This window comes from Cupressus sempervirens, chromosome 3 (assembly GCF_028749045.1).
Source record: "Cupressus sempervirens isolate cs-2001-9-10 chromosome 3, ASM2874904v1, whole genome shotgun sequence".
Taxonomy (NCBI): Eukaryota; Viridiplantae; Streptophyta; class Pinopsida; order Cupressales; family Cupressaceae; genus Cupressus; species Cupressus sempervirens.
The window spans coordinates 331,049,080-331,121,168 of record NC_143120.1 but is presented as its reverse complement, the minus strand read 5'-3'; the positions used below and the strand labels follow the sequence as shown (position 1 = coordinate 331,121,168).

General features: G+C 33.2%; 1 pseudogene; it reads right to left on the bottom strand.

Annotated features, from left to right (window-relative positions):
- Window positions 1-49,336: 49,336 nt before the first annotated feature.
- LOC149566331 (PHD finger protein ALFIN-LIKE 4-like) lies at window positions 49,337-60,212 on the bottom strand (annotated as a pseudogene).
- Window positions 60,213-72,089: the final 11,877 nt, after the last annotated feature.

The following is a 72,089-nucleotide window of genomic DNA, read 5'->3' as shown; positions in this document are numbered from 1 at the left end:
GATAGAAATACTCAAACTTATTCATTCTGATAAGTCAGTCTGAAAGGTAACATGGCTTTATACTTTTACCCTCCGTACATAGGATATGTACCCAATAGCTATCTTGGTCAACTCTATAAAGTTCAATAATCACTTTACCACACATTTCACTCAGTCACTATCTTGACTGGTTTATACTAAATTTTCACTAGTCACTATAATCTATAGTTAGTAATATAGTAGCTTGGTCCATGCTACAACTCTGTCATGTGAAATTTTCAATTTGGTACCACAGTTCATCTCAGCTCAAACATTATGTTATGTCCTTATGCATCTATCATTATGCTTATTTTGACTTATATACATATAATATTAGCAACTAGATTATCCTATAGAAATTTAAAACATCATACCTGTTTGCTCTAGTTTGAGGTGATGGTATTACCTAACCCATTTGATTTGATAATCACAACTTCAAATTAGAACATTTTTTTTCCATTAAGTTTCTTCCTCCATGCTTGATTCATTTCATTCCATACATTTGAAATATTGGATTTTTCTTTTTCATTGTTCATTTCTTCATTAGATGTCAATGCTCGGTTCCTACACTCTCTTCTTAGATGACTGACCTTCTGACAGTGAAATGGGATGGACCAAAAAATTTCTAATTCTTTCCTTTTAAATGTACCTTCACACAATTTGATGCAATATGTCCATACTTTTCACATAACTAATAGATAAGACAAGTTTTGTAATTCCAACTTATTTTATTTCTCTGTCCAAGTAAATTGCCTTGATTCTTGAGCATCCAATTAGCTTTTACATTAGATATGAAATCCTCTTCTTTATGACCATACTTTTGAATTTATATAAATATCCTTCAAATCTAGATCCTTCACTGGCCTTTTATCTACACTCATGTTCTTGGTAACCTTATTTATTGCAATTAAAATGGTTTCTATTGAATTTGGATATGGGGTTTGTCATACCTTTTTTTTCTCCCGCAAACATTTCTTGTATGTATTATTTTCAATAATGATATAGCCAATAGGATTCTCGTTTGTTCATTATCCATTCACATTCCTTTTTTCTCCTTTCTTTGATGATTCTTCGTGCTTGGTACCTAATATGAACTCGACATAACCTAGTCCAAAAGTGTCACATCAATGATGTCTTTTTGGTGCACTCATTTTTTCATCAAGTAATCTAATGGCCTCTTAAAAATTATTCAAACTCTCAAAAAATTATTTTTCAGATTTCAACTCATTCACCAATCTATAATTTTCTATTTTCAGATTTTTAATCTCAAACTCCTTTCTTGCAATCTCGTGATTTATACTTAGTAACTAATTAACCATGTTCAATTGATCATGAGTCAATATATATACTTAATTGATCTTCTCATCAATTCTTATAACCATTTGTCTCTTGTCTTCATTATCCATTTCCTTGTCATATTCAAAAATCTTCTTTTGTTACATGACTTCACATAGCCTTAATGTATGCATCTCATGTTCTCTTTTCAGTGCTCAGTCTTATTCGTTCAAAGTATTACTCCTCTCCAATAGATCTTCTATTGCTATATCAGATTCACTAGAATTTACTTCATCAAATAGTTCTTTAATGATTTTTTATTTGTATTGAGTGTCACCCTATTGAATTTCTATCTCTTTCCTTCTCATCAAGGATTTCTTTAATGTCTCCTTTGTAGTCTTAACTTGTTCAAACACAAGTTGAATATTAGGATTCTTATTCTCAATGATAAATTCTAGTTTATAAAATTATATCTCCAAAATCGTGAATCTCAAGTGGTTAGACTCTTTTTGAGAGAACCAAGGCTCTAATATCAATTAAACATGGGTAAAATAACAAACTTGTGTCACCTTTATAAAGAAAAAGGATATCAAAATGCGACTATTCAATTTTAATGAAAAAAAGGTGGTATTTGTGTTTAGAATTTGAAGATGATGTAAACTGATGAAATGTGTAGAATTTGGTGAATTTGATGCCTGTGAATTTTTTTATATAAGAATTTATTCATTTTAAAAAAATTTGAAGTCCATTTTTTAACTATAAAAAATATAGGTTTCTATTCCCATCAAACAAGTATATGGAAATCATCTCTTTTTTGTTCTAATTTGAAAATATCTTATAGATGACATGTATAGCTAGGGAACCAAAAATAAATAATTATTTTTGGTCTATATTTTCTTTGTTATAAGTACTCAAGGGTGACCTTATCAGAATTCAACTTGTTTCCTCTCGTCAAAACTTCTCTATCAAATCTACACCTTTTTGGATAAAAATTACATATTCATAAACAAGACTCTCTCCTCTAAAGAAAAATATAATTTTATTTTATTTTTTGATCTGATTTGCATTTTTTTTCCTTGTTTCATAGAGCATCTTTTGAAATGTTGAAATATCAACCTATAATATTTTGAAATTATAACATATTATAACTAATAAAAACACTAAAAAATTTATATATATACCTAGTCAGTGGACTTGGAGCATGTTGAGATCTCCTTTGTTAATACTACCCTCTCTCATGAACTTGTGAACACCACATATTCTCTAGCCAATTGTGGCCATGGTGATACTGAACCTAGTACAGAGAATGAGCCAAGGACTAAAACCCAGGACCATAAGGAAAAGCTTCATCAAACTAAGGATTCTGAGGATACCTAGGATTTAAAGGGTGATGATAAAGTTTTGGAATATCTAAACAAAGCTAAAAATAGAGCTAACATTTTAGATGATAAAGTTCTAGATGTACAATAAAATAAAAAATCTCCACTTATTTGTTTCTTCTTTTCAGGAAATGTCTCTTTTTTATAGGTGAAGATGGATGAAGAATGTAAGAAGAGGGGGAATCAGGTTTTGTGGGTGGGAACATCCCAACCAAACTCTAGGAGTATGAAGCTTTCCATAAAAAAATTGATTAAGGATAGTGAGATGGGTATGCAAGATGTTACTTTGTCCATCTTGGTTGTTGCTACTTCCATTGGAAAAGCTTCTCTAGATGAAGCCACTTTGATTGGTCAAACTCTATTGCTAGTTGGTGGTCCAAGAAAAAGAACCGAAAAGAGTACTAAGAAGGCTAACCTCCAAATTCCTATGAAGAATGTTCATGATTCTTGAAGTAAGGTTGTTGTCTTAGGTACCACCATTACTAGTTCTATAAAAGAATTGAACTAAATTTTTTCTAAATTTTTGGTTACTACTATTTTGTTAACTTATGTTGGTTGTTGGTCCTTGTAAAATGAGCTATTCTTGGATGTTGGTCCTTGTAAAAAAAGCCTTTGAATTCATCTTTGACTTTCTGAGTTGTTGTTCCCTATAAAACTACCTCCTTACTTTGGTTCCTTTTTCTTTTTGAGGTTTTTGGTCCCCTTTAAACCTACTTTTACCTAATCAAAATGCTCAAAAATTTATATAATGATGATATTGAGTCTAAGATCTATAAAAGAGCATTTTTAGTTTTTCAAAAAAAAAGAGTTTTGACCAAAATAGGTTCTGGTATCCTAGATGGTCACACATATCTATGCTTTAATTAGAAATATAATATGTAAAGTAAGATACTAAGAGGGGGGTGGGGGCTGATTCAAGATCTATCAAAACATTAACACTTCAATCATGAACCATATTTCATAACCTTCACCACTAACCCTTATCTCAATATTACCATAAATTACATCAATCATTTACTATAATAAATGATCAGATCTAATATCTAATATCAAGAATGACATTAGTGACACATATATAACTCAACATACATGAAATAATGATTTTTTTATGCATAAAACCCCTAAGCTGAAGGTAGAACTATTGTGGGGATGACACTCACAAATTTTCACTTCTCTAGCAATAAAGTTGTGCTTGTTAAGGCCACATTGTTTAATCACCTCTAATGATCTACACTTTTATATGTCTACCTATTAAAGGCTTACATAATTATTAAGTCCTACCTTGATTAAAGAATTTTACATCATAGCTAAGTGACTACTCTATTAGGATATTTATAAAATCCTATCGAACCTACTCTATTAAGAGATTTGAATCTTGAAACATCTATTAGAAAGTTGAGTACCTGATCCTTTGGTATGCATTGTAATGTCGATAATACATCTCCTTTATCCAATTTCTTGATCATTTCTACTAATCTAAAGGATATATTTACTCTGTAATTCACTTATTGGTCACCTCTATCCTTATCCCGTTGATTCAACTTAACTTTTTAGCTTCATACAACTTCTTTAATCTCTCATGATTAAATTAGGGTTTACCCTTCCTTTATAATCATTTGATGGTGTTTCTAGATCTAGATGAATGATTTAGATCTATCCATTTGTACATTTAGTTCTTCAAATTTTCTAATTATTGAATTACCATACATAGAGATTGATGATCCTTTAATCAATACGTAATCAACTCCTTTATGTTGGAAGCATTAATGTTGATGATACTTCTTTGGGGGAGTATTGTAGAACCATGATTAGATCATTATCATGATAATATGTTACATTCATGACAGTGTTTGTCATTGATGTCAACATAGCAGTCTTTTTTTGTATTATCTTATAGAAGAACAATGATAAAGATCAAGTTGGTACAAACATATCCTTGAGAATTTTCACTAAGAGAGGTTAAAGGGAGATACTAATAAGTGTCTAGTATATGCAGATAACCTTGGAAGCATAAGATATAAATTCTAGAAGAAGTTATGCAAGTTTTGGTGAAGACTATTCTAAGATAGAGTTTACAGAAGCATGTTCTAGTAAACTTTTAATATCTCTTAGTAGAGTTTCTATTCTGAGAAGCAAGTTTAAAACTATGTAGAAAACATGTTGTGGATGACATGATTAAGATCAATCATCATAATATTAGATATATGAAAAGTTATTCAAGTTACAAGGCAAAAGGTTAATGTTATCACTAAGTATAATGTGTTCTTAATGAGGTCATATAATAATTAAATGAGAAGGTGTAATAGAAAACATAGGAAAGTGTATTATGGATTTGTTATAAAGGAAAAATATTTTTCTTTGTTATGCATGAATGTACAAATGATTGCAAGAAGCACAAAGAGTGAAACAAAAGGGAAACAACTTGATGTGCAAGGATAAGAAAAGTAGAGTGAAGTTGGAGATAACTTATTGCCAAGGTTATTTTATGAGATCCAAGGTTTTATATTTGGATATGAGGTTTGTGACCTAGACTACAAGGTCTACCAATAATTGGTCCAGTTGACAAGATAGAGGTAAGAAGTTAAAGCACAATACAAACAAGTATTCTACAATGAATAGTTAAGAGATCAATTGGACAATGAAGTTTAGTGGTCTTGCCCCAAAATTTGTTTGGACAGTGGTTCCCTCTGCCTTCTACAAGTCCTAACAGGGTTGGAATCTCCTAACAAGGATTCAAATTCTCCTAACTGGGACTCTTATGTACTAAATGTGTCTATAGACTCCTAATAGGGTCCATCCTCTAACAAGGAATATATATATATAATTGGTATATCTTTGTGGGTATCATTCCCACCAAGATTTTCCCTCTAATCAAGGGTTTCCCTAGTTAAAAAATTTGGTGTAATTGTGTATGTGTATCTTGTTATGGTTATTTTTATTTACTTTGACTAGATGGTTAAGATTAATTAAGGTTTATAAATGTTTAATTCGATAATTGATTCACCCTTGACTATTATTTCTAACAATTAGTATCAGAGCATCAGGTCCTTGAAATTAAAGTTTTATAACTTTGCGAAATCCATGGAAAACATATTCAGAAAAGATAGTCCTAAGTTAGATAGAGGAAATTTTGACACGAAAGTTATCATATTTGTGTAGAGACCAGAGCATTGAGTTTTTAGATCTATAATTCTTTTGTTGCATATAAAAGAATAGAGGCACAAGTATGGAGAGATCTAGATCCATAGAAGACATGGAGATAAAAAAAGTTACTGGTCTACTTATGAAAAGAGAATGAGAAGGTATGGAAGTTTTTTCTTTTTGGACACGTAATGAGTTTGGTCATTTTTCATCTACATACCCTAAGAGAATAAGAAAAAATAGAAAGAGTTCACTTTCTGATGAAGATGAAGAATATAAATTAAGTATGGAAAGATTTTTGAATGATTGTGATGATAAAGATAATGAACATGAATTAGTTAAGAAAGAGGAAGTATTAGAAGAGATAGCTATAGTTGTTAGAATTTCTTTACAATAACTAAGAGGGGGGGGGGGGGTTGTTGGTGAATCAGTTATTCAAAGTCCAAATGTCCTATTCAAACTTTTCTTCAAGTGTAGTGAACCAATTCAATTTAGGCTTCCAAGCTTTAACTTATTTAAATAGCAAGTTATTGTAAATCAACATGTACACATAACACATAAGAAATCAACACATGACATAGTGATTTACGTGGAAACCCAATTTGGAAAAAACCACCAGTAACATGCTACTCAATTCTCACCCTTCTAAAGTGATGCCTTATGAAAGGCCTTCCCTATCAAAGGCTTACAACACACTGTTAAATGTGGCCTTGTTAGAGGATTAAACCACCCTATTAAAAGTGGGCCTAGTTTAAGGACTTTATAACATTCACTTGGAATGCCACCTTGTTAAAGGATTTACAAATGGTTGTTAGGCCAACCTAAGTCCATAGGATTTTTTAGATCTAATACAATTGCTTGAGAGTATTAGAAAATCTTGACCTAATTACAACATACAAATTTATCTTGTAGATCTTAGATCACTTCTTAGCTCATACCCTTGCTTGGCCTTCAATCTTTGCAACTCTTAACAGTTTGGCTCTTCTTTCAAGCTTTGTCTCCTTGAGTCTCCATACTCAATGTACCAGTGCAATCATCTCTTAATGACCACTCATAGAAGCAAAGCCTATGTGCTCTTCCTTTTCCTAGATATCTCTTTCTTGACACCCTTTCAACCAATTCATAGATTTGGCACTTCACCAGCAACAATATTTGCAGCTCTTTGCTTCTTGGTCTATGAATTATTAAATAGAAGTCTTGGAGTTCCTTTTCTCACTTGATTCTTCCATTTTTAAATTTTAATTTGCATGGATTAGGTAGGATACATTGTATCTAGCCCATACTCTATTTCCTCTAGAAACTTCTTAAATAATCCTTTAGAATTTGCTCAAAAATGGTTTGCATAAGATTTTGTGCCAACAACTCATCATCCTTATCTTCCAACTCATTCACAAAATTCAATGTAACCACTAAGTTGGCTTAGATTTGGTGAATCTTCATCATTTGAAATAATGAAGCAGCTCAACTCTATTGAAATATTGGTGCTCGACACATACTGTGTTACTCGGCATCAACTATGTTTTTCCTAATGCTCGACACCTAAAAATCACTCAACACATACTAAAATTTTTTTAATGCTCGACACTTGATCTTTACTCGACACTTGAAGATCACTTGGCACACACTAAAAATTTCTACTACTCAACTTATACTAGGAATTTTCTTAGCTTCATCTAACTTGCTCGGCACCTACTGATGATCTAAGTTAAAGCTTTGCAGTTAACCTTGTTACAACTTGTTTCTCCAATATGTCTATGTGTGGCCAACCTCTATATCTTTAAGTATGTTATCAATACACTACTTAACCATTGTATTAGTTGATCCTTGCACTTTATTACAATATTATAACTCAACCTTTCCCTTAGATGCTCTTATTACATCTTGTTGATCAAATCCTCTTTATCAATCAACTAAGTGATAGTACTTGGATCTTATAAGAATATGTCATTCCTACAAATAGAAAGTTTGACATCAATGGAAGAAAAAAAATGATTGAAAACATTATTTTACAACAATCTCCCTCTTTGATCTTCAACAACAATAAGCTTTTCAATCAAATTTCCAACAATCTCCCTCTTTGGCATTGATGGCAAACCAAGCTGATCAACCATCACATTAAACTATTCAACCACAAACTAACTAGGTTAGAACAGTAAGTCAAATGCCAAAAAATAAATCGTAACTCTTTTAAAACAATCTCCTTCTACTATTCTGATTACTTCATTTCAACTTCTCCCTCTTTACTGTTTTAGCCTTGTTCTTTGTCTTTCTCCCCCTGTATTGTTCATCTTTTACTATTCTGATCAACCTCTTAAATCTCCCTCTACTTCTTTGATCCTTTATCTTTAATAGTTGTTGATAAGTCTATTATAGCCTTTTTCTTTGTCTTTCTCCCTCTATATTGTTCATCTTTTATTATTCTGATGAACCTCTAAAATCACCCTCTACTTCTTTGATCCTTTATCTTTAATAGTTGTTGATCATTTGTGCACTTCTCCCTCTTTGAAAACAATACCAAAGACATATTAACATCTTAATATGTAGATATAGCTCTTACAGGTTCATTTAATGTCTCCCTTTGTCACCTTTGTTGTGACTGATTTGAAGTTTTCAACACTTCTACTACTTTAGGCATGGATCTCGAAGTAAAAATTCTTTGCATCAATGTTTCAAATTTGAGCATTCTACTTATTTGATGCAGGGCATAATTTCTTTTTGGTTCAAGTAGCCTTAGCTAGGGGTATCACCCCTAACTTACCTCTAAGATACTCAAAAGCATCTTTAGATAGTTCTTTTGTGAAGATATCAGCAATCTGTTTCTTTGAGCTAACATATTCCATCTTCACTTGTTTTTCTTCCACCAGTTCTCTTACATAATGATACTTGATTGCAATGTGTTTAGTTTTAACATGCATTACTGGATTCTTTGAAATATTGATGGTGTAGACACCTAAATCTAATTACACCACTTTGGTAATCCTATTTAGCTATCTCTAAGGGCATCATTAATTAAATTCCTATTTAATTAATCCTTTGCCATCCTCTAGTTGATTAAGTTAATTAATCAACTATAGTCCTAATTGATAAATCAAATAACCTATTATTTATCAATTAAATCCTATTCTCCTATCTAATTCCAAATCTTAAATTTATTAAAATCACTTTAATAAATAAAAACCTCAAATCTAATAAACCCCTAACCTATTCCTAAATCCTCCATTTAGCCTAATCCACCCCATCCACCCATACTAACTAAGCTTAGCCACTAACTCACCCACCCTCATGAATGGCATCCACTTGCACATCTCTAACATCCCTAATCTAATCCTAAACCCAAGCCTAATCCCCCCCCCAACCTTGTCACATTCCCTAAGTGAGCTTAAGACTTTCCTAAGCCAAGAAAAGTCAACAATCTCAACTCCCTCCAAAATATCCCAACCACCAAGCCTTCAATGCTCTTACAAACCCAATGAATGCTCTTACAAGCACTTATGAGGGCCATTTAAGGCTTTGAGCCTCCTTTGTTGACTCATGTTTTCCCTTTCCTCCATCCACTCACCCTATGACATGTGTCACTCCCTGATTGGTGCTAAACAAGCACAATACATGTGCTCCCCTTTGAGTGCATCCTAGCCCTCCCTAAGCTTTCATCTCTCCTCGCATCTTAACCCTCCATCCCTCAAGCCCTTGGCCTATAAATTGGATCCCCTCCCAAGCCATTTTAATCACAATCCATCAAGTAAAGTTATAATGCCATTTTGAAGCCAAATCCATACTTTTTCATGTAACCACACCCAAATTTCAACTCCATTTGAAGCCCTCTTTGAAGCATAAGCTTGAGCATACATCCTATCTATTTAGACAAAGCCACTCAACAAGAGAAAAATCTCATTGAGAGAGCCCCTTAATGGCTCATATTCTCATTTGAAAGTTTCTCTTTGTCTATCTTGAGGTTATGTTAATTTAGTTTAATGCTAATGCTTTTATTTCATTAGATTAGTATTTATTTGCATACTAAAGTAGCATATACAGATAGCACTTGTATTATCACAATAAAGTGTCATAGGTTTAATTACCTCTTCCTTCATACCTTGCAGTAAATGTTTGATCCACACAATATTGGTGTACTTTATAGTAGCTTCCACATATTCAGCTTCAATAATAGACTATGAGGCGAAACTTCTCTTTTTACTTGTCCATTTGATTAACCTCTTTCCTAAGAAAAATGCTCCTCCATTGGTGCTTTTTCTATCATCAATGTTACCTCTCCAATCCACATCAGTGTAAGCTTTCAGTTTGACCTTCTCATTCCTCTTTTAGTATAGACCAAAGTCAGCAATTCCTTTCAATTATTCTTTACTGCCATTAAAAGATTTTCTCTTAGATTGGTAGAAAATCTTGCTACTATTCCGACAACTAATGCAATGTCAAGTCTACTGTGTACAACATATTGTAACTTTCCAATCATTCACCTATACAATGTCTAATTTACTTCAGCACATTCATCATATTTTGATAGTTTATGACATGTTTCCATTGGTGTACTAATTAGTTTTGAGTCTTCTAGCCCAAATTTTTTGAGTACTTGCTTGATGTATTTGGATTGGGTCACAAATATGCCATGCTTCAATTGATGTACTTGCAATCCAACAAAGAATATGATTTCTCCAAACATTGACATCTCAAATTCATGCTTCATTTGATCAGCAAAATTTTTGCATGAAACATCTTTTCCTCCAAATATTATGTCATCAACAAAGATTTATGATATCAAAATGTCTTTACCTTCCTCAGCTTTAATGTACAAATTGCTATTATCATATGTTCTTTCAAATCTGATCTTCACAAGATATTTGTGCAACCTTTAATACCATGCTCTAGGTGCTTGCTTCAATCCATATAGTGCTTTATGTAGCTTGCAAACCATGTCCTTGTTCTTTTCATCAACAAATCCCTCTAGTTGTTCTATATAGACTTCCTCTTCCAGTATACCATTCAGAAAAGTTGACTTCACATCTATTTGGTAGACTTTGAAACCTTTATATGCAGCATATGCAAGTAATGTTCTTACTCCTTCCATTCTTGTAACAAGGGCAAATGGCTCTCCATAATCCAATCCTTCTTCTTGTGCATAGCCTTTGCAAACTAATCTGGCTTTATTTCTTGTTATTTGACCATTCTCATCAAGTTTGTTCCTGAACACCCATTTGGTACCAATCACATTCTTATCAGCTGGTCTAGAAACTAGAGACCAAGTTTTGTTCTTCTTAATCTGATCTATCACTTCTTTCATGGCCTTATACCAATCATCATCTTGCAATGCATCTGTGACTATTTTGGGTTCAACTTTTCTTAGTAGACATGATTCATTCCTAAGTCTATTCCTTGCCATTGGTCTAGCATCCTTATCACCAATGATTTGATTTGCAGGATGATGTCTTCTTACATACATGGCTAATCTAGGTTCAATCCTTCTTTTCATATTTGATCCTTCAGCTTCAGAGTCATATCTTTCTTCTACATCTGGTATTTCATCATTTCTTTCTTGCATACTATTTTTAGAATTAGAATGTACATTTTCCACATTCTACATCTCGGCTTTTGAATGCAACTTAGCATTCACTAGTTGAAACTCAGCAGATACTGAAGTCTGTTGCTGATTCCCAACATGATTTGTAGCATTGTCTTCAGATGTCATTCCTTCATAGAAGTATACAAAGGATCTATAATCCTCTACTTGCTTTGACTCATCAACCTGAACTTATGCATGCTCATCAAAATTTACATTTTTACTCTCCACAACTTTGTTAGTATTAGTATTCAAACACTTATATGCCTTGCTTTTAGTGGAGTACCCAAGAAATATTCCTTCATCACTTTTTGCATCAAACTTGCCATTTCTAGTGTCTTTTAGAATATAACATTCACAACCAAACATTTTGAAATGTTTAACATTAGGTGAATGACCATACCACAATTCAAAGGGTGTTGTATTTGTACCTTTCTTGACTTGAACTCTATTCAATGTGTAGACTATAGTACTTAAAACTTCTCTCTAGTATTTTAGTGCAAAATTTTTCTCCATAATCAAGGTTCTAGCATAGTAAATCACTGACCTATTTCTTCTTTTAGTAATACCATTCTATGGTGGAGTTCTTGGTGCTGAAATTTGCCTTTTGATACCTCTATCATTGAAAAATACTTAAAATTATCTTGATGTGAACTCAACTCCTCTGTTTGACCTTGGATATTTCAGGTTCTTTCCTATTTCCTTCTCAACCCTAGCCAAATACCACTTGAACATTTGAAATGCATTAGATTTTTGCTTTAAGAACATAGTAGTCATCATCCTAGAATAATCATCTACAAATAGCATTATATATCTATCTCCTAGGTAGCTTTGCACTTCTATTGTGCCACATAAGTATATATGAACTAACTCTAGTACTTCATTGGAAGTGTATGTTTTTCTTTTGAAACTAGATTTAGTCATCTTCCTTAGTTGACATTGTTTACACATTGTTTTTTCAGGTTTCTTCAACTTGGGAAACCCTCTGAATTTGTTCCTTTTGCTAATGCTAATTAGATTATCAAAGTTAACATGACACAACCTTTTATGCCAGAACCACACATCATCAAGTTTAACAAAAAGACATGTTGCTTCTTCCATATCTAGGTAAAATAGACTACTCCTAGTTTATTCACCTTTTTCTATTAGATTTCCATCCATATCATAGATCTTGGCAGTTTTTTTTCCAAATTCCACTTTGCAACCTACATTGCCTAACTGAGATGCACTCAACAAGATGTAGTTTAATCCTTCAAAATAGTATGCATTATCACATGAAATTTTTTCTATAATTTTGATAAATCCTTTTCCTTTGATTTGACATGGAGCATCATTACCAAATCTAACACTATTTCTATCATATTGAGTAAAGGTAATGAACTTACTTTTATCTCCTATCATGTGATGTGAGCATCCACTATCTATGATCCACTTGTCATTCTTGTTCACATAGGTAACCAATATTGTTGCTTCATCTTCATCTTTGTTTGATTCATCCTTCATGGTTACATATACTACTTCATCATCATTTTTATTAGAGTCTTCTTCAACAATGTAGCATCTCTTGCCTTTCTTCTTGTAATCTTTGCTATCATCTTCTCTTTTGTTCCTGAACTTCTTTCCTTCTTTGAAGTTTTTCTTCTATAGGCATCTTGTAGCTATATGTCCTACTTCATTACAATTGAAACATATGATAGGGAGCTTACCTTTGAATTTTCTTTTTCCTCTATGAAATCTCCTAGCTAGAAGTGCTTCTAATAGTTCCACATCTTCCTCATCTATACTAATATCACTGGATGCAAGTTTTCTTTTTCTTCTCTTTTCTCTTGGTTTGTCCTCCTTAGTATCTTTCATTGTCATCTTGTCTTTGAAATAAAATTCAAGGTTCTCAGGTTTTTAGTTGTCAATTTTTTAGTTGTCAAAATTGGATAGCTCAAATGTAGTGAGTCTTCCAACTGTTCCTTCAAATATTAGTGTGTTCCCTTGTACACATCTTAGCTCTTGGATGGCTAAAACTCTTATAGCATAGATAGGGAGTAGAGTTCTCAAGTATTTATTGATGGATGTTTCTTCTTCTAGTTGTCCACCTAGACTTCTTATTGCACTCACCACTTCTTTTATTCTTGCAGCATACTAAGAACCATTTTCACCTTCCTCCATATTCATGTCATCAACCTTCCCTCTTAGGCTTTCTCTCTTTGCTCTCTAGACATTTTGATCTCCTCCATAGATATCTGATAAGGTTTTTCCACATTTTAAATGCAGTGGTATAGTCTTTGATGTCATCATATTCAGCATAGCTAGGTGCAAATGCAATCTCCAACATTGCTTGGTTATGCTCCTTCTTTTTGTTTAAGTCATCTCTAGTAAGAGGTCCTATTGGAGTTACATGTCTAGTCCCAATTGATGTTTTTGCATAATCACCTATTGATCCAAGGTGCAATTTCATCAAACTCTACTATGTGGCAAAGTTGTCTTTGTTCAACTTGGGAACTTCTCTCTTCGACATCTTGATCTTCTTGCTTCTAGTACTTTGAAACTAAATTAGTAGATGGCTCTGATACCAATTGTTAGAATTGCTTTAGAATAACTAAGGGGGGGGTGTGAATCAATTATTCAAAGTCCAAATGTCCTATTCAAACTTTTATTCAAGTGTAGTGAACCAATTCAATCATTTATTCATCCAAGCTTTAACTTATCTAATTAGAAAGTTATTGTAAATCAACATGTATGCATAACACATAAGAAATCAACACATGACATAGTAATTTATGTGGAAACCCAATTTGGGAAAAACCACCAGTAACATGCTACTCAATTCTCATCCTTCTGAAGTGATGCCCTATGAAAGGCCTACCCTATCAAAGGCTTACAACACACTGTTAAATGTGACATTCTTAGAGGATTTAACCACCCTATTAAAAGTGGGCTTGGTTAGAGGATTTTACAACATTCACTTGGAATTCCACCCCATTAAAGGATTTACAAATGGCTATTAGGCCAACCTAAGTCTATAGGAATTTTTAGATCAAATACAATTGCTAGAGAGTATTAGAAAAGCTTGACCTGATTACAACATACAATTTTATCTTGCAGATCTCAGATCACTTCTCAACTCATACCCTTGCTTGGCCTTCAATCTCTGCAACTCTTAATAGCTTGGCTCTTCTTTCAAGCTTTGTCTCCTTGAGTCTCCATACTCAATGTACTAGTTCAATCATCTCTTAATGAACACTCATAGAAGCAAAGCCTCTGTGCTCTTCCTTTTCCTAGATATCTCCTTCTTGACACCCTTTCAACCACTTTGCAGATTTGGCACTTCAGCATCAACAGTATCAGTAGCTCTTTTCTTCTTGGTCTATGACTTCTTAAATAGAAGTCTTGGATTTTCTTTTCCCACTTAATTCTTCCATTTTTCAATTTCAATTCGCATAGATTAGGTAGGATACATTGTATCTAGCCCATATTCTATTTCTTCTAGAAACTTCCTGAATAATCCTTTAGAATTCACCCAAAAATAGTTTACATAAGATTCTATGCCAACAACCCATCATCCTTATCTTCCAAATTGTTCACAAAATTCAATGTAACTACTAAGTTGGCTTAGATTTGGAAAATCTTCATCATTTGAAAAAATGCAGTAGCTCAGCACTATTGAAATACTGGTGCTCGACACATACTGTGTTATTTGGCATCAACTATGGTTTTCCTGATGCTCAGCACCTAAAGATCACTCAGCACATACTAAAAAATTTATGATGCTCGACACTTGATCTTTACTTGGCACTTGAAGATCACTCGGCACACACTAGAAATGTCTACTACTCAGCTTGTACTAGGAATTTTCTCACCTTCAACTGACTTGCTCGGCACCTATTGATGATCAAAGTTAAAGCTTTGTAGTTAACCTTGTTACAACTTCTTCCTCCAATATATCTATGTATGACCAACCTCTATATCTTTGAGTATGTTATCAATACACTACTTAACCATTATCTTAGCTAATACTTGCACTTCATCACAATATCATAACTCAACCTTTCCCTTAGGTGCTCTTGTTACATCTTGTTGATCAAATCCTCTTTATCAATCAACTAAGTGATAGTACTTGGATCTTATTAGAAAATGTCATTCCTAAAAATAGTAGGTTTGACATCAATGGAAAAAAAATGATTGAAAACATTCTTTTACAACAATCTCCCTCTTTGATCTTCAACAACAATAAGCTTTTCAATCAGATTTCCACCATTAGTAACTATTTTTGATCTAAAGGCTAACCATGAAAATGTGGAGGTTATAATTAAAAATGGTTTGCAGAATGAAGGTGAGCTAAGGCATGAACAAAATTTGGAACCTACAAGAGGGCTAAGAGTTGAGATAATAAATTCACCTATGTTGGGCCATAGTCAAAATTAAAGAAATTTTTTTTTGCAAACTAGAACCTGAAGGCCTTATTTGAAAAATTGGTATGATCATTTGATGTCTTTGAATTTAAATTTTAGATCTCCATATTTTATCATTTGAATCTGTACTTTTTTTTCAGATCTACATTATTTTCCAAGAAATTTTTGGCCATCAAGCTAGTAGGAGAGATTTTTTGTAGGCAAAGATTGAAGCTTGCTGGTGCTAATCAAATATTAGCATCATATTTAGAAGGTCAAAAAACTCCTAAATTAGACATCTAAGGCCAAATCTAGAGCCATTTACTTTTTGGAGGCGCGACAACAGTGATTTAGGAAAAATAATTACAGTAGCAATTTTCAAACAATGTATCTCCCTCATATGGACTCCTTTTTGCAAGCAATTTTTTTTTTTTGGGGTAGAATTTCATGATCTACACATTAGTGCAGGTGGTTTGAGATATCTAATCCTAAATTTTTCTACAACTCAAAAATCTCAATTTTTTCTACTTCAAATGCTTAGTATGGGCTCATCTGGACACATAATTAGGTTCCTTTTTTCGAAAAGTTCATAATTTTTTGTCTACTTTCTAGATCTGTAATCAAATTATAGGCTTCTTTGGATATAAATACTACTTTCAAAAATAGGCCCTAAATTGGCATGTGGCTATTGCACTAAGTGCCAAATCATACATTAGGGGGGATTGATTGAATATTTCTGCATTTTGGGGGTGCCTACATTCATTGATCTCATGAATGAGTTTTGTTTCACATGTCAATTTGGGATTAGATCTCCATTAACAAAAATGAACTATAAAAAATGGAGTGCTTTAGTCATTGATCGTCTAAGAAGTGAGCATAAGGAAGTATTTCCTTATTTATGTTCCAACGAACTGATCTCTAACACTAAAAGACAGCCACCTATTAGTAGACTCGAGGATATTATTATACTAAATATGAGTTATGATACTAAGAATTTCATTAATAAGCTCATTCACCCATATGATATGTGGATCACTCTTTGGAAAAAATATGGAGATCCCACAGTTCCTGCATTTCCAAATGACATTCTATCTTTATTAGCTTTAGTAGTGGTTCCTTCACCTCCAAATGAGATCACACCTCTTGATGCTCCTATTGATACTACTAATCTAGTTCTAGCCATAGATGCTTCTAATTTAATGCAATAGAATATACCATCTCTTCCTACTTCATCTTTAGGGGATGACTTCCTTCTAGACATTGTAGGTCTTTTCATGGAGTCTCACATTAAATATGTGGGAGACATCATTGATACTATTCATCTTCTCTTTGTTGAGGAGACTACTTCATGCATTGTGGAAACTGATCGTAACACCAAAAATAGTGCTTCAACAGATTCAGATATGTGGGGTCCTATTGATAGATATAGGAAGATGTCACAACATCAAAAAATTCCACATGCACATATTGCCACAATGATAGGTCTAGCACAGCAAGGTACACCTTGTCTTCTAGCTCCAACATCAATGAATGACTTATTGATAGATATTTTAGGTTTGTCTATGGAGTCACACATAGTAGATTTTGGAGACATCATTGATGATATACATCTTCTCTTTGATGATGATGATCCTTCTTTAGTTTTCGCAAGGGTTCACTCTAACCCTCATGTCCATTCCCTACATGATCGATCTTTACAGGTTGATATGATTGTGGATCCTTATATAAAACAATTGAAGGAGGTCTCTTTATCATTTGAGGAGATATTTTTTTCTTTGTGACATGTTCTACATCCATCCTTGCTAGATCTACACTCATTCTTTTCTAGAGTGTTGGAAGGTGTGACTATCAACATAGACACAGGGACAGTTGAGTAGGTTTTTGAGACACCATACATCATCAAGATTCTTTCTACACATATGGGAAGCATCTCACCTATACCTCTACCATTGTTTCTCCCAAAGGGGAGGAACATTATTTAGCACTCATAGATCAACTTCTACATTGGAGTAGCTCTCACTGATTGACACACTTCATTTAGGGGGGAATACTACCTACTCTCCTTCTTCTTCTTTTTTATAAGGAGGACTTTTTCCTCTTATGGGGTTTTGTCCTTCTTACATTTTTCTATTGTATATACTTGATGTATGTCATAATGGGGGGGTTTTGATTACTCCATCCACCAATGCATCTTGATTTTTCATCTCTCTTTTTGGAGGAGGGTTTTTCCCATGAGATTTTTCCCCTTTCTTTGCTTTATGAGAGATTGCATTTCATTATGTACATGGGTACCTAACATGACCTAGTAACCAAGACCCATCATGCATTTCATCCTATCTTTTGTAAGCTTAAATGCATTCCCCTAAGTTGCACTTAAGGGGGGGTGTTGGTGTAAATAAGTATTTACTTATTAAACTTTACATAAGTTTACTTAGATTAATGCATTATTTTATTATTTCTTAAGTGAGACACTTAGGAGTTTGCATACTCTTATGAGTTGTCATGTTGACAACACTAGAATAAGTAACTCTAATTCAACACATGGTGTCCACAATGTAATTTTGCGTGCTACACCTTTGTAGGCTTATCCTCTCATCATCACACTTACTCATGTACTTAATGAAGGATAATCAACTTCTAGTGGACATGTGCTTGGTTGTATGACTTATTAGTATGTTGATTTCTAGGCATTCTAGAAGCATTCTAGAGGCATTTATATATAGGAACTCCTAGTGTACTTTCATATCAATTTATATCAATCAATACATATTGAATGAATATCATATCGTCATTCTAATCATACTTTTTTGGTCTACTATTGTGCTTGTGTTTGAGTTCCTAGTTCTTGGGTGAATTCTGACGTAAGGAAAATTCTTACAATAATGTATGTGCATCTTGTTATGGTTGTTGTTTACTTTTATTGGATGGTTAAGATTAATTAAGATTGATAAATGCTTTAATTAGATAACTGATTCACTCCCCCCCCCCCCCCCCCCCAACCACTAAGTTATCTTGGTGGACTATTATTTCTAATACTTGAATCTCTCCTTGATCCTCTAAACATACTTCTGACTTGAGAAAACCAATTTACATACAATTATGTTCCATTACAAGGTGAGCCCACAATAGTGGGTGCAACTTTTGTGGTACAATTGAAATTGGAAATGCTAAAATATTGAATTAAGATTGCTCATGCAAACTCTATATGTTTGCACGAACATATAATTAAAAATGTTCACAACTATATACATAATTATTAAAAACATTTTTGCATTAACATATAATATATGTTCATGTGAACACTATTTTTGTTCAAACATGGTTTAAAGAAAAAAATGTTATTTTTCAAAAAAAAGAAAGAAAAAAAGGCATTTTGACCCTCAAAATTAGGATCAAATGACCTTCTATTGTAAATCTAAAAATGTCAAATTGTGCTACTTAGAGAAAGCTTTCAAGGGATTATAAATTTAATAGGTACTATATTAATTATGACTTTCAAAAATGAGTTTAATTCATTATAGGTTGATTAATTATTGAACATCAACTGACTTTGACACTTCAAGAGAAATTGTAAATTAGGTCAATTTTTTATTTAAAAAATCTCTAGGAAATAGGTTACTAAGTTATCTTTCTATTGAAAATAATAAAAATTGATTTATTATATACTGAGTTCATATTATGCTTGTCAAAATGAATGTATGTCTAAATTACGATTGATGTCACTTCATAAACTATAAAATATTCAATGAAATAGAATCAAACCAAATGGATCTTGTAGATATTGATGTTACAAATCCAAAATCAAAATAATTACCTCATTATCATTTGTTTAAAAAAAAATTATTCTTGTCAAGTGGATTGTCACTCTTTAAAAATATTATTTTATCATATGTACCAGTTTTCAAGGGACAAGAAATTTTTGAGTAAAATAATATTATTTAATTAAAAAAATGGTTAAAATTAAGAACAAAGTACTAGAAGTCACTAGTTTATGTCATCTTCAACGTATTAATTGTTTTAGAGATATAGTCACTCGAATGCAAGGTTTAGTTCAAAAATGTTGATTTTAGTGCCAAAATTGGTCAAAAAGTGGCACCCAGTATTATGGGATCACCCTACAAATAGTTATAAAAACTATCGTACTTGGCTTCCATAGAGTTCTTATGCTTGGCTTTAACTAATTTCATTTTTTTTCCTTATCTCATACTGAGTTGAACCTTTGTTTTATTGCTCGACTTATACTTCTATCTAACTTAGCTTCTTCATTACTTAGCTTGAACTATTTTACTTGTTAGTAATGGCATGTTGTAATGCCCCACCAAGGGATCCAAAAGAACTAACCTAAAGTTTTACTAAGTTTTCCAAAAAAATATTTAAAAAAAAAAAAACATGTGCAATAGTCATAAAGTAGCAGAAGCAATAACATACAAACATAATAGATTACATACCTTAAGGATCCCAAGACATTGAGTCACATTTAATTTTAAATATTAATAAGTTAAATAAATAACACATCCACACGAAAGAATAACTACATGTCCAGTCCATTTAACTAATATACATTTGTTCTGAATGCCACTTGTTAATAAATTTGGAATGCACAATCATCCACTATACATGTCACAGGGTATGAAAGGCTGAAAGAATATACATTTATAAAATAGATTACATCATCTCTTTTAGATCCATGAAACAAAGTACAATACAATAAGTAAAATCATCCATCATATAAATATAACCATCCATCATAATACACAAAGATAGAGTGAAAGGAAATACAAAACAAGTAACTCCAGCCACAACATTCATGGACAGATCTCAATGGTAAAAGTAAAAAGCACTACCACAGGACCTAGTGGTAACCCAAAAAGGTCCACTCCCACCACACTGAGGAGGTAGTCTTAAGTCCTAAAAAAGATATCAATCCCAAAAAATAAAGCAATGCCTAGGTCAAGGAAAACCCTTAAAGTAATCTAACTCAATGGTTCCAAAATAAGTGGACATCTAGACCCAGAGGAAAACAAAGACATATAGGAAATCTATACTACTAGTGGGAAATTGTCATCACACGAATCAACACTAGGGTTACCTGGTTAGTCGTTTAATCCTCTGGCCTCCTAGTGACTCTATGCAGCACTAGTATCCTCTCATGCAGACAAGGCATACTAATGATGCATGGTCACAACCAAGCATTCTCTCTACTCCTATCCTAGTTTGTACTAGCACTAAAGGCATGGGCAATAACATACAAAGAATCTTATTAGGTTCATTTTACTCTCATTTAGTGTAGTATTATCAATTATTAACAACTTATAATGGGTTACCTTGGCAACCACTTTGGGGCCCAACCTTCATTGCAAGCCACTTCCTGACTTAACATACATATTACCTACCCTAGGCTCCTAAAATTATAAATCAAAGAATCACAAATTTCACCTCAATCCTATACAAGTGATTGGAAAGCATCAAAAGATAATCCACAATAACACCTCAATTCTTCACAAGCAAATGGAAAGAATCCCAAAAATAACTGATCAAAAACTCCAAAAGGTTAAATCAAATATGTTATACCATTCACCTCATTTTCACAAAAGAACACTAGAAAGAAATAATGAACAATAAATACAAACTCATTGTAGAGCATACCAAACACATTACCATGGTTGAGTTTAAAAGATCAAGATCAAATCATCATCATGACACCACAAACACATAACTCTTGAGCCTTTGGTAAACATCCTAAAATTGGTCAACACTCTAGTCAACCCAAACCCAAAATACAGACAACATACATGTATCAGTGTAGTTTTATAGTTTGGTTTAATTTTTTAAACACGCAATTGAGTTAATAGTAAGGTCAAGTTTTCATTTTAAGTAAGTTTTGAGTACAAAAGATTTACACATTAACCCTTACTATTTAACCCATTTCTGGTATTTGAACAAAATGCACAATTACTCTTATTTGATTATAAGTTAAATATTCTAAAATAATTTAAAGGAAATAATTTTAAAAAATAATAATTATTGATTTTGAAATAAAACAATTACAATTTTATTAAAATCAATATCATGAATAATAATAATAAAATAAATTTAAAACTTTATTAAGTAATATTCATTATTAATTAAACTAAAATTAATTAAATTAATTAATAATAATATAAAAATAAATATATTAATATTCATTAATCGTTTATTAAATTAATAAATATTAATCAAAATTATTAATAACATTATAATTAAATAAAATTTAAATTAAATAACAATAAAAAATAGTTTTAAAATGAAAACTTAGAACGCATATCAATATTCCATTTAGGGCTCGTTAGCCCAGAAAAGTCATGCAGCCTTAATGGCTACTAGTGGTAGGCCAACTATGGCAACAACAGTAGTACTAAGTACTACTGCTACTACTGCAGTAAGCGTAGCACTAATATGTGTCATCGGGAGAATCAAGGAGGGAGGTGGGATAAAAGCCATCTTTCCTCTATTCTATTTAATTTTTTAATTTTTAATATAATTTTTTCTATAAAAAAAATCATTTTTTTATATAAACAAACCCTTTTCCCATACAAATCCTTATATACATATATACATACATACATAAATATATATATATATATACATATATGTATATATATATATATATATACATATAAGTATATTTATATACATACACACACACACACACACACACACACACACACACACACACATATATATATATATGTATATATTGCAAAAGTTTTATCAAAACTTTGATAGGGAAAATACTATGAGCCTGCCAAATTCATATTTTAAAATTTTTATTTCTTTGAAAACCCTTCCTAGATTAATTTGCAACTTTGAATGTACAGAATGAGGATTTTACTGATCTTTACAATCCTCATGTATACAAAAGAAATTAACATTCATACTAATAATTTCAGAATGAAATATTGAAAGATTTATCACAATGAAATTTGAATAAACAATTCATTATCATGATGAAGACAGGAATATTAAATTACATAATTAATGGGGTGACCAAAACACAAGGATCTACCTAGTTCTGATGCTAATTCACAAGCACCCAAAGATTGTGGGAGAAATCTCTTCTCTCCAAACCTTCTCTCTGAAAATTCCCTTCTCCAAATTCTTGATTCTCAAAATCTTCAAGATTTTGGAAAATGAACTCTCAATTGCTGATAAGGAGTTCTCCCCTTAATTTGGGGCACTAATTGTGCGATCACCCGAGGGAAGTCCTTGATCACAACCCTTTATCTCTTTCTTATATTTTCTTTTATGTTTTCATTCATATTTTTTGCAAAATAAAATATCTTTATTAAATATATTTTCTTTCTCTTTTTAATTAATTTATTGTATTTTAATCTCATGCATAAAATTATGCAATTTAATTAAAATAAACTTTATTAAATAATTGCTTACTCTCTTTTATTAATTTTTGAAATGTTTTTAATATAATATAATTTATTAACTTAAATTATAATACTATTTAGCATTTATTTAAAAATGATCTCCTAAATATATTATTATTAAATTAATTAAATATTACTACGCTCTCAAAATATATTATAATTTTCTCTTTAAGTTTAATTCCTTTATTTAATTAATTTCTTAATTAATTAAATATTTAAATTATCTAAATAATTTTCTATTGAATTAAATCATTTATTAATCTTTTAATTTGGCTTAATTAACAAAAAAATACAAAGGACTTACAAGACAAAATATGAAAACCCATCATAAAATACCACATACAAGATCAAACTCAAGGGTTATAGTCACAAATTTATGTCTTATGAAGAATTCAGAAGGGTAATCCTCTCAGATGTTAGTGTAGTTTTTTATTTTTCCTATTTTGCTAATTTTTTCCTACACTTTTAATAATATCTCTTAGGTTAATAAAGCATGTCTTATTAGGTGAATGGTTGTGAGGTGTCACCTTCCTACATGTGAGCATCCATTAGCTATCTTGGGAAGATACTTTGCTATCTTCAGTCCGATAGATGGTTGCTCCTCATTGGTTGGTGTTGCCACCTCCTCCCTCTTCCTGGCCTATATAAGCATGCTACCTGGCTTGTATTTGCATCTCTTGTTTTTTGCATCCTCTTAATGATATTTTGCTTCTAGCATTTGCATTACTCTCTTGGAGACTAAATCTATGATTCTATTTTAATTTTGTATCATTTGCATTCATAGTTTAGATATTTATTCTTTGCACTACTTTTCTGGGTTATTAATCTTATCAGATTCTAACATGGTATCAAAGCTTTTCTATGTGCAAAAGTAGATTTTAGTTTCCTTATTTGAGAGATTCGGGGGGGGCCTAATAAACTTTATTGTAGTATTTTGAAAAATGAAGTATGCTCTTCTCTTGCATCTTTGGATGATCCTGAGAATCAGAAAAGTTTTGACAAAAATAATTTTTCTCTGGGGTTTCAATCCCAAATCTGACAACCAACTTGCATATTTAGAGTTTTCAATTAGTATTGCAAGTTACAGCATGCCATTAATGGACTTAGGAAGCTGATCCAGCATTTGCATGTCATATTTTGGTTGCTGGGGTCATTTTTTAATTTTTGGAGCCATTTTTTATTGTTAAAGGCATCTAATTTACAATACAATATTATCTTCTGTATATCAACAAGAAAAATGCTTTTTGGGATTTTGTTCGTAGCCCCAAAAAACCATCTGGGTATCTTTTAGTTTTTACATGCAAGCTGTATATTTTGCAAAATCGACCATGCAAAGCTACAGCCATACCCCTCTCCATTGGCAGTCGTAGATTTGAATGTAGTTTTCAAATGTCTCATTCTTTCTCATATGGACTCTGATTTTGATGATTCTTGTTATGAATTTGGCTATTTTTTTTGCTCTATCCACTAGCGGAGTTGTTTTTTGATTTTCATGCATGAATTCTTCAGAAATTGCAGATTCTCAGCCATGACTGTGCACAGTTCTCATTTTGGAAATTTTAGAGGATCATAACTTTCTCATAGGACCTCGTATCGAGGTGATTCTTTTTTTGAAAGTGCATGATTTTTTGAGTAGATCGCATTGGTGCTATTTGTTTCCTTGATTATTGTGCCCAAGTTTCACTTCTAGCATATGCTCTTCATGAGGGTTTGTAATGCATTGAAATCAAGACCACTAAGTATTTATTTCTAGTGGTAGTTGTCAACGCACTAAAATAAAGTGCCAAATCATATTTCTTTAAGGGGGGGTTCTTTGATTGAGTAAAGGGGGGGGGGGGGGGGGGCATTGTCGTGGTTGGTTTCTCTTCTTTTTAACATTTCTTCATCATGGATCAAACAAATATGCCCATCCTAACTCCATAAAATTACTTTGAGTGGAAATCACACATGACAATTCACTTAAAGAAAGCTGGATTAAATAAGATAACTATGAGACTTGAAACTGAACCTGCTAAAGATGAAGATAAGCCTAAGTGGTTTAACAAATGTGATGATGCATATGAAACATTGTGTTTGTCTATTTCTCCTGACTAGCTATTTCACATTGAGTCTTCAGATACACCAAATGAAGTATGGACAAAGCTCGAAACACTGTTTGGCACACAAGATTCAATGAAGGGTCATATGTTGGAAAATGAATTAATTAGTTTGATTCTAAGCAATTTCAACACAATCCAAGATTTCTTCACCACATTGAAATCACTAAGGCTGCAGTTAAAAAAATGTGGAATTGAAAAGAAAGATGAACAACTGATTCTTAGTATTCTCTCTAAGCTAAGTTCAGAATATTCTGTGTTTGTCTCTACCTTCTATGCTACTAAGGATGCACTTGGTACTTAATTCACCATGCCATCTTTAGATAATTTTGCTATCAATCTCACTCAAGAATAGGACAAGCTAATCCAAATGGGCACTCTTAAGTCCTCTAAGTCACATGCCTTGGCTGCCAACCAAGACACAAAAGAACAACAAGGACAAAGTAGTAACAAAAATAGTAAGGACAAGAAACAAAATAATAGCAAGGAGAAGAAGGATCAGATATCAATTTTTTCAAAAGAAACTATTGATACACCATCTTCCAAGGGTGATAAGCCTAAGAAAGAAAAGGTCAAATGTGCCTATTGTGAAAGACCTGGTCATGATGAACATAAATGTTTATAGAAACAACTTGATCACTTGACATACATTCTTGAGAAGAATAGTATCAGTGTTCCTGAGTCTATCAAACAAAGTTCTAATGAAGGGTCTAACAAGGAAAAAGAAAAAAACAAGGGGAAAGGAAAGGGCAAGGCCCTTTTTGCAGGTGCTTCCTCACCGTCCACTTGGGTTCTTGATTTGGCTGCTTCACACCACATGGCTTCATCTAAGGAAGAACTTGCATCCTTGGAGCCGTGTACTATGCCTTCTATTTTGATGGGTGATAACACTCTTGTTGAGGTGAGTGGGAGAGGGTCTGTTGATGTGGGGGATGGCACATTCCATGGTGTTCCTTATGTACTCTCATTGTCAACTAATCTCCTATCGGTACACCAGATCACTCACACAGGTTTAGGAAAGCAGGTTGAGTTCACTCGTGATTTAGTGGAGATACGTGAGTTGCACAATGATTCTATAGTTGCAGTTGGGAGAGCAGATCATGAGTCATGACTCTATATGTTTTCTCACTTTGTTCCGGATCCTCCTTTGACTATTTCACTCACTCATTGTAATGATGCAAGTAGATTATGGCATGATCAGTTTGGCCATCTTAACTTCCACTACTTGCATCAACTTAACCAGTAGAGCATGGTCACAAGGTTGCCTTCTACTTTGACATTGGAGTCACTTGGAATACATGATAGATCTTCTAATGGGCCAGATTCACTTGAGCAGTCTTTTACCTCCACTTCTGATGCAGAGAGTGATTCAGAGGACTCACCTACTTCCTCTCCTAGTCATCATTCATAGGTTGATGATTCTCCTCTAGATTCTCCATCTTCTGGTCCACTTTGGGCTAGACAGACCTTGCAGTTTGTAGGTGATTGGGTTGGGGATCCATCAGACACCAAGAAGACTCGTTCACAATTCTAGGATGCTCTACATATGTTCATTGCTACTGCCTCAAATCCATAGTCCTTTCATGAGGCTTCTAGCATTTCTGAGTGGGATACAACTATGCAGGAAGAGTATAGTTCCTTGATGAGGAACCACACTTGGGATCTTGTCCCTTTTTCTAAGGGAAGAAAAATTGTTTGATGTAAGTGGATCTACCGGACAAAATTTGCAAGCTTTGTTGGGGGTATGGGATGCTTCATCTTTTGGGGGGGTCGCTTTCTCTCACTTGGAGTCCTAATTTTCTTTGGGGAGTCTCTTTTCTCTCTCTTTTGGGGGAATTTTATGTACATGGGTACCTCATCAAGCTTGACTTGCCGGGACCCATTTCTACATCCACCTAAGCTTTGCTTATGGGGGGGTGTTAGTGTAATTTTTTATTTTTCCTATTTTGCTAAGTTTTTCCTACACTTTTAATAATCTCACTTAGGTTAATAAAGCATGTCTTATTGGGTGAATGGTTGTGAGGTGTCACCTTCCTACATGTGAGCATCCATTAGCTATCTTGGGAAGATACTTTGCTATCTTTAGTCCGATAGATGGTTGCTCCTCATTGGTTGGTGTTACCACCTCCTCCCTCTTCCTAGCCTATATAAGCATGCTACCTGGATTGTATTTTCATCTCTTATTTTTTGCATCCTCTTAATGCTATTTTGCTTCCAGCATTTGCATTACTATCTTGGAGACTAACTCTATGATGCTATTTTTATTTTGTATCATTTGCATTCATAGTTTAGATATTTATTCTTTGCACTAGTTTTATGAGTTATTAATCTTATCAGATTCTAACATCAGATACTTGTCCTAGTTATTTCGAGGACAATTAGTTTAAAAGTTAGGATTTGGACTCAAGAATTTATCTCCCCTCTCTTACCATTGAGATATTGTGATAGGGTATGCTCATCTTGGAAATTCAGGAAAGTCAATGCCTAGTACCTGCAATCTACATAAAATTCACACATGTACAAACAAATATATTCTAAACTAAACAAGAAATGACAGGAAGTGATTCATCATGTAGATCCTGACTAGTAGGTGACTATGACTCCCTTCCTTAACCACATTAGAAACATCATACATAAAGATGTAGGGTATAAGTAGGGGGTCTTTTGGAGTCTTCTAGTCATTCATGATGGAGTGATTCATTCATTTAGAGGAGTGAGTGTGGGAGTAGCTAAAGGATGAGTTTTCCTAAGCCTTTGGAAAGAGCACCAAATGTGAGGTAGTTTACATCAGGATTGTGATGAAGTCGTGAGTGTGTAGATAGAGTGCCAAATGTGAGGTAGTTTACACTTGGATCATGGATAAAGTTGGAGCAAAGCTAGGGCTACGATTGGAAAATAAGGAGATTTCTTGGTGGGCTTGCAAGCACAAGTTGAGATTTCCTTGATGGTTTCTTCCAGATTGTTGTTATGTTATAGATTTGTGCAAGTTGGAATAGTGTTTGGATTGGATCTTGAGGGATCTTGTAGAACTATTACTTGCTTTTTATTTGGCTATAACTGGGAAGGCCTTATAGCCTAGCACATTGCATGTAATCAGTTATATCTTTGAATAAATTATTGTGATTTGGTATCAAAACTTGCATTGTTATTCTCATTTGAGGATTCTCCTACCTTGCACTACGTTAGATGGTATTAGATTGAAGGTTGAACTCTTGAGCATGTAGATAGATCAATGAAGTTGTGGTAGTTTTCACCAAGATCTTGGGAGGACACGTAGATAGATCTATGTTTGTGAAGATGGAAGACCAATCTTGTTGAGGGATGATCGTAGAGAATTTTTAGTTTGTATGTCCATGGTCCTAGACTTGTGACATTTTTCCTAATTGTTAATGTGAGGTGGCAAGTTTCTATCTAACTTGCAAACAATTCAAGGTTGTCACAAGGAGCGTGAGAAGGATTTGTTGCAGAGGGTTTACGAAGATCTTGGTAGATGGCTCTAAGAAGATTAGACCCTAAGATGATTGTGAATCTCTATGATGTGGTGGAGAGGAATATTTTAAAGGTGTCTGCTTGGTTTTAAGCTATTTTTGCTAATTGAGCTAAGGAGGGGGTTTCTTAGTTTAAAACTAGTTTGAATGATTGAGCTAAGGATTGGATGAGGAAGGCATTCTATAGATGTTTGTGAAGCTAAAGTCTACTGATATACAAGATAGTTGTTTGGCTGGTTAAGAGACTTGTTTGTGAAAGAAGATGGCATAGCAAGGTTGAGGTGAAAGAGCTTAGTTTTGCTGATTAGTTTGTGGAGTTTGATACAAAATCTACAAAGCAACTAGAGGTTATTGTTGAGGATAGTCCTAACTTTGTTGATGTTGGGATGGACATTGGTTTTCATGACCAATTGGTTGGGTTTGACATGGAAATTGTAGAGCACTTGGTCATGGATGATCGAGTTACCGTTGGTGGTGACTTGTCTATTGTAGAGCATCTTGTTGTGAACAATGAGATTTTTGGTGTTGTGAGTTTGGCATTTGTTAATAGAGATCTAAATATTACTATTGATGAAGAATTTTTTGTCACTAGTGTGGATTCACTAGTTTTTGATGTAGATGAGGGTTTACTAATGAAGTATAGATGGTTGATTTTTAGATTTTTTCTATTGAATTTGATAAAGTGGAAGCCTTTGGTGAAGATTAAGTTGGTTGTAGATATTTCTTTGGGCATCAAAGTATGGGACATACTTTTCTATTTACTTGGGGAGTGTGATGCAAGAGGATTGAGCTTGGATTTTGATAGAAATATGCTTTTCATGGTTAGGTATGTGTTGGAGACACACTGGAAAATCTTTCCTCATGATTTCATAGAGATTATATGGATTGAGTTGAAGTTTGAGTTGTTTTTACCTTGATGCCGATACTATGTTTTCTAGTTTCTAAGTGCTTGTTGCAAGTTGCATGACTAATTTTCCAAAATTATTAAAATGAAGAGAAGTTCAAGGATTGAATACGGCCTATATTACTCTCTCTATTTAAGGTCTCAAGTCCTAATTCATTATAAGTTGGAAGATATGGCAATTCTCCTAGAGTATCAATTTTTGGCAGTTTGTGTGATGGATTTCTGTGTGTGACTTCTAAGATGAATCCAAAGATACCCTTAATGAATCAGCCTTAGTGAGTTTAATGGGTTGTAGAGTACCTAAATTACAACCTTTACTTTGAAGTACAAGTTCTAATTCAATTAGAGCTTAGAGATATCATGGTTTTGAAAGGGTATCAAATTTTCAAGCATATTTAATTGTTGGGAAATCTAGGGCAATTTTGATCCATTTAGTTTTCAAAACTATTGGGAAATCTAGGGCAAGGGATAAGCCCTTGCTCTCTACAATTTTAAATTCCTCCGTCAACTCCCCATTTTCACACAATTTGTCATATGCTTTTCTAATTTCCATGTCTCCAATGCCTCCTACCTTGAAATTATAGCATTTCCTCACATCTTGGACCATCAAAACCTTAGGTGGAATGACAGATAATGTGCCTACTGGGTCATTCTTATCAGAAACTTCTGCTATGGCCTTGAAATCTGGTTGTTTTAACTCATTATTGACTAGTTGAACTTCAAATGGTTACTTCTCCTTTACATTCTTTAAACTTGAGGCCATTATGCAACCTAGGATTTTAACAAATATAAAATTGTGTAGCTTGGTAGGTGAAGAATACCTTTGAAATCAATGAATTGATGCTCAATCTTCACCATCACTAGCTACTCTAAGAATTACCCTTACACAGAAGCTACTATTGACTCAGGTTCAATTGACTTTGGTTGCAAACTCAACACATATCAATACTTTACTTAGCAATTGAAGAGGACTTTTCACACTCGATAGTAATCTGAAAGCGTAAAGATTTGACCTTGGATTTTCCTTATTATCTTGCATCTTTCTTCATGCTAATATATCCTCTTTAGTACTAACTTCTTTTGGAACTACATTTTAAATATCAGTCCCACATACCTCCTTTTTCTTAATTTGACGAGATGTGACCACTTGACCTATCAGGTGAAGTGATTACTTTATTTGATGTGCTGCATCTATCTTTCTTCCTCCATGTTTTGTTCATCTCTCCTTTGATGTGTTGAACATCTACCTTGGCTTTTCCTTTGTTGAACTCTAATTTAGGTGCCTTTGTCATTGTCAGGCAGTGCTTGCTAATATGACCAGTCTTCAAATAGCTAAAGCATGTAGTTTGACTTGACCATGTTGTAGTTACCATTGAAGTGTGTTCTTATGCAATTCTTAGGGATGTGTCCATATTCTTGACAATAATGACAGCTATGTCTTGTATTGTAATGCCAGTTATAGGAGTTTTCAAAGCTTCTTCCCTTTGTTGACTTGTTTGATGACCATGTGAACTTGGATCTGCATTTAAAGGCTCTATATGCACTTGTGACAATGAGTCATGTTCTTAGGCTTAGTATTCTGACTAGTATTCTTACTCCTAAAAATACTAGTTGTATGCCCTTTCTTACCAAAATGATGAAAATTAGGTTTAGAATTCTTACCTTTATTGTTTCTTTCTTCAACAACTTTGGATGATTCTCCTTCTTTAGTGCTTATGCAGCCCAATCTTGATGTGGCTTTACTGGATCTAGAGGATTTCAATAGTTTCTCAAAGTAATTGATGGCTTCATTTGGCTTGTTAAAACTTTCAGCAAATTCATTTTCTCTTTCAAGTCATTATGCAACTTTGGTCATTCTATAACTTCAATGTAGTTATCGCAATGTCCTTAACATTCAACTAATGATGAGCATTCATCATTTGGCTTAGGATGTCCAATTGCATGTTTGAGATCCTAGATATCTCTGCTAATTTTTCTTCCAATTTTTTTGCCAAAATGCTTTTGTCTTCTTCAATTATGACCTTGTCTTCTATATCTTTCTTCTTTTTTTTAGTCACCTTACATAGTGATATGGCTTGTGATTCTTATTCCAACTTGAGATTTCTGATTTCCTTAGCTTGTGCTCTATTATTTTCCATGATATTTGCAATTGCTACATCAAATTTACAAGAGTTTCCATCTTCAAATAACTTTGTGGTATCAATCTCTTTGTATTGTGTGTCATTTTTTTTATAGCAATCTTTTTCCTTCTCTTCAACGAACTTCTCAAAGCATCTCTAGCTTCATTCAGTTGTTGTAGTAAGAGGTGTATCTCGATCTCTTAATTTTCAATGGTCTTTCCTAACTTGTAAACTTCTATTTCAAGATCATTTCTCCAAGTTGGAAGGCTTGTCTTGATGAGAACTCAACTCTGATACCAATTGTTGGAAATACAAATGGGAAATATATATACTTTTGGAGGGGGGGTGGGGGGTGAATCAAAAGTACTAGACTTTAACCAATAAAATATTTTATCTTAAAAACAATGCATGCATTAACATATTTAAATATCATGTAAAGTAAATGCATCCACATAAACTCTTGACACTAGATATGATTACCCAAAAACTCTCCAATGATAAGGTAAAACTAAGGTAGGGATGACACCCATAATTATTGACTATTGAAACAATAAAGTGTCACCTATTAAGGTTACATAGTTTGACCATTTTCATGATCTTCCCTATGAAGGGACTTCCCTATTAAAGGCTTACAAAATATTGTTAGATCCTAACCTATTAAAGGATTTTAACACCCTATTAGATATGTGTCTAGCTTAACGACTTGAAGAAACTCACTTGGAATGTCACCTTATTAAAGGATTTCACAATGGCTGTTAAATCAACCTTAGTCCAAAATATTTCACCCTACTGATATAGTTGTTAGTTCAAGTAATAGTAGAATGTTTGATCTAATAACTTACAATGTTTCCTTTCCAATTTTAGATCATAGTTTTATCGATCTTGATCCTCTTGATCTATTATAACAATGTTGTATAGCTTTATCGTATGTTTTGCAAATTGATTCTACAATTCTTTCACACTTCTAAATCACCTTGAATGATTTCTAATCAATTCACCCCTTTTTCACTTCCTTCACATGTTTTCTCACATCACTTCATCATTCATACTAAATTAAGGGGCTTCATCTCTCTTTAAAAAGACTTTTGGTGGCTTAGGGTTAGGTATGAATCTATGAAAGAGATTCATTCATTTGCCCACTTAATTGATTCCATTTTTTTGATTGGTTGCATGTTGATCACATAGGAAATCCAAATAGATTCGAACTTGTCTTCAAAGCTTTGAGATCTATCCATAAGTTGGCTCAAAAATGGTTTACATAGTTATTTATGCCATCATAAACAACTAAGTCCATTCTATGTTACTCAACACTCAAAAATACTGATGCTCGAGACTTACTATAATTTTGTCTTGCTTGACACTTAAACTTGCTCAACATCAACTGTTCTCTTGGCACTTGAATTGCTCGGCACATGAGTGACTCAACACTCATGGAAACTTGGCACCTATACATATTATACTTATCATGTGTTTCTAGCTCAGCATGAAATTAGTAAATATATTAAGTGTGTTGACACTTAATTGTCAAAACCAATCTGAGATCAACAATCTCCCCCTTTGACATGAGTGTCAAAAATGCTAAATTGTACAAATCTAATTTCCTCAAGTATAATGCATACATTTTTCAACATATATACAAAACTTCAAAATTTTCAAAACTTTGCAATAGACTCATATACCTCAAAATTTTGTATCTCCACCTGAGTTAATGTGCCCATTCTGTGTCCAAATTTCTTCTCTTCTTTGAGTAGATTTGCTTCATGTTGATGCTCATTTTCTTGAAACTTACTCACACTCTATTTCTATCTAATATATTGTTCCTATTTTTTGGTTGGTTGCTCCCCCTTTGCTTGCTCTTCCCCTTTTTTGGATTATCTCCCCCTTTCATATTTGCTCCCCCCTTATTTGTCAATATCTCCCCCTTTTTGACACTAATGTCAAAGGGTCTATACACTGAGTGTGTATTTGTCCAAAAATTTCTTGTGGACTTCCATCATAATCTTCAAAGAAACATCCTAGTTGTCTAATGCAACATCTAAGGACTTTATTTGGATGGCTATCTCTGCTGCAAGATGAACTAGTCTATCCAATGTTGAAAGATTGGGATCTTTCCTTAATACTATTTATGCATATACTAGCTCTTTTTGGAGTATTTTCATATGAGGGGTAAGAGAGGCTTGTATATTAACCAACTTGGCTCTTATGTTAGCCTCTTCTACTATTAAGATAGCTAATTGATTTTGGGTATGAAGCACTGAATTAAAGTGCTTCTCACTTTGAGCTAGATTTTGGGGCAGTTACATACCTGAGATCTTCAAGTTTCTTTCCAAACTCAAAAATCTAAGGCTCATTTCTTGTGTGAAGAGTGTGGGATCACATAATTTTGTGTACAATGAGAATATGTTCTCAATTATTTTCTTCACTTTCATCATTTTGTTAGGCAATTCAACTTGTGATAGTGCCATTCCACAAGATATCTTATCATTGACTTTCCCTTGAACTTTCTTTTTAGACCATTCCATGAGTTTAACATTAGTATCTCGGTCTTCATTTGTCACTTGTTCAAAATTTTTTGATAGTTGTTCTAATATAGGTTTAGATTCATCAAATGTTTGCAAGCTAAAAGTACCTAAAAAGATGTCTTTGATCTTATAAAGTGCTTGGCTCTGTTTGGAATCTTTTCTAAGTAATTCTTCTTTCTTCTTTCTTTCCAATGCTTATTGCATTATATTGATCTACTCTAATGTCATTGTTGCATATTCATATTTTGGTATCACTATGTCTTCATCTAAAAGTGCATCACCATTTTGAAATACTTTAGCAACTCTTGTTGAGCTGGAGCTTGGTGTTGAAATATGTAATGGTATTACATTAGTGCTTAGCTTCTAAAGGACTTTAGTAGGAATTCTAGTGGTTGGTAAGTTTACCAATGTTTGTATGGCTTGTTGCTCCTTCTCCTTGCGTATGTCCTTTTATTCATCATATTTTCCTTGATCAATTACAATCAATTGAGGTGCACGTTGTGTCTGTGCATTAGGTACAAAAACATCTATTTGTCTTGCTTATTCTTTTGTAGGCTCATTTATTTCTACACACTGAACTACATCAACTTTTGTAGTCATGTTAACCTTTATAGATTTATCCTCTAGTTGTATTAATGGTTGAACACTAGTAGCTATAGGGATGGAAAAAGGTGGTTCTTGTGTGTTCACCTTTTCCCTTGTTATGTTAGCTACTACTTTTTAAAGTTCATCCACACTAAACCAATATAGGATTTTCACATAATCTTGCTTGTAATGTTGATTGGTCAAGTATCTTTTTTAAATCCCCTACAGTTAATGGATTAATGTTCTGAGGTGATTTATTAGGAACATCTTTCATTGTTATGGTCTCTATAGGTGTGTTTGTGTCATGTGGAGGGCTCATGGCTGGCAATTGTGAGTCTTCCATACTCTATTTTGCTTGCTACTCCTTAGTTTTTGCCATCTCATCTTTCTTTTGTTGTGTCTCCTCAAAAATAGTGTCTTCTTTTCCTTTTTTTGTTTCTTCCTCCTTGTCCTCACCTTCTTCCTCATTATTTCTTCCCTCAAAGGGATCTGCTTCACCTTCTTTGACAGTTGTCAATCCATTTATTAACCTCCACATTTGTGTGGATTTCTTCACAACATTCTCAATTCTATTCTGTAAAATGTTGAATGCCTTGTACTTTGGTGCAAATTTACTACCATATTTCTTATTAGCCTCAGTTATTTGTCCTTTTGAAAAATCTAGCATTATTTGTGGTAATGTCAATTCTCTTATTTCTTTTTCCATATTTAGGCAATAGTGTCATTTATTCTCAACAATTATATATAATTCTTTAGGCATTATGTAATCAAATTCAAGAGGAGTGTTCTTGAATTTTTCCATCATGGCATATACAAATTCTTCTATCATGTTTTGATCTTCACTATTAAGTTTACCAAATTCAATGTTTTTCAAACCTATAAAATTTGCATTATCTCTAACATTATCACAAATTTTTTCAAGATTAGATTTTGGAGCATGACTTACCATTCTAAATTGGCTTATGTCTCTTTTGCATTATCTCTTTTGCTTTCTCCTTAGCTTTTTGAGTAGTTTCCCTTGTAGTGCCTCTTGTTGTTGAAGCTGTAGCCTTTGTTGCACTAGGTTTTGCAGTCTTCTTTGCCTTTGGTTATGCAACTGGTTGTGTCTTGGCTTTTCTTTTCTTTGGTTGTTTTTTTTTTGGTGCTTCATCGACATATTCTCCCTTGTCACCTTCTTCTTCTTGATCTTCTCCCATGCCTTGGGTCAAAGCAAGAGGTTCTTGACCTTGTACCTCTTCTTCCTCTTCTTCTTCTTCATCGTCTTCTCCATCATTATCTCATGCATCTTCCCCAAACTTTGCTTTTAGTTTCTTCACCATTTAATCCTTCTTCTTCAAAGGTTGAGGTTGTCTTTAATTCCATCTCAACCTTTCACTTTACAACATCATAATTATGAAAAAATTTGCTAGTCTTATCAAATTATTTAGCAAGAAGTGCAGTGATAGTGGTTGAAGCTTCATCAATATTTATTTCATATCCTAGAGGCCTTAACCATCTAACTCTAGGTATAGCAGCTTAGATGAAAGTGTAATCAATATCTACAAGAAAGAAAATATCATTGTAATATTGCTCCCCTAGGGAAATAGGAATTCCCAATCTCTTTCTCATGGACTTCTTGAAGTCTTCAAAAAAGCTAGTCATTACTAACTCAAAATTCTCTCCTGTTTACTCAATATATTCATTGATTTACACAGCAACTAACCTATTGTTCTTCCATCCTACCCTACCAAAAGATGGGAGCTCATTTTGCACATAGGAAAATATACATATTAGTATTGAACATAACCTACATTGAGCACTCTTTGACATCCTTATTGCTCCTAGGTTTTCAATTATCTACTGCAACTAGAGTTCTGCAAGATTATAGGTATGATCTTTCTTGACTATCTTATAGCCTACATCAACTTCTATACAAGGAACACTATTTATTGTACTTGACTAATAAAATTTATGTGAAATGACCCTAACAGCAAAGTCAAGAAGTGGATCTATGATATTGTCAATGGTCATTCCACACTTGTTCTACTTAGCTCTTGTATTTTGCTCAATTACCTCTTTAGAATCCCTTGTCAATGTCTTGGGCCGATCTAGGGTTGGGTATCTAGTAACCTTTTGTATAATCCTCTTTGAAATTTTGATTTTTGCACCTTCTAGCCATAGACCTCCATCATGTCTTCTACTCAATTTTTTTTTGATCCATTTAGTTTTGAAAACTATTGGGAAATCTAAGGCACGGGTTAAGCCCTTCCTCTCTAAAATTTTAAATTCCTCCTTCAGCTCCTTGTTTTCACACAATTTGTCATATTCTTGTCTAATTTCCATGTCTCCAGTGCCTTCTACCTTGCAATCAAAGCATTTCCTCACATCTTGGACCATTACAACCTTAGGCGGAATGACAAATAACATGCTTGCTAGGTCATTCTTATAAAAAACTTCTGGTATGGCCCTAAAATCTGGTTGTCTGACTCCATTTCTGACTAGTTGAACTTTGAGTAGTTCTTTCTCCTTTATGTTCTTTTAACTTAAGGCCATTATGCAAGCTAGGACTTTAACAAATATAAAACTACATAGCTCGATAGGTAAAGAATACATTTGATATTGATGAACTGATGCTCAATCTTCACTATGATCTATGCAAATGCTTTAATCTTTCTTGTAAATCACTTCTTCACTCTACTTGCTCTTTCTCTGTGTTTGCAATGATGAAAAATATGTGAGATCTGATCTTATAACCTTTCAAAATATAGCATTTATTGCATGGTACATGTACAGTTGTAAACTTGGCTTCAATGTAATTTTTGTTTCACTCGACATTCATTGATTTCACCATCACTCAGTAGCTATAAGAATTACTCTTACTTAGTAGCTACTACTAACTTGGCTTCAACTGACTTTGGTTGACAGCTCAGCACATACCAATACTTTACTTAGCAATTGAAGAGGACTTTTCACACTCGACAGTAATATGAAAGCTTAAAGATTTAACCTTGGATTTTCCTTATTATCTTGCATCTTTCTTCATGCTAATATATCTTTTTCAATATTAACTTATTTTGGAACTGATGTATGGGAAAACATTTTAAATATCAGTCCCACATACCTCTTTTTGCTTAATTTGATGGGATGTGACCACTTGAACTATTAGGTCAAGTGATCCCTTCATTTGATGTTTTTCTTTCATCTTTCTTCCTCCATATTTTTTTCATCTCTCCTCTAATGTGTTCAACATCTATCTTTCCTTTTCCTTTGTTATAATCTAAGTTAGGTGCCTTTGTCCTTGTTTGACAGTGCTTGCTAATCTGATTAGTTTTCAAATAGCTAAAGCATGTAGTTTGACTCAACCATCTATTGAAATTACCATTGAAGTGTGTTCTTATGCAATTCTTAGGGATGTGTCCACATTCTTGACAATAATGACAACTATGTCTTCTACTATAATCCCAATTATAGGAGTTTTCATAACTTCTTCCCTTTGTTGACTTGTTTGATGACCATGTGGACTTGGATCTACATTCAAAGGCTCTATGTCCAAACTTCTAACAATTATAGTAGTGTCCTTCAAATTTTGGTGTATGCATGGTTTTGGTTCTATATTCATGTGCCTGATGACCTTGTTTGTTGCACTTGTGATAGTGAGTCATGTTATTAGGCTTAGAATTTTGACTAGTATTCTTGCTCCTACAAACATTAGCTTTATGTCCTTTTGTACCACAATGATGGCAAGTAGGTTTAGAATTCTTACCTATATTCTTTCTTTCCTTAGTAGCTTTGGATGATTCTCCTTCTTCAGTGCTTATGTAGCCCAATCCTGATGTGTCTTTACTAGATCTAGGGGATTTCAATATTTTCCCAAAGTACTTGATGGCTTCATTTGGCTTGTTAAAACTTTTAGAAAACTCCTTTTCTCTTTTCAGGTCATACTATAGTTGTTCATTCTACAACTTCAATGTAGTTATCTCAATGTCCTTAACATTCAACTCATGATGAGCATTCATCATTTGGCTTAGGGTGTCTAATTGCATGTTTGAGATCCTAGATAGCTCTGCTAGATTTTTTCCCAATTTTTATGCCAAAACTCTTTTGTCTTCTTCAATCATGACCTTGTCTTCTATAGCTTTCTTCTTTTGTTCAATCACCTCATATAGCAGTATAGATTGTGATTCTTGTTCCAACTTGAGATTTTTGATTTCCTTAGCTTGTGCTCTATTCTTTTCCATGAGATCTACAATTGTTGCATCGAATTCACAAGAGTTACCATGTGCAAATAACTTTTTGGTGTCAATATCTTTGTATTGTGTGTCATTTTCTACAATAATGATTTCATTCCTTCTCTTCACCGAACTTCTCAAAACATCTCTAGCTTCATTTAGTTGTTATAGTAAGAGATGTATCTCAATCTCCTGATTTTCAATGGTCCTTCCCAACTTGTGAACTTCCATTTCAAGATCTTTTCTCCAAGATGTAAGGCTTCTCTTGATGAGAACTCAGATCTAATACCAATTTTTGAAAATGCAAATGGGTAATATATATACTTTTGAGAGGGGGGTGAATAAAAAGTACTAGACTTTAACCAATGAAACCTTTTATCTTAAAAGAATGCATGCATTAACATATTGAAATAACATGTAAAGTTAATGCATCCACATAAACTCACACTAGATATGATTACCCAAAAACCCTCCAATGAGAAGGTAAGATCGGGGTAGGGATGACACCCATAATTCTTTGCTACTAAAACAATAAAGTGTCACCTATTAAGGTTACATAGTTTGACCATTTTCACGATCTGCCTTGTAAAAAGCCTACCTTGTTAAAGGGTTACAAAGGATTGTTAGATCCTACACTATTAAAGAATTTTAACACCCTATTAGAAGTGTGTGTAGCTAAAGACCTTTAAAACACTCAGTTGGAATGTCACCCTATTAAAGGATTTTACAATGACTGTTAAATCAACCTTAGTCCAAAGGATTTCACCCTGCTGATACAGTTGTTAGAAAGTAATAGTGGAATTTTTGATCTGATAACTTACAACTTTTCCTTGTTAATTTTAGATCATAGTTCTATCCATCTTGATCCTCTTGATCTATTATAACGATGTTGTATAGCTTTCTCCTCTATTCTACAAACTAATTCTACAATTCTTTCACACTTCTAAGTCACCTTGAATTATTTCTAATCAATTTGCCCCTTTTTCATGTCCTTCAACTTTTCACTCGCATGACTTCCTCATTCATAGTAAATTATGGGGCTTCGTCTCTCTTTAAAAAGAATTTTGGTGGCTTAGGGTTAGGTATGAATCTACAATTGAGATTCATTCATTTTTTGACCTAATTGCTTCCATTTTTCTAATTGGTTTCATGTGGATCGCATAGGAAATCCAAATATATTTGATCTTATCTTCAAAGCTTTGAGATCTATCCATAAGTTAGCTTAAAAATGGTTTACATAGTTGTGTGTTGCATCACAAACAACTAGGTCCATTTTGTGTTACTCGACACTTGATAATACTGATGCTTAGCACTTACTATAATTCTATCTTGCTTTACATTTGAACTTGCTTGGCATCAACAATTCTCTCAACACTTGAATTTCTTGGCACATGAGTGACTCGGCACTCATAGCAACTCAACATCTATACATATTATACTTGTCATGTGTTACTAGCTTGGCATGAACATAGTAAATATTTGAAGTGTGTTGACACTCAATTATCAAAACCAATATGAGATCAAAACCTTTTCCAAGATGAATACCTATATATTTACAAGAGAATGATCCTTTCTTGAAACCTATAAGTTGCAATATTCTATCTTGTAAGTTTGGTTGGGTATTTAAGAAAAATATCTCATTTTTTTCTTCATTAACTTTTTGTCCAGATGCTTCAATATCTAAAGTAATATGACTTGTCTAAAGTTGCAAGATTGTTCCTTTGTAAATTCCCCTTGAAGAATGGTATCTTTAGAGAATTGTTGATGGTTAATTGTGGGAATAATATTAAAACCTAGAGCTCGCCTGATGTGTGAACCCTATTTAGCCCTTTATAGGTTTACTAATGACTTCTACCATAAGGATAAATCGGAAAGGAGAGAGACAATCTCCTTGTCTTATCTGTCTTCAAATGTTAAAGTATGCTTCTGGTGTACCATTGATGAGTAATGAGATTTTTGGGTCAATAATAAAATTTAAAATAAGATTTATCCATTAATGCAAAAAACTAAATGCTTTAAGGGTTTTACACATAAATTTTCAATCTGCTTTATTATATGCTTTTTGATATCTAATTTTAAGAGTATGTGCTCTTTTTTGTTTATCTACAAGGTGTGAATTACTTCCTAAATAATAATAATAAAATATAGAATTGATTTATTAAGCACGAATCAAGTTTTCTCTTCATAGATTAATTTGGGTAATATTGTTTTGAGCCTATTTATATGTGATTTAGTTATGATTTAATATATTTTGTTACATAAAGCTATTGTACAATAGTCTACAAGCTATTCATGATTGACTTTTTCAAGAATCAAGGATAAAACTGTGTTTTTTATTTCTACTAACAACAATCCTAAGTTCCTTGTGGCTTCAATTTCTCTCCACAATTTTTTTCCTAAAATTTCCCAACAATTCTAAAAGAAGAATGCTTGAAACCCATCGAAGCCTCGAGACTTGGCTGGATTAACATTAAAAATAATTGTTCTAATTTCTTTTTTTGATAAATCCTTATTTAAGGTTTTTCTTTTATCTTCATTTAATATTAATCTTGGAATTTCATTAATCATTTTATTTCAATCTCTTTAATTTGAGTTCTCATAGATAGTAATAATATTTGTGCAATAATGTACAAGTATTTATGAAACTTGTATTAAATTTTCAATTACATTTCCTTTTCCATCCTTGATTTTGATATTATGTTAATGTTCCTATTATTAATAGTGCTAAAGTAAGAGACTTTTGTAACTTCATCTCCATTTGATGACCATATTTCTCTGGATTTCTTTTTCTAGAAGACTTTTTATTTTTCTACTATGAATTATTATTTAGATAATAACTATTTTTCCTTTATAAAGTTTGTTCTTTCCAAACCTTCTCTTACTATTTTTCCATTGATTTTTTTTAGTTCTTCCTCTGTTTTTAGTTTCTCTTTGAACATATTGTTAAAATAGCTTTTGTTCCAGTTAAAATGCATTTTCAAAGATTTTTAATTTAGAGACAAAATCGAACATCCTTGATCCCTTAATTCCCTACTAGCCACCATTTCTTTATGTGCCCATAAACTTCTCATCTTGGAACCACATCTTTTACATTTGAACATATTTCAATGTGGTTTTGATTGAGTTGATAATTCTAATTTGACTAGATAATATGATGGTCCTAAATTTGGGAGAATTGATGATTGGATAGAGTAATTGAAAACTCTAAGATCCCCTTTGAATATATATATATATATATATATATATATATATATATATATATATATATATATATATTCGCAATTTTACCGAAGTCTTTCATTCAATTATACAAGATATAATAATGTAAAAGAGAAAACAAATACCTAAGAAAAGAAATTTCAGTTACATTCCTCAAGGGTTCTATAATGACAAATCAAATATAAAATTTTCATTAAGTTAAAGTTAATAGTTTAACAATTCCACATTATAGAGATAAACACATGTGCTAAAATAATTAAAAGGATATACAAGTACAAAAGGTGCATAATCATCTACTACACATGTCACAAGGTATGGAATTCTTAAATAATATACACTAAAATAAAATACATCACCTCATAGGATTTGAACAACTGAACTACAAATATCAAAGTATGGATATACTTTAATCACAAATAGGAAGAATAAATCATCTACAATACAAAGTGCATCCAACATCAGTGTCTAGCTTTCACATCTCAATATAAAAGAATCACTATTACCCAACCTCATGGAGCCTATGTGTCCTCACTCCTAATGTGATAGAGAGATAATCCCAAGTCCCAAATTAGATATCTAATAAAAAAGAGTCCATGTCTCAAAATCTTACAAGCATTCTATCTCATAGGTGCTAATTACAAAAGGTAGTCTCTAATCCTAGTGGCAACTAGACACGCTAGGAACCTAATATGTATATGGGTAAGTGTCATCACATGAGTCAACTCCAAGGTTACCCTAGTATTTTGTGAAGACTTCGATCCCCTAGTTACTCTATGCAACATCAATATCCTTTCTTTTATATATATATATATATATATGTTATACTAATAAGGAAAGGTGACACAAAGAATCCTCTCTACTCCCATTGTAGTATGTTGAGCACTCAAGACATGGATGAGGAACACATTGACTCTTACTAATTTATTTTAACCTCATTTAGCAGAATATTATCACTTACTAATACCGCTTAGAATGGGTTACCTAGGAAACTTCTTTAGGGATACGACCCCCATTATAAGCCACTTCCTATCCTACACCTAGATAATCTACCTCAGGCTCAAAAAAAATATATCTTATAAAAAAAATCATCAAAATCACAACAGTTCTCTATGAGTGACTAGAATTACAAATATTTCATAGCTCAAGATCTTCATGAGTTATATCAAGATATCAAAGTACATGAACTTACATAACAAATAGGGTCTTGTCATAGAAGTACACAAAATCAACCTTAATAGAAGACCCGCAACTCCTAACCTTGGTAGCTAGTCCTAGTTTTTCCAACTACAAATTTTATGAACAAACCCATTATTAGGAAGAATGCATGTAGCTAATCAGCTAGGTTATATTGTTAAATAATACCAAAGCTTGATTTGTCAAATAATTGTCCAGGACAACTCTAGGTGATAATTTGTTGCTTTGTGGTGCAAACTATTATAAGGAAGGAACCCATGTGGATTTGCATATTGCACTTCAAAATTTTTAGCTATGCATTTGTGGTGATAATAAGAAGTTGATAATTTTTTCTCAAAAATCACTTCTAGTTCTTTGTTTCTTTTACAACTCTGTGATATTAAGGGGAGCACCCTTTATCAATAACTTGAGTCACTAAAAATGGGCCCTTCAACCCAAAATCCTTCCAGGAGATTAAAACCATTAATGGATCCGCTCTTGTTTCTTCACTAGAAGGGGTTGGGGCTGAATAAACTTCTCATCTTTTTTAGAAATTTTTTTAGCCTAGTGACTTGACTTATTGCATACAAAATAGGAAAAGGGAAGGCTTTCAAAATTAACATCCTATTTCAATAATTTTTTCTTATAATTGTTTGAAATTACACATGATGGATTTTCCAATATACAAATATTGATCGAAATATGAGCAAAGATTAACCTTGATCTAGAGGTCCTACACTGATCAACAACAACCAACTTGCCAAAGCACACATTGATACATTAAAAAGTGACTTCATTCAAAAAAATCCAAAGGCAACCTAGGGAGTCTGACCTCAATAAAAATAGAAGCAATTTCTTTTGTCAAAGTTCCACTTGGGAGCCCATTTATGAAAAGAAAGATCCATTTCACAAATCATACAAGGTCCCGTACAAAGAATTCTATTAAAACCCTCTTTATTTAAGAAGGTAAAGGATAGGAATCTCTTGGGGAGGGGAAAAATCTCACTTTAGCTTTTTTAGTACCATTATTTTTAGCATAGAAATGGAATTTTTTAAAATTAGGGTTGGAAACAAGAATCTTATGAATAAATGTCATCCCCAAAGATGATATTGAGAATCCATGAGGGGGCTAATAGTGAAAATAGAAAAATCCCTATTATAGCATCCCACATTGATAGGTTCCATAGTATTCAAGGTTTTATTTGTCAGGATGGCCTCAGATAACTTACCCCAATCTTTTTTATCTCGTTTGAATTTTTCTTTACATGTACCTTAGACTAAACCTTCCTAGACACCTTTCAACCCCCTTTACTAGATCAAGTGGCATCACTAAATTGAAGTGGAAGTATAACCTCATAGGCTCTAACCAAAATCCCTAAATGTTCATCCTTCAAGATGCTTTAAGATGAACCCTCCATAGATTGAAGGAATAAAATATTGCCACAAATAAAGCCTATAGTAGGGCTATAAGCACTTTTGATTCCCTCCCAACTTTAAACCTCCTACTCAACATCACCATTTTCCTGCTTAGACATTTCAAATTCAAACCTACAAATCCATATTTCTCTTCTATTGACCCCTCCAAGCTTTCCATCAATATCTATTAGTATTTATTTTTATTGATTAAAAGTTCATTGGAATTCTAAATTTGAAAATTCCAAAATATTTTATTATCTAATTTTTTTGTTATATATATTAATACAACCAACCTTAACATGTTACCTCTTCTATATTGACTCATAGTCCCATCTTACCAATCTCTAAGTTAATGAATACATTATGTAATAAGATAAAATAAATTAAATTTTTTAATCCACCTTCAAGTGAAATTGGAAAAAAAATAAAAAATCCTCTTAAATAGCTTTCATCTTTCACTATGGATTTAGTTCTTAATTTGATGTTCCTTAGGTGCAAATCTGTAGTGGAATGAACAACATGACAATATGTAGAAAGATTCCTCAAATCCATTAATGTCTCTCTATATGTAATTTTTTTTTGTTTTAGAATATAACTATTACACTATATTACTATAATAAATCACATAATTTCCAGAGCCTTAAATTGTAGAAAATTTTATTAACTTGTAAGAAGCATGTGTGATAATTAGTTAAGTATTATAATGGTTATATTTTAACATGGTTCCATTTTATTTTTCAACTCTTGTGATCCACCTGTTCAATCCAAAACCTTAAAATGCCACTTTTTGTATATTGGTTCTTCATAATTATTCCCATTATTTGATCAACGATAAATATTTATTAAAATTTGATTGATTATGATAATAGGATTTGAGTATTCAATACTATCTTTAAATAAATTCTAACAAAACGTTCAAAATAGTTAAAAACTATAAAATAGAAAAGAGTGAACTTGGTGCCTTTATTTTGAGTTTCTTAGATTTATTTTCTTTCCTTTTTTTTACATTTGGGATTATCGAAGAATTTACTCATATAATCAAGTCTAATTTTAACAAATATAATCAAACAAGGAAGTTATAATTCTCTTCTTTTATTGCATAGAATAGTTGATTTAGAGATTTCATAATTACTTGTATTCATTTATTCCTTTTATTTGGTGGTACTGAGCTAGATGAGTTAAATAATGTATAGCTCTAAAACCATCATGGGTAGATCTCTAGATTTACTAGTCTTTGACATCATATTTCATGTTTATATAATTATATAAAAAAGTTCTTTAATATCTTAATTTATGGTAGCATTGAAAATTTTACTTATGTAAAGAGATTTTAATTATTATTTATTCTTCCTTCAATGTGTGTGATTTGGTGTTGATAATGTTATCATTTTTTAGAAAGCATTATCTTTCTTCCAAATCATTGATACTCTCCTTCACCCACCGAACTAAGTCTTTGTATTTGACTCTATATAGACTCGTCTCCATAATCTCCTACTATATTTTGTGAGTTTTCCTTCTTTGAGGCCATTGTAAATTCTATTGGCCATTTCTTGAAGGTGGATGCAATTATAAATTTGTTGAGTTTTGTTTGAAATGGATATCCCTACACCAATATTAAGAGATTTAATTCTAATTTTTTAGAATAGGCCTTGCAAAAAATTGTTAGATGGGATTTTCCTTTCATTGACATCGATTCTTCTTTCTAGGACATTTGATTACAAACTATTAACTCTTGGATCATAAAGGTATTGGAACCTAGTGGAAAGATTCAAATCATGATCATTTATCCAGCCAAGATTTTTATTATTTCATTTACTTTACTTATATGGACTCCTTCTAGGGTGAAGATGAGGATGAACAAACAAATAGAAAATTGGGTAATGCTCTTATTGCAATTTTGATTCATGCTAATCCTATATATTTGAGTGATACCTCTAGTGTACACCATGGGCATACCATTTTGATCCTAATAGTTTGACACTCTTTTCACATGCATACCCATTTTTTATTCTTCTTCTACTCTAATCTAGTATTAAATTAACAATGCACAACTTTCTAAGAACTCTTCTAATTGTGTTGATTGAGGTTCCAATAGTACTTCATTAACCACTTTGCATTGTGGTAGGAATCCTTGTGATAATGTCATGCAGAAACAATTTTTTAAGAATTAAAAAAACATGTCTTCAAATTCTCTCACTTCTCTATATCTAGTGAGCTACTAGCATTCCCACTCTTGATCATGACTACTAGCCTTTGTGTCAAATTATTAATTATTTTATTTTTCATGGAACCTACTTTGTCTACATGTTATTGATATATCATTGATGGTTTATAAAGTACAACACCTCTTTTTATTTTTTTATTTTTTTCTCTTTAGTTATTTTATAATATGATTCTAAAAGACAAAATCCCCTTCTTATGTTATTAATTTTAATTAAAAATATCAAACTATATTTAAAATAAAAAATAGAAACATTATTCAAAATAGATCTTCATGGAGTTTCCTTTGATTGTTAAGGATAGGAGCTATCAACCACATATTCCATCTATTCTAAATTAAAAAAAAAATTATCACATGGTCTTAATTATTTGATATACAATAATCTTATAAGTTATATTTTATTTATAAACATTAAGATGAGCCCATTAATTGGTTAGGTTTAAGTTATCTTAGGCTAGACCCCAAATGGACAAATTTTATTAATACAAAACTATGTATGTACGTAGTGAGTTACTAATATTCACACTCTTGATAATGACTATTAGCCTTTGTGTCAAATTATTATTTATTTTATTTTTCATAGAACCTACTTTGTCTATGTGTTATTAATATATCATTAATGGCTTCTAAAATATAACACCTCCTTTTTTATTATTTCATTCTCTCAAGTTGTTTTATAATGTGACTTTAAAAAACTAAAATCTCTCTTTATGTTATCAATTTTAATAAACAACATCACACTCTATTTAAAAATAAAAAAATAAAAACCTTCAGGGGATTTCTTTTGATTGTTAGGGATGTACATATCCCATCTACTCAAAAAAAAAATTTTAAAAATTATCACGTGGTCTTTGATTATTTGATATACAATAGTCTTATAAGATCTATTTTGTTTATAAACAGTAAGATAAGTCCATTAATTTGTTATATTTAAGTCATCCTAGGCTACATCTCAGATGGGCCAATTTTATTAATACAAAAATAAAATAGACAAATATGTAGATTTCTATATGTATTTCCTATAAAACATCACATTGAAAAAACTCATAAATAAAAACTACAACTTTTATCAAATATATGTATGTAACATAAAAAATGAACCATGAAGAAGAAACTTGTAGCATAACTAGTAACCTAGATTAAGGATGGTGGAAAAACACACTTAAATTATCTTAAGGAGAATGATAGACTAAAAATAGATTTCTTCATTGCTTGTGGAGGCTTGCACTACAAGAGTAGAGTAGCATAATCATCTTAATGAGAAAATAGGAACGATGATGTATCTCAATGCTTAAAGGGTAGAATAGATCAATATGAAAAATAGTTAGAAAGAGCGGTCACGTAGTTAGACAGGGGTGGACCAACAAGTGGTGAGTTCATATTCATTAGGTGTAAGAATATCAAATCATCATAATCATTATCGTAATCATTACCATGTGTACTGGAGTTCTAATGAGCATATAAAGAGTATTTAGAAGAAGAATCATAAGTAAAATAATAATCGTTACCATGTGAGGAGTCATCATCAACCTACAAAGTACATTTAGAAGAAAAATCACCAATAACCATGGTTAGAAGGTCATCGTTTCATCATCATGGTTAGTTTAGGCTTTAGTCATAAGTCACAATTTTCCTTCGGCGACTACCAGATTTCAGGTGAATCAATGAAACAAATTAAAAAACAACTAACCGGAGGCTGGAAATTTCGTACAACGGATGTAGAAAACGGTACGAGCAAACAAGTTCTAGTTCAATTATATTCAGAAAATTGTTGATCATGTAAGATCAAGGTTACAATAAAACCTGGTGTCTTAAAGGCGCCTAAACAACTATCAAAACATCAACATATTTAATCCGCATCTTACAATCAAAAGCAAGCAAAAATCGCTCGCTGTGCATATATGTTGTACTAGTTCTCAATTTGCCCTAGAAACTACAATTAGACTGTGTGCTGCCACATTGTAGTGGCTGAAACACCCTTGCAACTGACGCCAAAGTGTTATAAAAGCATCTAAATTCTAAATTCTAGGTTCAGCATATTTAATCCGCATCTTACAATCAAAAGCAAGCAAAAATCGCTCGCTGTGCATATATGTTGTACTAGTTCTCAATTTGCTCTAGAAACTACAATTAGACTGTGTGCTGCCACATTGTAGTGGCTGCAACACCCTTGCAACTGACGGCAAAGTGTTATAAAAGCATCTAAATTCTAAATTCTAGGTCTTTATTAATACAGGATAGACATTTATAGTGCTTAATGTGCTACGCTCTTGCAGGAGTAATCTTTACACATTTTCCATGGAACCAATTCTCGCAGACATCACAGCCAATCCAGAAATCAGAGGATTCTGTTGTATAAACTCTACCGCAGGATCCACAATGGGTCTCTTCATCTTCCTCTTCCTCTTCATCTTCCTTTTCCTCTTCCTCTTCCTCTTCCTCCTCTAATAACTTTGCCATTTTTGAATGACAATGGGATTTTAGCTGAGAAAAAAGAAACACAGAAACAAGGCATGTGAGGATATTATTTCAGGAAGTCATAGAGTCCCTAAATAAGAAGAAAAGCAGCATAGAGATAATCACTCACTAAATTCCCTGCTGACTTGCTTTTTCTACCGCTGTTGTTGATTACTGCAGATCTTTCCTCCACTTGCTTCTTTGAAGTTCCAGTAACAACCTCAAATATTGTTGGAAGTTCGTTCATCAACTTGAATAGCCGCTTTCTGCGAGCACCCCGATTTCACTCATACACTCAAGGCTAAAACACTCTAAAATCTCATTCAAAACGTTTGTCCAGAATAAAATGTTTCCCTTCTGTAAATTTTAAAATTGTCCACTTTTGGTTTCTATTTACATGTATTACCTTCTTTACTAACCTGTCATGTTAACTCATCATTACAGTCTAGAGAAGGACAATGAATTACAAAGATTGGCCAATATGAAGAACGAATTTAATAATTTGATTAGCTAACATGTTTACCAATTGCAATCTAAAGTAATATGATTTGCTAATGATTTGATGACTTATGTTTACGTATTCATTCACTTACAGAAAACAACTTAGCCAATGAGAATGTCTGTTTGTGAGTAGATCATTTATAATAGTAGATAGAAAACCAAAGGTCCAAATCCTTTGAATTATCAAGGAGTAAGGTTGTTGGAATTTAATGTAGTGGTTGTCTTGTTCCTAGAGTCAAACGCAAACCTACCACCCCTGACAGATTGCAGAACAGACAGAAAAATTAATACAAGTAGGTGAGTTCTTTCAAATTCTCAAAAGAAGGGGAAAACATTTTTGACAGAAGACAAAAAAGAATGTTCTGTTCCATTCAACCAAGTAGAAGTAGAAGAAGTTGAAGAGCTCAAAAGTTGCAGAGCAGAGAAAGAAGGAAAGAGTTGATCAGCAGATCAGTCATTGCAGAGATAGAAGGAATCGTTGTCGTGCTTGTAGTTGCACGTGCTTCTTCCTATCATTCTGTAAGTTTGTAGTTTATTGGTTTCAACTTGAGAAGCAGTGATTGCTCCAGGCACCATTGTATGCAGCCATTAGAGCTGCAAGTTTAAATTTTATTGAAGTTTGAAGTTTTACCACTTTAGGGTTAATTTAGGGTTTTCTGGTTGAAGCCGAATGCTATCAAATTTTCTAATAGTTTAAATCTCAATTGAATAAAAAAGCAAGCAGGCATACTTGAATCTATTGTTCTTCCTCTTCTATTCATTGCATTTGAGAAATTGCTTGAAAGGTTAAAGCTTAGCTCTCTGATTTTAATGGTGAAAGCATTCACATTAGAATTTTTCTAAGTTATAAATTTTCTCAGTTGGAGCCAAGCTTACTCAGCATCCATTGTTGCCGAGCATTTTTTCTTTGAGTGTCGAGCTAACTTGGCACCTACTGCATTCTTCTTCAAGTGTCAAGCATCATGTCACTAGCACCCGTTGCCTATCACTTGACACTATCAAGTGCCAACCAATCTATGACTCGACACCTTCAAGTGCTGAGAAAATATGACACTCAACACCTTCATGTGCCGAGTAGATTTTTTAGGTTTAGGGTTGTGAGTTTCAAATTTTAATTTATATTTCTCACATGGTATCAGAGCTTTAAGGCCCCACATCCACAATGAGTTAGGGCAAAGTTTTTTCTAAGATTTTTGACATGGCAAGAGATGTAGGAAAGATATGGCAGCAACCACCACCATTCAATGGACAAAATTATGATACATGGGCAAAGAAGATAAAAATCATAATGGTTGCAAATGATTTGTGGTAGTTTTTAGTTAATGGGTTCAATGATGTGATAGACCCAACTCAATATGCTGCCCTCACAAATGCACAAAAGACTCATTTGAAAAAGTTAAGGAGGAAGGATGCTAAAGCATTAAGTTTGATTGAAGCAGCAATGATAGAGATGGTATTCCCTAAGATTGCAGCAGCAAATTATGCAAAAGAAGCATGGGATATCCTTGAGACAAACTTCAAAGGAACTAATAAAGTCCATACTATAAAGCTACATAATATAAGGAGGGAGTTTGAGAACCTTCAGATGAAGGAAAATGAATCAGTTGCAGACTTCAGTTCAAAATACTCCAATGTGATTAACTAACTAAAGTCAAATGGAGAAGACTATCACGAGTAGAGGATAGTGGAAAAGATATTGAGGAGTTTACCTCATAAATATGACAATTTGGTCATGACCATAAAAGAGGCAAAAGACCTCTTTGTTTTAACAACGGATGAGTTGATGGGTACTCTTCAAACCCATGAGCATAGGATCAATAGATTTTTGTCTTCTTCTTCCCAAGAGCAAGCATTCAAGGCTCAATAGAATTCAAGAGGAAGGGGAAGAGGAAGAAATGGCTCAGGAAAATACTCCAAAAGCAGAGGCTGAGGAAATGGAGGACAAAGAAATGTTGCAGCAGAAACCTCAGGAAGAGCAGATGGAGCAAGTAGCTCACAAAATAATTCAAGAGGACGTAAGAAAAACTATAACTCAAATAAGAGTAATGTACAATGCTACTACTATCATAAATATGGGCATTATGCAAGTGAATGCTGGAAGAAGCAAAATGATCAGTCAGGACGTGCAAATGTGGCTGATGTAAACATGGGAAGTGGAAACAATGCCACTGCCTTCATCATGTGTAATGTTGGTGAAGAAGGAAGCCTTGAGATTTGGTACCTCAACAGTGGATGTAGCAACCACATGAGTGGTAATGAAGCCTTGTTTTCATTCATTGACAAGAGTTTGAAATCTGAGAATAAAATGGGTAACAATGGAACCCTACTAGTTGTGGGCAAAGGATCTATTATGGTCCACACCAAGAAAGGTGAGTAGAAGGATATACAAAATGTGTATTTTTCCCTTGCTATGAAGCACAATTTGATGAGCATTGGTCAGCTAATTCAAAATGGATACACAATGCTGATGGATAATGACATGTGTGTCATTCATGAAAATGATGGGAGGAAGAACTTACTTGCAGTAGTTCGAATGACAAAGAACAGAATATTTCTCTTGAGGATAGAGACATGTTTCTCATCTCAAATTGGTGCTGCACCTCCCACACAATCAGCTCTAAGGAGTGTGATTGAAGACCCCTCATGACTATTGCACCTCAAGTATGGTCATCTAGGCTATGCTGCTTTAAATTTATTGTCAAATAAAAGAATGGTAGATGGTTTGCCATGTATAGGAAATTCATGTGACAAGTGTGAGGCTTGTATTTTGGGTAAGCAACATAGGCTTCCTTTTAATTCTTGAAATTCTAAGAGGGCTAGATATCCATTAGAGTTAGTGCACACTGCCCTAGTCAGTTCTATGCAAGTTACTTCCATTGGGGTGAGTACTTATTTCATGACATTTATTGATGATTTCAGTCATATGACATGGGTGTATTTGTTAAAGAATAAATCTGAAGCATTTGAAAAATTTATAAAATTTAAAGCCTAGGCTGAAAGAGAATGTGGACACTATATCAAAGTCCTAAGATCAGATAGAGGAGGGGAGTATACCTCCAATTCTTTTGTAAATTTTTGTAGGAAGCATCGTATAAAGAAAGAGCTCACAACCAGCTATACACCACAACAGAATGGAGTGGCTAAAAGAAAGAACAGGACCATTGTTGAAATGGCAAGGAGCATGATGAAAGAGAAAGGTCTCCCAACCGAATTTTGGGGAGATGATGTGGCAACAGTAATTTATTTAATTAATAGGTGTCCTACAAAGACAGTCTGTGTTAGAATTCCAATGGAAGCATGGTCATGAGGAAGATAGACAGTTGAACACCTAAGGGTGTTTGGATGTGTTGCATATGCACATGTACCTAAAGAGAAAAGACAAAAATTGGATGACAAAGGTGTGAAGTGCATCTTCACAGGGTACAGCTCAGAATCAAAGACATATAGATTGTATGAACCATTGAACAACAAGATGCCTCTTTCAAGAGATGTAAAATTTCTTGAAAATCAGTCTTGGTATGGACCGATTGATGAGTCACCAAGGACTTCTAGTAAAGTGCCAATTATGAGTGAAGAGGATGTTGATGAACAACAAGAAGGAGCAGATAGAAGAAAAGGCAAGCAACCTCAGTCATTGTCGAGCTCCTCTAGGCATGACCGAGTGTCAGTGTCGAGTAACAGTGAAGACCGAGCTAGTCGGCAAAATAGCAATAGTGAAGATTCTGATCCCACACTCTCCTCCCTATTACCAAGAAAGACCAAGAGTCTTAGGGAGATATACCAAGATGAAAGGTATGAAGATTATGATGAGAGTATTAATTTTGTATTATTTTCTTACAGTGATCCAATATATTTTGAAGAAGCTATTAAGGAGAATAAATAGTGTAAGGCCATGAATAAGGAAATAGATTCTATAGAAAGGAATGAAACATGGGAGCTAACTGGATTGCCTCCAAAGAAGCAAGTCATTGGAGTGAAATGGGTCTATAAGACCAAATGCAATGCTAAAGGCAAGATTGATAGGCATAAGGCAAGGCTGGTAGTCAAGGGCTACAAACAACAGTATGGAAGAGACTATGATGAGACATATGCCCCTATTGCAAGAATGGAAACTGTGCATGCTATCATAGCAATTGCAGCTCAGCACAACTAGAAGGTATTTCAAATAGATGTGAAGTCCACCTTCCTAAATGGTGTATTGAAGAAGTATATGTGAAGCAGCCACCTGGTTGTGAAGTTGCAGGTGAAGAGAAAAAAGTATATAGATTGAAGAGAGCTCTTTATGGGCTCAAGCAAGCTCCAAGGGCATGGTATAGTAGGATTGACTAATATTTAATGACCAATGGCTTTAGCAAAAGCAATGGTGAGCCTACTCTCTACATCAAGGCAACAAATGGAAATGTGTTAATTATTGTCTTGTATGTAGATGATTTGATTTTTACTGGTAATGACAAGGCTCTAATTGGTGAGTTCAAAGAAGTCATGAAAAATGATTTTGAGATGACAGATCTAGGTCTCTTGAAATAATTTTTAGGCATAGAAGTAAAACAAATGAATAATGGCATCTTCATCTCTCAAAAAAAATATGCAGGGCAGATCTTGGAGAGATTTAAAATTTAGAACAGTAAGGTAGCCTCCACACCAATAGCAGTAGGTCTGAAGTTGAGCAAAGAAGACAACAACAAAAGAGTGGATCCAACACTACACAAGAGTATGGTTGGAAGTTTAATGTAATTAACTACAACTCGGCCAGACCTAATGCATGTAGTAAGTCTAATTTCTAGATTTATGGAAACACCAAAGGATTCCCATTGGAAAGCGAGAAAGAGAATCTCAAGGTATGTGAAAGGTACCAATGGATTTGGAATTTTGTATACTACATCAAATGAATTCAAGTTGGTAGGTTATATTGATAGTGATTGGGCTAGAAGTTTAGATGATAGGAAGAGAACTTCTAGATACATGTTTCATATGGGATTACATGCAATTTCATGGGCATCCAAGAAGCAACCTATTGTTGCTCAATCTACAGCAGAGGCTAAATACATAGCAGAAAATGCAGCAGCATGTCAAGCTATTTGGTTAAGAAGGATTTTGAATGATTTAAATGAAAGGCAAGAGGATGAAACCACAATTTATTGTGACAACATCTCATCAATTGCATTGTCCAAGAATTCAATCTTCCATGGGAGAAGCAAGTATATAGAAATTAGATATCACTTCATCAGAGAGTTGGTGGAGAATGGGGATATCAAGATAGAATTTTGTAGGTCTGAGCAGCAGCTAGCAAACATATTTACAAAGCCATTAAGCATTTGAACTTTTGTACACCTAAGAGAGTATCTTGGTGTAATCGATGTGGATCAGTTATGATCCTTGTTTTTGTTTTCCTCGGGACAAAAGGGGAGTGTTGGAATTTAATGCGGTGGTTGTCTTGCCCTTGGAGCCAAATGCCCACCTACCACCCCCAGAACAGACAAAAAAATTAATACGGGTAGGTGAGTTTTTTCAAATTTTGAAAAGAGAGGGAAAAAAATTTTGGTAGAAGACAAAAAGGAATGTTTTGTTCCATTTGACCACATAGAAGTAGAAGAAGTTGAAGAGCTCAAAAGTTGTAGAGTAGAGAAAGAAGGAAAAAGTTGATCAACAAATCAGTCGTTGTAGAAGGAATTGTTGTCGTGCTTGTAGTTGCACTTGCTTCTTCCTTTCATTCTGTAAGTTTGTAGTTTATTGGTTTCAACTGAGAAGCAGTGATTGCTCCAGGCACCATTGTATGCAGCCATTAGAGCTGCAAGTTTAAAGTTTATTGAAGTTTGAAGTTTTACCACTTTAGGGTTAATTTAGGGTTTTCTAGTTGAAGCCAAATGCTATCAAATTTTGTAATAGTTTAAATCTCAATTGAATAAAAAAGCAAGCAGGCATACTTGAATCTATTGTTCTTCCTCTTCTATTCATTACATTTGAGAAATTGCTTAAAAGGTTAAAGCTTAGCTCTCTGATTTTAATGGTGAAAGCATTCACATTAGAATTTTTCTAAGTTATAAATTTTCTCAATTGGAGTCGAGCTTACTCAGCATGCATTGTTGCTAAGCATTTTTTCTTTGAGTGCCAAGCTAACTTGGCACCTACTACATTTTTCTTCAAGTGCCAAGCATCCTGTCACTCGGCACCTGTTGCCTATCACTCAGCACCATCAAGTGCCAAGCAATCTGTGACTTGGCACCTTCAAGTGCCGAGAAAAAATGGCACTCAACACCTTCATGTGCCAAGTAGATTTTTTAGATTTAGGATTGTAAGTTTTAAATTTTAATTTGTATTTCTCAAAAAGGTTGTAATTGGAATCCAGAAGGATAATAATGATGATTGGCAGTATTTTCTACTATAGATAAATTCAATAGTTGATACTTGCCTAATACAATCCATACAAATGCTAATCGAGAATGATGGATCATGATGCAGCCAAAAGTACCAAGCCAGAAAAATTAGAACAAAGAAAAACTAGAAACTTAAGAAAAATGATTAGGGTAAAAGCTAACAAAATTTTTATTCCAGCCTTAGCATCAATCAATTTTATTTTATTTTTTCAAATAGAATCTATTCAATCTGGTCGGTCTACATGTTGGCACTTTTTTTTACAAATGACAAGGATTTAATAATAATATCTCAAACTGGCAATTCTTATGTAATACCTTTTGTTTCCGGATAATCTCATATAAAGATATTGTCATAAATGTACGACACCAATTATTTTTCCTTGGCATCACCTTAGTTTCTACTCTACAGTGTACAAAATATTTACACTTGACCATCAAGTGGCACTTAACTTTCCCAAATCACTTTTTTTCAAGTCCCTTTACCATTTTAATGTTTTAAGGAAAGCACAAAACAAAAATTGTAGAAGAAATATATTTCCTAAATATGTATGAAAATTGCAATCAAACTATCACCAAAATGGAGGGTAAAAAGATGTAGTTTCCCATTTTTGAGGTTTTCCATAAATAGATAGGTAAAGGGGAAGTGACCATCAAAGCCAAGACTACTTAAGAAAGAGTGGTTAGTATCACATATAAGGAGCAATTATTGACAATGCATAAGAAAGAGGGGTATTTAACAGGCCTTCCATCTAATGCGAAGAATACATCTAGATTGGCCAACATGAACCATTTAGAAATCAAAGCAAATGTCCTGGCTCCATGTTTAAAGTAGTCATCAAAATTAGAAGCAACAAATGTTATACAAATATTTTATCAAAATAGTATATTTACATTTTAGTAGTGCAAAGTGACACTAAATCAACTCAGATCAAAGGCAAATTCAATTTAAGTAAACCACACCTGTCATTACTCTCAAAGCCAAATATTGCACCATGATAGGAAGAAACAAAAGCTAGCCAAGCATCACTATGTACAACAACAAGAGACATTTAGTCTCTTTCCACCATCTCGTCCCTTGCAAAGTTGATTGCTAAAGTTGGTTCTGGTATTTCAGGAGGTAGATTCACTTCCCATTGTCCACTAGGAAAACCATAGAGGCATAGATTGTCCTTATCTGCAACTCATAAAAACAACTACAACCAATATCACACAAAATAGAAGATCAAAGAGAAATGATTACATAGCTCAATAACCCCAAACAATGTAAGAATAAGAACAAAACAACACAATAATGAACGATCCTTTAACAGTCATTGAAGGAATTCTATTGCTAGAAACATTAAGGAGCTACAAAACAAATAGCTTGCTTCTAAAACATAGACTATAGATTAACTCATAAAAAGGAACTATGATACAAACAGCTTGCTTTTCAAACATCATAATGTACAATGTTCATTCTACTACCTTGAAAGCATAAACTACATAATAGCTCATGAGGTAATGCAAGATTACAGATATGATTTTTACTACATACAAAGCAGTTCAATGATTTAAGTTTCCAACTAAACAGAAGACATTTCTCTAAAACCCTGAACACAATGGCTCAATTGAGACAGTATAATACATAGAGCCTTTACAATTCAGCCCAATTTTAGTATTTGTGAGGCATGTTCATTTATCATCATCTCAAATAGCTTGTAACGTCGTTAACTGTTGCCCAAAAGTAATTCTAGCATTCAAATAAACTTATAAATTGAACATTAAAAATCCTATGGCTTCAGGAGCATGTAAGTTTCAACATACAGACACCATTTCATGCCAAAAAAGCTATGGCTTCCACAACAACTAATATTTAGCATACAGAATCTAATTCATGTCAAAACATCCTAATAGATTTTAGAAACATAAGCTGTACAAAAACATAATAAACATAAGGTGTACATAAATATAAGGGTATGTGCAGGATCATGGTGTGCCAAAAAGTGGTGATCTGAAAAATATGTAGTTCTGAAATGCCTCAAAGAATTTCACAATCTATTCCAAATTTTTTACCACCCATCCTGATACTAAATGAAAAAAATTAATACCTTTATAATTCCTACTATATCTTTCGATACCAACCTTATATGGTCATCTTTAAAACATCTCGAAAAATGTGTTTTTCGCATGTTCTTAAGTGTTTTTTACTTCAAGCATGTAGCTAACAACTTTTTTTTAACCAAAATTTGATTTTATGAAAAGGGTTTCTTAAGAATGTTCATAGCTTTTCATAAATATAAGGTTTGTCAAATTATGAGTTCAGTAAGTAATTATTACTTATTTTCTAATGGAGTTAGCTACAAAGTGTTGATTGACATACTGGTTGAAAAATAGCTATAACTTTCAAACCATATAAGATTTGTGAAATCCAAGAGATGCGTCACATTTCATGCTTCGACTAGTATAAGAAAAAAAAAAAAAAAATTATTTTGATTCTTTTTGAACTAGTTAAGGTGGTTAGAAACAGGAGTTTTTTAATTCTGAAAATAGTATAGTAGAAAATTCATAATTAATTATTTATTTGGAATAAAAATTCCCAAAAATATGTGTCACATCAAAGCATGAGTCTAATTTTTATATCTAAAATTATATTTAAAAATATTATCATTTGATTATGATTATGGTGGTTAGACATACACCTACTTTTTATTTTTTCCCTGAAATTTTTGTAGTACTGCATTAAAATCCAAACTTTTGACCAATCAAATAATGTTTTCTCTAGATAAGGCCTTGAATTTTAGAAACTAGATTCAATTTCCTATAGATTATATTCTTACAACTTTTTGATATAAATTCTAGAACCACTCTAAAATTATGTGTCAAGTTTACATAACCTTGATTTTCTGATTTTTCACTACCACTTAAGGCCATAGTTTGGTACACCATGATCTTGCACATACCCATAACAAACATTGCATCTTTGAGAAATCTTGGCTAAATTCAACCTCTCAAATTAAAGTAATGATTCACAAGCATGTCGAAATCGATGTGGACAAAATGAGATCATAAATAATTATGAATACAAAAATTTAAATAGAGTATTTTGAACAAAACAAAAATAGGGGGTAGAACCTACTAGGATCACACTAGTTGTAGAAGTCCTCCACATCTGTTCAAAGTCAAACATTAGTTAAATTATATAGATATGATAAAAAAATATAATACAATATGTTAGAGAATAAGAAAATAATGCAACCAAAAGAATTTTCTACAGTGAGGTAAAGAGGTCGTTATTCAAAGAAATAATGCAATGACGGCCAAACTAATAAAAAATTGTTGGGAAAACATAAGCCACACATTGAATGGCAAAAGAATAAATATGCTTAATACCCAAAATGCCCAAAATTTAAAAACCCACATATTTTTTCATGAAAAACAGTAAATTTTACACGGCAAATTACAAAAGCCATTATTTAAGTTAGTAAATAAATATAAAAGATTAACATGAACATAATTAGATAGAAATTTGAAATGAAAAAATTATATTTTTCGTTGCGCATAGCCTGCGATTAAAATGATAATCAAAAGAAGATGGAAAAAGGGCAACAAGAATGGAAGATAAGACGAGCCATTTTTATTTTAATTTTAAATAGGAAAATAGAAAACAAACTAGTAGTGATGGCTTTGATCAAAGCAGCTCTTTGTCTTTTAAAGTCCATGAAAACGTCTTCCACACTCCATTTAACAGAATTTCTGCCACCTTCCATTTGCACAAAATAAGATTCCAGTGTTGAAAAATCAATTTCCTTGTTTGGAAAGCAGAGCTTGAGAGTTGAAATTGCACAAAATGTATCTTCTGTAAAGCTTACGGCCCTGAAAAACAAGTGAGGAATAGATCATCTATTCCACGCACAAAGCTTACAAACGTGAAAAACCCTTTCTAATCCTCTCTCTCGATAGGAATGTCTTATTTAAACAGTGGTATCTTATTTATACATTGTTATTTCCCTTTTCTTTTTAAGAAGGGCACTCTTCAACAACAACAACAACAAATAATAATAATAATAATAATTTTTAAAAAAAAAACTTACTATTTAATACTTTTAGCTTATCAGAATATTGTGTAACGTTTAAGCAATGTGTATAGAGAAAGAGGATTTTTTTTTAAAATAATGAGGAAGAAGGCATAGATTTTCACAATATATGACTTTTATGGTTTATTCTATTTTTTTTGTTGTAAGGGGTTTGGGGTCCCCTCAAAACCTACTTTTATGACAATCTAAAATCAAGACTTCTAAATTTTCAATAAATTCTAAAAAAATATTAAAATCTCAATTTTTTTAACAAAAGAAGGGTGTACTCTAGTTGAGCACCCTAATTTAAGGCTTCTTGGAATTTTGCATAGTAATTTTATATCATTTCGATTTTTTTAATAGTAGCTTATTTTGCAAGTCCTCACCTTATACTCTATGGCTACACCACCAAATTTAATGTTAAAGCAACATTGTTTTTAAAGACTTTTTATTTGATGTGGCATGGCATAATTGATTGCTTTTTAAAAAGGGTCATTTCTCAATTCTGAAAAGTCATCATTAACAAAAACCACTATCCCAACCATTTTAAGGGGTTGTGAATTCTCTCCCATATATAATATTTAAAGTAAATTAAAAATGAAATCACTATTATAATAGTTAAAAATTATAGATGTCAATACATAATATTTATTTTATTTTATGATACCACGATCTTAAAAATAATTTGAATATTTAAATTTTATTTAAATCAAATGATATTGGCACCACTTATTAAATTATTAGGATAAGATAGTGGCTTTAATACCAATTGTAGGAGTTACCTTTCGTTGATGCATTTTCTTGTCTTTTGGATGTCTACTCATATTTTTCCTTTGATTTGCATTCATGTGCTCTATGTCCATACTACCCTTCAAATTTAGGTGTGGTAGGTGTATTGCTAACCTTTGATATTCATTCATGTATTTGATGACCTTGTTTCTTTCAATTAAACAATTACCAATAAACTTAGGCTTAGGATTTTGCTTATGATTCTTGCTTCTACAAATGTTTTCTGTGTGTCCAAGTTTTCCACAATGATAGTATGTAGGTTCTCCTTTTGTTTTTGCATTCATTTTCTCTCCACTCTTGGATGATTCTCCTTTTTTAGTAGATGAGTATTGCTTGATATGTCTTAGTCTAGAGGTATTACTAGATGACCTTGGTAATCTCGTTAGTTCTTCAAAGTCTCTTATAGCTTCACTGGGTTTGTTCATCCTTTCCAAATGTTCCTTCTTAGATATTAAGTCATTCCTCAGTTAGTCATTTTGTGATCTCAGATTTACAATCTCTATGTCCTTTTTGTTTAGTTCCTGATTTGCAAGTAGCAATTGATTCATCATGCCTAACTTCTTGTTTATAAGCTTTTGCATAACAGATGACCTTTCATGAAGTCTTGTAACCATTTATATTTTGTCTTCTTCTATCATGAATTTATCTTCTTCAACTTTCTTTTTTGTTTAGTCACCTCACATAGCCTTATTAATTTGATTTCACGATCTCTCTTCAATCCCCTAACTTCTTCATTCAGTGTGTTGTTTTTGTCCAATAGGTCTTCTATAGCTAGATTACATTCACTGAAATTTCCACTATCAAACATTCCTTTAGTATCCACTTCTTGATAAGGTGTGTCATTCTATTGGATAGCCATCTCTCTTCTTTTCTATAAGGACTTCTTTAATTTCTCTCATTCTATTTCAAGTTTTTGTAGTATGGCCTTGTAATGGGCACACTATAAATGCCCAAAAATTGAAACAACTACTGATAGAGATTTTAATGCCTTTGCAAAGATTTGAAACCATATAACATGAACAAGAAAAAATTTATGCAAACTAAAGATTGAACTACTATTGAAATAATATTATTTTTCAAACTAATAAAATCAAATACATAGAAAAATTTTCTACTCACTAATTACTACAACATTATAACACATAAAATCATCCCTTCACAATGGCATAAGTATTGGACAAGGAGTGGGAATGATATGAGAAAATACCCAATCTATCTATAGTTGGAAATGCACCCAAGCTACCTATTAATGAAGCTAATAGAAATTAATTTTAAAGGCCAAACCCCAAGGAAATGGTGTCTAGAATGATACAAGAGAGGATAGAAATCCTCTAATGCCAAGAACAAATTTGTAACTCTCACATCCAAGTTCTTCTCATATTCAACCTGCCTAACAATAGCCACAAGTTCATCTTTTATTCCTACTTCATAGGGTTGACCACATTTCACAAGCAATGTGGGATAAATAAAATAAAATAAAATAAAAGGTTAATGGTCACACAACTGGACAACTACTAAAGTGGGGACATTACAGTCTACCCCCCTCAAAATTGTTTGTCCTCAAGCAATCTCAGTCTTATTTGTTGTAACACCTGCTCACTCTCCCAAGTAGCATCTTCCTTTAGTAGGTCTCTCCATTGACTAAATATTCTTTAATCACCCTACTCTACAAAGTCCTCTCCTAGGTATACAAAATAGCCTCATGAATAAATATGAGCTTCCCCTTCTCATCTAATTGTGGCAAATCTGTAGAAGGTACAACTCTTTGACTGATGGCTTTCTTAAGTCTCGACACATGAAACACATTATGCAATCGACTACCCTCTAGAAGCTCAATCTCATAAGCAACCTCACCTACCCTATCAATCACTTTGTAGGGACCATAACACCTAGGCTTCAACTTCTCTCCTCAGCTCTTCTTGAGTGATGAATGTTTGTATTTTCATATCCTCAAGTAAACCATATCCCCAACCTCAAAACTATGCTCTATCCGGTGTTGATCAACGTACAATTAATGCTAATTTTGGGCCTGCTATATATTCTCCCTAAGCACCCTCAAAATATCTTGACTATCCTACAAGAAGTCTTTGGCTTTGGGCACTCTACTATCCACCAAAAGTAGATCCATGAAGCTAGGTGCTTCATAAACATAAAGCACCATGAATGGAGTCATCTCGAAGGACATATGATAAGTGGTGTTATAACAATACTTTCCCAAATGTAGCCATTTGACCCAAGCTCTTTGTTGTGAAGTCACAATGTTCCTCAGATATCCTTCCACCCATTTATTCACAATCTCTATCTACCCATATATCTATAGATGATAACTAGTGCTAGGTGTAAGATCCATGCCACACAATCCAAAAAATTCTTACCAAAAACACTCATAAATTTACTATCCTAGTCATTGAAAATGAAACTAGGTAGCCCATATAAACTAAATACCTCTCTGAAGAAAAGATCAGCCACCTATGTTGCCATGTAGGTGGATGGAATAGAAACAAAGTGAGTAAACTTTGTCAACTAGTCAACTACCACGTAGATGCAATCTCTCCCCTATACTCATGGTAACCTAGTGAAGTCCATAGAAATACTTTCCCATTTCCTATCCGAAATGGGAAAAGGCTATAACAACCCGGCAGGATATGTGTGCTCTCCCTTCTTTTGTTGACAAATTGCATACTCCTTGACATGCTTCTAAACATCATCCTTGAACCCTTTCCGTGTGAACTGCTCATGGATCTACCTATAGGTCTTAAAGACCCTTGGTTATCTAGTTTTAGGTGCATCATGAAATGCCTTCAGTATTACCTTCCTAAACTATGATGAAGGAATCAAATATATCCTACCCTAGAACTTGATCAATCCATCCATCACCACATAATGATCATCATGTATGGTGCCTGCAATCACTCTAGAAGCCCAAGTGTCCCTTGAATACTCTACTATAATATTATTCCTCCAATCTCCTATAATCTTAGCTAGAGTAAAAACATGAGGTCTCCGAGATAAAGTATCTGCCACCACATTCTTCTTTCCTTTAGCAAACTCAACATCAAAGTCATAAGCCTACAATTTTGTAGTCCACTTATGTTATCTATCATTCAAATCTCACTAACTCATGATTATGCTATTGTAATCAGTCTTGATAAAAAACTTCCCACCAACTAGGTAGGACTGAAACTTGTCCAATGCATGCATAATAACCAATATCTCCTGATCATAGATGGAGTAGCTCCTCTCCACTCCATGGAGCTTCCTACTCTCAAAAGAAATGGGATGCTTCTCCTGCATCAAGACTGCACCAATCCCATCACCTGATGCATCACAATGAAGCTCAAATGGCTTCGTGAAGTCTATAGAGTTAATATTGGACATGATGACATCACTTTCTTGAAATGATCAAAGCATCTCTCAGCTTCCCCTATGCATATGAAGGTTCCTTTCCTAGTAAGGTCAATCAAGGGTACAATAGTCTATAAAAATCCCTTAACAAGTCTCCTATAAAACCAATAGAGACCAAATAACCCCTTAAGTTGTGTGAGGTTCATAGGAGTAGGCTAATTGACAATAGCTCTAATCTTTATGGGATCTATCAGAACTCCATCTACGCTAATGATATGCCCAAGGTATAGTAACTCAGTCAACCCAAACTCGCACTTAGATTTCTTGGCATATAGTGACTCTTTCTCCAAAATGGACATCACCATCTCAATATGTTGTAAATGCTCCTCCCAAATCTTACTAAAGACCAAAATGGCATCAAAGAAAATTAGGACAAACCTCTTAAGCTGCCCACTGAATACTTGACTCATGGAACTCTAGAATGTAGCAAGGGAATTGGTTAGCCCAAATGAAATAACCAAAAATTTGATGTGGCCATAGTGACACCAAAAGACTATCTTCTCAACATCCTCCACCCTCATCTTAATTTGATGATACCCTAACCATAAATCAATCTTTGTAAAGAAGCATGCACCATGCACCATGTAGCTCATCAATCAACTCATTATCTGTGGGATGGGATATCTATTCTTAATGGTCATCTTATTTAATGCCTTGTGATCAATGTACATGTGCAGCATCCCATCCTTCTTCTTTACCAATACTACTATTGAAGAAAAGAGGCTCTTACTAGGCTTGATATACCCCATCTCAAACAAATCTATAATCATCTACTCTATCTCATCCTTGTGTTTCTTAGGATGATGACAGGGAGTAATCATATTTGCTTTGACTTCCTCCTTGAGCTCAATAACATGCTCCATCCCACTGTTAGGAGCAACCCCATGTAGAATCTTGCGAAAAACTTTTGCATGCCTATCAAGTATCTCTTAGATACCTACTGGATGACTCTTCACATGTGGCTCCTTTGAGGCTAGCATAGTAAAACATTCTACCGCCAACTTTACATCATCATGGAAAAATAGTCTTTGCATTCTCCTTAAGAAGATTACTCTATAGCTCCCATCTAAAAGTCCTCTAAGTACAACAATTCTGCCCCCATGTTAGAACCTCATCTCCAATTTTTCTAGGTTGAGTGTGAACTCAACTAGCAAGGCCATCCATGTCATGCCGAGGATAAAATAATTTTCTCCCATGTCTACTACATAGAAGTCATCCTCCAACTCATAGCCATCACCAACCATGATGTGAAGTTTAGATATCTTCTGAGTGCATAATAATTTGCCACCATTAGCTACCATGACTCTAAACTTGACGTGCTCCTCAGTCTATAAACCTCTCTTGGATACTAATTGTGCATCTATGAAATTATGTATAGCCCCAGTGTTAATGAGTGAAATCACTTTCTACCCCTCGATAGTAACCAAACCTTAAATGTAACTTTATTATAAGCCCTCATTACTCATGCCAATGACTTATCATCCTCAAGAATGTTACTCTTCTATGTAGTGCTATCCTTGTCTAAATCAAAGTGCTAATCCTCCCTCTCTAACTGTGACTCCTCTACTGAGAAATACTCCATTCGATTTGCTTTATCCTTGAGAGGAAACTTATGAGATAAGTAACAAGGCTCTCTTCAATGAAAAAATAACTTCTTCCTCCTCAACTCATTTAGGGTGTCATTATCAAACTTATTATCCATTTTTGATTGAGCATCCTTGTGAAAAGGTATTTTGTCCTTCTACTTGTCCTTCTTCTTATATGAATCCTTGTGCTGAAATCTACTCCTAAAAGAAGAAGGTGCTAGGTCACAAGCCTTTCTAGTGGCCTTATGTAATGTAGCTGGGTTATGCCCCTTGACACAACCCCTCAAGGGATCTGAGAGTCTGTCCATAAATAAATCTACTAACCTCCTCTATGAAATATACGTGACCAACACAACTAACCTCTAAAATTCACTAATATACATCTCAATTGATCCCCACTGCTTGAGTTGTGCCAACTCCTTAAACTGTAATGTGAGATCTTTGGTATCAAATCTCTTTATGAGTCTCTTAGTTAACTCCTCATAAGATATGATTTGATTATGTCCTAGGGTTACCATGCCATAGTGCCACCACTCATATGTTGGACCATCCAAACGAATAGCCACATACTTGATAGCCTAATCCTTAGGCATAAGATTCAACTAGAAGTATGTATCTACCTCTGCACACAAGCTCCTATAGTCATCTTCCTTGAAGCATTATAATAAGGTAAAGAAAGTATCCCAACTTTCTTTCTCAACTCAAACTTTTGACTTATCCCTCCTCATTTGGGCATGTGTCTCATCCTTAATTCCATATAATTTCTGAGGGAAATATCCACTTGAAACTTTGGTCCACTAGCCTCCTAGTCGCTCCTAAACTAATCTTGTAACTTGGTAATCCACGGTTCATTTATCGATTGAATTAGATCTCTAGGTGGGAAGGTGGGTAGAAGATTTCTAAAGATTTTTATTCAAGCAGGGCATGCAACATGTCTAAAGTTATCAGCCTCATTCCCATTGTTTTCATGTCCATCACTACCATTGATTTTATTCCCAGGACCATTGTTGTTGCCTCGGCCTCCATTATTATCATTGCTCCTATTGTTATCCTTTCCCCCATTGTTACTGCTTCCATTTTTAGCATCAACTTGATTATTATTAACACCCATCTATCTAGCCAGAAGCTGTAACATCATATCCATTCACCTATTATGATCATATTGCATATGTTGCCCCTCATCTAATGTGGGTAGTAACCATCTAAAAATTACCTCCTCCTGATCTGGACTCATATTCCTACCTCCACCTAATCTTGTATTCCTGTCATCTTGGTCACCCATACTAGTATCTTGTTTAAATAATATCTCCTCTATGTCAGTATGGCTAGATTATATGTCCCGCTACATAGATGAACTAGATTTTTCACTCTGCAAGTCTAAAGTCTTACTTTGTCTTGATCTCATATTGCAAAAATTATAAAGCCCCTTTTACATGCTCAAACATAAATGCTTAGCCTTTTTAATTTCTAATTTTAGTATTTTGAGATTTTGTCGAACACTTTTCCCTGTATCTAGTTGTTCCAAATTCTCTATAAGACCTCTATAGGATGGAAAAACTTATAGCTCTAATAACACTGTAATGGGCACCCTAGAAATGCCCAAAAAATGAACCAACTATTGATAGAGATTTTAATGTCTTTGCATACATTTGAAACCACATAATATGAACAAGATGGAATTTATGCAATCTAAAGACTGAACTACTATTTAAATAATATTAGTTTTCAAACTATTAAAATCAAATACATAGAAAAAATTTCTACTCACTAATTACTCTAGCATTATGACATGTAAAATCATCCCTTCACAATGGCATAAGTATTGGATAAGGAGTGGAAATGATATGAGCAAACACCCAATCTACTTGAAGATAGAAATGTGCCCAAGTTGCCTATTAATGAAGCTAATAGCAATGAATTCCAAAGGCCAAACCCCAAGTTAATGATGTCTAGAATGTCACAAGAGAGGATATACGTCCTCTAATGCCAAGAATAGATTTGTAACTCTTGCATCCAATTTCTTCTCATATTCAACCTACCTAAAAATAGCCACAAGCTCTTATTTTATTCTTAATTCATAGGGTTGACCACTTTTCACAATCAATGTGGGATAATTAAAATAAAATAAAAATAAAATAAAAGAATAATGGTCACACAACTAGACAACTTCTAAAGTGGGGATATTATAGGCTTGGATGTCAATCATCTTATCTCAATAGTCTTTCCGAATTTGTAAGCCTGCATCTCTAAGATGTCAACTCTCAAGTGGTTAAATGTATTCCAAGGGACCTAAGCCTTGATAAAAATTGTTGTAAAATTATTGGGAAGGTGAGATACTGGGGGGTGAATCAGGATCACTAAAATGTTTAACCTTTAAAGAAAATAAAAACTTCACTATATTCACCACTTACTCCATCTCATATCTAGATCATGGGTAACATAACTTTAAACTTGAAACGTTGAAAATTGACTGAACTATTCTTCACATCTATAAGCTTAAAGTATAAATACATAACATAAAATATTTGCGTTACCCAAAAAACCTCCAAGGTGAGGGTAAAACTAGGGTGGGGTTGACACACACAAATCTTGACTACTGTAGTAACAAAGTTTGCCTATTAGGGCTGCAAATGTGATCAATTCAAATGATCTACCCTATGAGTGGTTTTCTCTATTAAGAGATTTACAAGACTATTAGATTTACCTTGATTAAAGGATTTAAACCTCAAAATAAAATGGTTACTATGTTAAAAGATTTACCCCGAGTCACTTGCAAAAATGTATCAATACCTGATCCTTTGGTTTGCAGTCATAATGCTGATTATGGATCCTCTATTTTCACTCTCAAATTTCATGTCCTATATAATATATCTTTACTCTTCTCTTCACATCTTCACTCGATTTCTATATTGTGTTACTGCACAACTTTTCTTACAGCCTCGAAAATATAAGTCCTTTGCATAAGCATTCACAGGATATCTCATCCTTCACTTACCTAATTGGATCAAGGCTAATACCTTCCTTTAAATACACATATGTAGAGTCTTCTAGAATATAATCAGCAATCCAGATGTTTCCCTTTTATACTCTTAATATAATTGGTTAACTTTCCTTCATAAGGATTGGTGATCCATGTCAAAATGTGTAACAAGCTATATGATCATTAAATTTCATTTATATGTCAGCTCAAAATGGTCTACATTAATGTATGTTCCATTCTAGACATTTTTGTTCAAATTGTGTTACTCTACACATGTACTATTTATGATAGTTGGTCATAACTATTCTGCTTGTTGACACTTGGCCTCAACTAGCTTGACTCCTTATGTATGACTAGGCATCAAGAACTGATTCTACTTTAATCAAAATTCACCAAACTTGGCTTTCATAGGGATGCTTGGCAACCATAGACTTTTTTGATTCCTATAGAGCTTGATAAATACAATATTATTTATAATTATAACAAATACATGACAACCTATATAGAGTGACTTAGTCACAGTCATGACTGACCAACTCTACCTTCTATATGACTAAGTGTTTGACACCAATGGGCAACAAAATTAAAAAAGATCAACACTTTATATCTTGTAAAGATCCTCTTTAGTCACAATATCATGATAATTTAACAGTAACACTTTCCCCTTATCAATAGATTTCTAGGAATAACTATCCATTTGAAGAACCTTTTTCACCTCACAAAACCATTTTTAATTTTTTTTGGGATAGATATCTCTAATAGTCTCCTTGTTCCACAATTTAACTCTATCTTTAACAAAACTAAGTTTCTTATAAACCTTAAATATTTTGAAACCTTCAACCTTAGCATTCCATCAATCCTAAAAAAGAGTATTGAAATTTGGCTATTTCATTCGCATCCTTTCAAACTCAAAGAAAATGTTTAGTTTCATAGCCAAAGAAATAGGGAAGTGGTCAAACCTTATCTTAGTGATGGAAGACATGGAACAATTGAATCTATTGAAACAATTAGTTGAAATAAGATATCTATCCATTATAATTTGGATATTATTCTTAGCCTTCTAGTGGCTAGACCATGTATAAGAACATCCTTGAAAATCCACATACATTAGAGAAATCCACATACATCAAAGAATGCAAGTTAATGAAACTCATAAATCTAGCCTACCTTTTAGAAGATCTTGAGAAGAAAATCCCCCAAATTCATCAATCTAATTAAAGGGAGAATAAAAATCCCCTATAACTAACCATGGTAAATCCATAATAGAAGTTCTAAACAAGACCAACCTTTCCCAAAAAACCAATCTTACAATTTTAGAATTGGGGGCATAGACATTAGAGAGAACCCAAGAGAAATAATTCTTAATATGAGTCAACTTAGTACAAATGATATTATTTTTAGAAAAAATAACCTCACTATGAAACAAAAAATCATTCTAGATGATCACCTCACCTCTTGATGCTCCTTTTCAGTCACACCCAACCACTTTTCTATTCATGAAGAAAGAAAGCACTTCAACTTTATCTTTCGTCATTTTAGCTTTTTGAATTAGCAATACACATAATCTACTCTCCTGAATCACATTTCTCACTACATCTTTCTTATGAGGGGCATTTAATCCCCTTAAATTCTAGAACATGATCTTCATTTAAAACTAGGACAATAGATCTCCTTGAGGGTTTTATTTTTCCCATTTGCAATATATTTTTTAATGACTAACTCCTGAGCCTCTTTTTTCTCTTTCTTACCATGGCCTAATTTCTTATCCCCAAAATTTGAATTTGGACCACTTTATTGAAAAAAGCTACCATTTCCTAAGTCGACTTTTTTTCATGATTCATAAACTACCACAGTTGATTAGAAAAGTAGATCATTAAGTTTGTCTTAAAAGAAGATTCACTCTCCTATGAAAAAAAAGAAAGTATTGATTTAGGAACCTAAGATACAACATGTGAAAAATTAGAGGGCTTCCAATGTAGGACCCTTGGCTCTACCAATTTCATCACTACCTTCAAAATTTTGATAGTTGGTCTAAGTAATACCACTTCAAAATTATTGATCAATACATTTGAAGAATTAGATCCCTCCATCTCATTCTCAATTGATCCATGAGGACCTAAAGGGACACTAATCTCCACAGGTCTACTAAATCCTTATAAAATCTATCCATGAATACTTCTCTATGTTGAACTAGAATTTTGGAATGTCATCCATCTAGGATTGTGAAATATTGAGCCCCTTTGAGAGTTTAAAAAATTAACAACAACCATATAGGTCATATTTCCTTCTCTAGAGTGAATCCTAGGCTTCACTGCTTTTTCATTACTAGTCCACAGCAGGGACAATAACTTGAGTCACTGACCTTGGGTCCTCCAACACAAGATCCCTGGGAGGGTTTGAGGCTAAAAAATATTCTTATCTTTTTTATGATACGTTTTTTCCTAGTGACATGGGTTATTGCATACATAGCAGGCAAAAGGAAGGGTTTCAAACTAAACATCCTATTTCAATAATGCTTTCTTAGAATTGATTAAAATTATAGATGTCAAGCTCTCCAATTTACAAATATTGATAGAGATACAAGAAAAGATCAACCTTTACCTAGAGCTCATACACTAATCAACAACCAACAAAAAACCAAAACAACACCCAATACATTTGAAAATTGCTTCATTCAAAAATTTTAAAGGAAACACAGGGAGTCTGATGTTAAAGTTAAACTTTGGAGCACATTTATTAAAAGAGATCCATTTGAAAAATCATCCAAGGTATCTTACAAAGCATTGTATTAAAATACTCTTTATTTAAGAA